Source organism: Podarcis vaucheri, assembly GCF_965113315.1.
Source record: "Podarcis vaucheri genome assembly, chromosome: 2".
NCBI lineage: Eukaryota > Metazoa > Chordata > Lepidosauria > Squamata > Lacertidae > Podarcis > Podarcis vaucheri.
In genome coordinates this window covers 112882725-112934916 of record NC_138760.1, presented here as the reverse complement: position 1 = coordinate 112934916, position 52192 = coordinate 112882725, and the positions used below count along the sequence as shown (strand labels likewise).

The following is a 52192-nucleotide window of genomic DNA, read 5'->3' as shown; positions in this document are numbered from 1 at the left end:
GGGATTGACAGTTAAACCACTCTGGCAATTGTAGCTCTGTGAGGAGAATAGGGGTCTCCTAACAACTCCCAGCACCCTTAATAATAATAATAATAATAATAATTTTTATTTATACCCGGCCAGAGCTGCGCTCAGGGCGGCTAACACCAGTAAAATTACAATAAAAACATAATAAAGTAAAGGGACCCCTGACCGTTAGGTCCAGTCGTGGCCGACTCTGGGGTTGCGGCGCTCATCTCACTTTATTGGCCGAGGGGGCCGGCATACAGCTTCCGGGTCACGTGGCCAGCATGACTAAGCCGCTTCTGGCGAACCAGAGCAGCGCACGGAAACGCCATTTACCTTCCTGCCGGAGCGGTACCTATTTATCTACTTGCACTGGTGTGCTTTCGAACTGCTAGGTGGGTAGGAGCTGGGACCGAGCAACGGGAGCTCACCCCGTTGTGGGGATTAGAACCGCGACCTTCTGATCAGCAAGCCCTAGGGTCAGTGGTTTAGACCACAGCGCCACCCACGTCCCGAAAAAAAAACACATGGGGGGGACAATTTAAAATACAGGTGAAAATGCAATTTAAAATGCAGCCTCATTTTAAAAGTAGCCCATAGATTAAAACCGTAGGAGGAGGGAAACATAAGGATCAGACTGAGTCCAAACCAAAGGCCAGGCGGAACAGCTCTGTCTTGCAGGCCCTGCGGAAAGATGTCAAGTCCCGCAGGGCCCTAGTCTCTTGTGACAGAGCATTCCACCAATTTGGGGTCAGTACTGCAAAGGCCCTGGCCTTAGTTGAGACCAATCTAACCACCTTGCGACTTGGGACCTCCAAAGTGTTGTCATTTGTGGACCTTAAGGTCCTCCGTGGGGCATACCAGGAGAGGTGGTCCCGTAGGTACGTGGGTCCTTAACAAACTACAGTTTCCAAGATTATTTGGGAAGAAGCCCCGACGGCTGAAGCAGTATATTGGCACTTTAAACATGTGGCTCATCATAGCACATGCAACCGAACCCCTGCATTATCACTGATTGATCCTGAAGTACCTTCTGAGACCTACCAGGAATAAAGGTAAAGGTAAAGGAACACCTGGCAATTCACTCCAGTCACGAATGACTCTGGGGTTGTGGCGCTCATCTTGCTTTAAAGGCTGAGGGAGCTGGCATTTGTCCGCTTCCACAGACAGTTTTTCCGGGTCATGAGGCTCTTATGGTACTAGGGGGTTTCCCCGTGTTGTTGTTGTTTAGTGATTTAGTCATGTCCGACTCTTCATGACCCCACTTCTGTCCTCCACTGCCTCCCGCAGTTTGGTCAAACTCATGCTGGTAGCTTCGAGGACGCTGTCCAGCCATCTCGTCCTCTGTCGTCCCCTTCTCCTTGTGCCCTCCATCTTTCCCAACATCAGGGTCTTTTCCAGGGAGTCTTCTCTTCTCATGAGGTGGCCAAAGTATTGGAGCCTCAGCTTCAGGATCTGTCCTTCCAGTGAGCACTCAGGGCTGATTTCCTTCAGAATGGATAGGTTTGTTCTTCTTGCAGTCCATGGGACTCTCAAGATTCTCCTCCAGCACCATAATTCAAAAGCATCAATTATTCGAAGGAGCGTCTCCACCCCCATTGTTCTGCCCGGACACTGAGGTCCAGCACTGAGGGCCTTCTGGCAGTTCCCTCGCTGCGAGAAGCAAAGTTACAGGGAACCAGGCAGAGGGCCTTCTCAGTAGTGGCACCCGCCCTGTGGAACGCCCTCTCACCAGATGTCAAAGAGAAAAATAACTACCAAACTTTTAGAAGACATCTAAAGACAGCCCTGTTTAGGGAAGCTTTTAATGTTTAATAGGTTATTGTATTTTAGGGATGTGGCTGGCGCTGTGGGTAAAAGCCTCAGCGCCTAGGACTTGCCGATCGAAAGGTCAGCGGTTCGAATCCCCGCGGTGGGGTGCGCTCCTGTCGCTCGGTCCCAGCGCCTGCCAACCTAGCAGTTGGAAAGTACCCCCGGGTGCAAGTAGATAAATAGGGACCGCTTACTAGCGGGAAGGTAAACGGCGTTCCGTGTGCTGCGCTGGCTCGCCAGATGCAGCTTGTCACACTGGCCACGTGACCCGGAAGTGTCTGCGGACAGCGCTGGCTCCCGGCCTATAGAGTGAGATGAGTGCACAACCCTAGAGTCTGGCAAGACTGGCCCAAACGGGCAGGGGTACCTTTACCTTTATTTTAGTGTTTTGTTGGAAGCCGCCCAGAGTGGGTGGGGGGACCCAGCCAGAATCATAGAATCATAGAGTTGGAAGAGACCACAAGGGCCATCGAGTCCAACCCCCTGCCAAGCAGGAAACACCATCAGAGCAGTCCTGACATATGGTTGTCAAGCCTCTGCTTAAAGACCTCCAAAGTAGGAGACTCCACCACACTCCTTGGCAGCAAATTCCACTGTCGAACAGCTCTTACTGTCAGGAAGTTCTTCCTAATGTTTAGGTGGAATCTTCTTTCTTGTAGTTTGGATCCATTGCTCCGTGTCCGCTTCTCTGGAGCAGCAGAAAACAACCTTTCTCCCTCCTCTATGTGACATCCTTTTATATATTTGAACATGGCTATCATATCACCCCTTAACCTCCTCTTTTCCAGGCTAAACATGCCCAGCTCCCTTAGCCCTTCCTCATAAGGCATCGTTTCCAGGCCTTTGACCATTTTGGTTGCCCTCCTCTGGACACGTTCCAGTTTGTCAGTGTCCTTCTTGAATTGTGGTGCCCAGAACTGGACACAGTACTCCAGGTGTGGTCTGACCAGAGCAGAATACAGTGGCACTATTACTTCCCTTGATCTAGATGCTATACTCCTATTGATGTGGCCCAGAATTGCCCGATGGGCGGGGCATAAATAATAAATGATGATGATGATGATTAGGCGATCAGCCTTCTTTATGGTCCAGCTCTCACTTCCATACATCACTAGGGTTGCCCCGTACAGGGTCCTGAATCCTGATCCTTTCTGAGGATCCAGCAGAGGGCTCCGGCTGCCGCTTCTCAGCCATGGAGGCTGCTGTCTTCTCCCCTCTTTTCCGCCGGCTGCATCCGGGGTTGAGCTTCCTGGGTCAGCAAGCGGCAGCTGCTGCTGCATCCATAGTGACCTGGGCGTCCGTGAGGCCTCCCCACCCCGCCCCCTGCGCGCTGCAGCGGAAGCTGCCTCCGCGGCCCACTTTGCAACCCGATCCGAGGAGTGGGAGGCTCGATCGGGCCGCAAACGCCGCCACTACTCCGTTCCCGGAGAGGTGGAGGAAGAGCAGGCAGCCCCGGGCTCTTTCCACTATTCGTTTCAGAGCAGCAACTGGAAACACTGCAGGGCATTGCAAAGCAAGGCTGAGCCCGAGAAAGGAACGAGCAAGCAAGCAAGCCACGCTTGCAATCTCTCCGGAGAGAGGCTCCGAAAGGGCGGGAGCAGAATCGGCAAGGATGGAGCCGGGCTGCAGTCTCTCCCCGCACTTCATCTGAGAGTAAGTCCCCTATAATTCAATGGCGCTTGAAGGTTGGAAGAGGGCCAGGCCTCTGTCTGAAGTCAGAGACATAGGAGCCAGTTCCTAGGGGCCATGAGTCTTGCTGGGTGGGTGACTTGGGGACAGTCCCTGTCTCTCTCGGCCTAGCCTGCTCCACAGGGCTGTTGTTGTGAGACCAAACGGGGAAGGAAGAGAACCACATAATAATAATAATATTTTATTTATATCCCGCCCTCCCCAGCCGAAGCCGGGCTCAGAGCGGCTAACAACAATAAAACACATACGCTGCCGGGAGCTCGTTGGAGGAGAGGCGGGATATGAATACCAATAATGATATACAAGAAATAAACAAAATAAAAAAATTCCTTCCAGTAGCACCTTAAAGACCAACTAAGTTAGTTCTAGGTATGAGCTTTCGTGTGCATGCACACTTCTTCAGATACACTGAAGAATTAACTTAATTGGTCTTTAAGGTGCTACTGGAAGGAATTTTTTTATTTTGACTATGGCAGACCAACACGGCTACCTATCTGTAACAAGAAATAAACAAATTGCACCAAATGTTGGGATTTGAGTCTTGGGGTTCTGCCAAGTCGTGCACCGACCAGCCCCTCTGCCCCTTGGTCTCTCATCCTACAAAGACCGCCTCTCCTCCAAGCCCTAGGCCTAGAGGAACCTGATTAACTCCTCTGCATTCCTCAGTCCTACCACCTGTTTAAGTGCGGAGGACGGTTGTCTGTCGTTTCAGGGGTTTCCCACATCTGCTGAAGCGCCTGGTGACCAAAATCATGCAGGAGAACTACGACAACGTCATTTCACTGGGTAAGTAGCCATTTCCATGCTTTTTTTTTTTTGTTAGATATCAAGATGCTGACATACTGTCTACACCATCTTACCCCAACCTAGTGTCTCCCATCTTTCTCCGATGCTGTGGACTATAAATCCTATCAGTCCCAAATACTTGGCTTGCTGACTGGGACTGATGGGAACTATAGTCCAAAATATCTGGAAGGTACCAGATTGTGGAAGGATGGTCATCTATCAGATGCTTTAGCTGAGATTCCTGCATTTCAAGAGCATATGATTCTATGAAATATGCCAAATATAGCCATATTTCATTGAGACTTGCCACCCCTGTGCTTGGCCTATTGTATAAGTAACAAACGGTTGCCAAATTGAGGCAAAATGCATAGGTTTTGCTGCACCTTGATATGTCCTTAATTTATAATACTTTGTAAGTCAGTTTCTTGGAGATGAGAATAAACATTACTTGACCGAACCATCTATTTAAAGGAGCATCCAAAGACTCTATCCTCTGTTTTGGCTAGAAGTTCATTCTACTGCTTCTAACAGAAGCTCTTCCCTACATCGTGCTATGGGACCCACTTAACTAGGCACGCCAGGGCTTGGACCCAGGAACGTCTGCATGCGTAGGGTTGCCATATTGCAGAAAGTAAAAACCAGGACTCCCTGAAAGTTGTTGAGCCTAAGGCATATGGCAGCCCTATGCATGCATAGCTTGTGCTCCACACACTAGGCCATATGGCCACTCTCTCCAAAGGACTTAGCCCTGGACTGAGCCCTTCATGCGCTGCTCTAATCCTGGGAGCATCTCTCCACTTCCTCTGACTTGCCCCTTCTCTTTCTGTCTCCACAGCGGAGGAGATCGCCATCAGTTGGCCCCGGATCACAGCTTTCGCTGAGTCCCACAGGAGGAGAGGACTTGTGCCTGGTAAGTTGGCATGGAGGAAGGCATTTGGCGGTACCCACCCACCCACCCACTAGGGCTGCGCGATACCTGCTTTTCAGCATTGCAAAAAAAAAAATCACCAGCAAAACACCGCAATATAGATCACGAAGTCTGAAATAAGGATGGAGCTATGTGGAGGAATTGGCTGGCTTCACGTGTCTTTTATTTCCTGCATTGTGATTTTTGCATAGCACGCACACATGCAAACAAGTACCATGATGCACAATATATTGCCAGGTCAAAATTATGAAGCCAATCTCACGATACCGGCTTCAAACCTGCCTTTGGCGATATGTCGCCCAGCCGTAACACACATCATGTACTGCAAGAGTGCCCCTCTGGAAGGGAACACAGTCAAACCTCGGTTTTCGAACGTCTCGGCTGCCGAACAATTCGGTTTTCGGACGTCGAAAACCTGGAAGTAAATGCTTTGGTTTTCGAACGCGCTTCGGAAATCGAACGTGCCACGCGGGCTCCGCTGAGTGTCGGCTGTTGCGTCCTGAGCAACCGCGGAAAATGGAGGTGATATTTGGCGCTATGTAGTTGGCTTATTATTATTTGGCTTATGATTTGGCTTATTTTATTTTATGCTTATTTGGTGTGAGAAAACCGAGGTACCACAGTATTTGGCTTATTTTATTTTTATTTTATTTTATGCTTATTTGGTGTGGTGTGAGAAATGGAAAGAAGCTGCGAAGAAGCCAAGAGAACCATTGACAGAACAACAACAGCGGTGGAGAAGGAAAACATTTCCAAACACGCAAGTGGTGTCCCCGTATGTCGTCCGACAACACAGTTTGGTATGGCCGAATCTACAATTGCTGGCATCTTAAAAAATAAAGGAGCCGTTGGAGGAGCCGATGTCGCAAGAGGCGTTGAAACACTCGCAAGACAAAGAACACAGACAATTGAAGAAGTGGAAAAATGGCTTACCATATGGATAAATGAAAAACTGTTGGCCGGTGACCACATTTCTGAGAACATAATTTGTGAAAAAGCTTTACAGTTGCATGCCGACCTCACCCAAAACACCCCTGGGACAAGTGCTGAGAGTTGTATTTTCAAGGCAAGTAGAGGGTGGCTTGATAATTTTAAGAGGAGGAGTGGCATTCACAGCGTGGTGAGACACGGCAAAGCTGCCGACAAAGGAAATGCCGACCGATTTGTTTTGGAATTTAAAGATTACGTTAAGGCCGAGGGTTTCCTTCCGCAGCAAGTTTTCAATTGCGATGAGACAGGCCTCTTTTGGAAAAGATTGCCAAAGAGGACCTACATAAGAAAGGAGGAGGAATTATGGCCAGGGCACAAGCCCATGAAAGACAGACTTTCCCTTTTATTTTGTGCGAACGCAAGTGGAGACTTTAAGTTGAAGCCGTTGCTGGTCTACCATTCTGTGAACCCCAGGGTATTTAAGAAAAACAACGTCATGAGAAGCAAATTGCATGTGATGTGGAGGGCGAACAGCAAAGCTTGGGTAACCAGGCAGTTTTTTATCGAGTGGGTTCATGAAGTGTTTGGGCCAAGTGTGAAAAAATACCTCCGAGACAAACATCTTCCCATGAAGTGCCTGCTTGTTGTGGATAACGCTCCAGCTCACCCTCCAAGCTTGGAAGGCGAGCTGGTAGAAGAGTTCAGCTTCATCAGTGTCAAGTTTTTGCCCCCCAACACGACTTCCCTCATCCAGCCCATGGACCAGCAGGTCATATCTAATTTTAAGAAGCTTTACAACCGAGCCCTGTTCCAAAGGTGCTTTGAGGTGACCTCCGACACAGGCCTGACCCTCAGGGAGTTCTGGAAGAACCATTTCAGTATCTTACATGGCTTACATCTCATAGACAAAGCATGGAGGGACGTGTCTCAAAGAACACTGAAGTCAGCCTGGAAGAAATTGTGGCCAGAAGCTGCCCCGGACCGCGTACCTGAGGACGTTGAAGAGGATGCTCTTATTGTTGAGGATATTGTGTCTCTGGGGAAGTCCATGGGCTTGGAAGTGAGTCGGGATGATGTGGAGGAGTTAGTGGAGGAGCACAAGACGGAGCTCACCGCAGAAGAACTTCGAAACGTACTGATGGAGCAACAACAAGCGGCAGCTGAGGAATTGTTTTTGCAGGAGGAGGAGAGAAGAGAAAGTGTTCCTACTGCACTGATCGAAGACATGTGTGCAAAATGGGCTGATCTGCAAGTTTTTGTTGAAAAATATCACCCCGATAAAGCCGCCGTGAGTCACGCCACGAGCACTTTCAATGATCATGCGATGTCTCACTTCAGACAAATTTTGAAACGTCGGGAAGAAGAGCAAATGTCCATTGTAAAATGGTTAGCGAGGAAAAGATCCAGTGAGTCTGAACCAGGTGTCAGTGGTGTAAAAAAAATCAAGGAAACGCAGGAGAGGAGTAACCCACAGTGATTATCGAAGAAGGACCCCCCCAAAAAAACCCATCATTGCAGGTAAGAAAAATTTACATTTATCATCTGCGTTGTGTTTATTTATTATTGCTTTTGCAATACAGTTTAATGTGTTTATTGCTTTAATTGTGTATCATTAGATAGTAAAATTCAAGTTAAATTGCTGTATTAGGGGTAATAATAATAATTATTATTATTTATTATTTGTACTCTGCCCATCTGGCTGGGTTTCCCCAGCCACTCTGGGCGGCTTCCACAAAGGCCAAAAATAAACTAAGATGTCACACATTAAAAACTTCCCTGAACCCCTTAAGATGTCTTCTGAATGTCAGGTAGTTGTTTATCTCTTTGACATCTGGTGGGAGGGCGTTCCACAGGGAGGGCGCCACTACCGAGAAGGCCCTCTGCCTGGCTCCCTGTAGCTTTTCTTCTCTCAATGAGGGAACCTCCAGAAGGCCCTCAAAGCTGGACCTCAGTGTCCGGGCTGAACAATGGGGGTGGAGATTTTAAAGGTCTGGAGCGGATTGATTCATTTTGCATTGCTTTCTATGGGAAACTGCGCCTCGGTTTCCAAACCCGAATGGTCTTCCGGAATGGATTATGTTCGAAAATCGAGGTTCCACTGTAATGCAGTAATTTTGGGGAAGCGTTGCAGAACAACCAGTTATAAATCTAATACTTAAATCAATAAGTAAGCAGGATGACATTTGCACAGTCCAGCATGAACCCACCACTTATATGCTATTATTGTGTCAGTGTTATATTGCAGAATGCAGAAGAAAATGACCTGTCTTGAAAGCCCTTTTGTTTTGCTAATCCACCCGCACACCAGACTCTTTTTTTTAGCATCTGTGCCCTTGCTTTTGAGCTGCTTTCACCTGCTTTATCTGTCTCTGTTTCTATTGTGTTTACTATTTTATTCTGCTATTTTTATAAAAAAAACCCAACCACTATATATATATATACTATTTTATTCTGCTATTTTTTAAAAATAAAAAAACACTATATATATATATAAATCAGCAGCGCTGATCCTAAAACAGAAGGGTGGATTTTATTCGATTCTTAAATAAAAAAGAAAAGAAAATTCAGGTCTGTTCATTGGCATGGGAGCTGTACCAGTTTAATACAGTGGTACCTCGGGTTACAGACGCTTCAGGTTACAGACGCCGCTAACCCAGAAATAGTACCTCAGGTTAAGAACTTTGCTTCAGGATGAGAACAGAAATCGTGCAGCTGCAGCGGGAGGCCCCGCTAAAGCGGTACCTCAGGTTAAGAACAGTTTCAGGTTAAGAACATATTAAGTTCTTAACCCGAGGTACCACTGGATTATGGCAAGAAGGAGCGAGAACTCCCCATTATTCTGTTGGTCTTGCTCCAGGCTGACACCGGGGACAGTTTTGCCTATTTTTAAGTCAGCGTCTGTAACTGTGCTTTTTAAAAGTGGCTTGGCGCACAGACGTTAACCATTGTTCACCTCCATGCTGTAAAAAGCTTCCCTTGCTCCTTTCCTGTATATCAACCCGCCATTAAGACATGGTCCTGTTGGGTTGGCAGCCCTGACTGGGCACTCCGGTCTGATCAGCGTCCCATTTTGTCCCCCTGTGGTGCAGACGTGGAGCCCGATCAGGGCCAAGCAGAACAGACCCCGATGCACGATTCAACGGCAGCTGGCCCCAGCGAAAGTGGGATGAATGCCGACCTCCGCCGGCAGCTGGGCCTCATTCTGCAGACAGCCGGCAGGAACCAGGTGGAGAAGATGTTGCGGGAGCTGGTGAAGGAGCAGAGCCAGGAAGGGAAGCGGAAAGCCCGGAAGAAGGCGCCAAAAAGCCCCAAGGATGAAGGTGGGCGCGGCTCGTGGCACGAGCTGCAGTGCCGGTAAAACAGGGTGTGTGTGAAACTCCTAAGAAATAAGAACAAAACTCAGCTCAGTGAGGCTGCCAGCCTCTGGCAGGGCCAGCTTGGGCTTCCTGACTTCCCCCTGAACCTGTTTGATAGATTGATTATTCTTTATTGAAGTTACCAGGCACCCAAAGGGTCTCCAAGCGACTTCTGTTTAATCATCTTTTATGTATGGCATTTACATAAATGATTCCACCTCTCAGTTCAAGCTCCACAACAGGTAGGCTAGGCCAAGAGACAATGACTGGCCCAAAGTCACACAGTGAGCTTAATGGCCGAGTGGGGATTTGAACCCTGGTCTCCTAGGTCTTAGTCTCAGACTTTAATCACTACACCACACTGGCTTCCTTACCTTCTCCTCCTGCCCCACTGTCCCCCAGGATCAGATGAGGGGTGAAATGTGAGTAGCAGAAGCAGGCTCCGTGCAGGCGTAGTCTTCGCCTGCTTGTATGCAGCTCGGATAGGGAGTCTGGCTTGTCCAGATTGGATTGTTCCTGGTAAATTTCCCCTTTAGTTCCCTCTTAAAAACAAGAATGACACAACAGTCTTCTTTAAAAAGTAATGGTCAAGTTTACTTACATTCAGTTCACAGTATGGTCCTGAAGGCAGGCTTTAGCTTGTAGTTACAGGTACAGTTGTAGAGAAAAAGAAGTCTGAGCTAGGCCTCAGACTTTCTACCTTGTGGCTTCCATCCTCTGTAAGGATGAGCCATATGCTGCTGGTTAAGAGCCAGTGGAAGAGCAGCAAAAGAGCCAAAGGGCCAAAAGAGAAGGTCAAAAGAGGAAGATGGCTGCATGACTAGTCCGTTTATAGGGTCTGCCAGGGTCATGCCCATCTATCTGGTCACACACGGGGAGGATGCTCCAGACCAGGTGTGACAGGAAGTCCTCCCTGTCTGGAGCAACATTCCCCCTGCGTATCCACTCTAGGAAACAGGAAATGTTGCATTTGACTGCTACAGTGAAGATACATCCCACACTGACAGCTCCTTGACAACTTGTCTCTTTCCCCCCCAACGAAATGACAGCCGCTGAGGAGAACGAAGAGGAGCCACTTCAGGGGGAAATCAACCTGGAGAAGGCAGAGCCGCCGGGTTCCCCGTCAACGGGGAGATCCAACAGCCCAGACGAGGTGGAAGAAGCCAATGGTGGTCGGTGCCAGCCGGACCTGGAGGAGGGGCAGCTGCCGCGAGTTCCAGCAATCTGTCCGCCGGAGGCCAAGGCTCCCAAGAAGCTCCAAGACCGGCAGGAAAGGCCGGGAGTGTGCGTGGAGTGCGGGAAGAGCAACGCAAGCGGCAGTGGGCGAGGCCACAGCACCCCGACCCCGGAGAGGCCGCACCAATGCGCCGAGTGCGGGCGCTGTTTCCGTCAGCGCTCCATCCTGGCCAAGCACCAGAAGATCCACTCGGGCGAGAAGCCCTACCCATGCACGGCTTGCGGCAAGCGCTTCAACCGCAGCTCCAACCTGGCGCAGCACCGCCGGGTGCACACGGGCGAGCGCCCCTTCCCCTGTGCCGCCTGCGGCAAGGCCTTCACCCAGAAGTCCGACCTGGAGCGCCACCAGCGCGTGCACACGGGAGAGCGGCCCTACGCCTGCCGTGACTGCGGCAAGCGCTTCTCCGTCAGCTCCCACCTCGACCGCCACCGCCGCACCCACCGCCACGGCCTCCGGGAGGAGGAGCCAACCGCGGCTGCTGCCCCAGCCGCCCACCGGTGCCCGGATTGCGGGAAATGTTTTGGGCAGCGCTCGGCGCTCTCCAAGCACCGCAAGACTCACTCCGGGGAGCGCCCCTACCAGTGCGGCGCCTGCGGCAAGCGCTTCAGCCGCAGCTCCAACCTGGCACAGCACCAGCGCATCCACACGGGCGAGCGCCCTTTCCCCTGCGGCGACTGCAGCAAGCGCTTCATCCAGCGCTCCGACTTGGAGCGGCACCAGCGGGTGCACACGGGCGAGCGCCCTTACACCTGCGCGCAGTGCGGGCGCGGCTTCTCCGTCAGCTCCCATCTCGACCGGCACCAGAGGGTCCACCAAGCCCAGGCGGCCGCCGCGGCTGCCCACCGCTGCCCCGAACACATCAAGGGGTTCCTTCTTGGGGCGGGCAGCAAAGCGGGTTTGAAACACCCTCTGTGCGGCAGCGCCAAGGGACGCTTCACGCGCAGCAGCCACTGCCTGGACTGCGGGAAGAGCCTGGGCAAAATGCCGCCGCTCTCGCTGCAGCCGCCGGCCGAGAAGCCCTTCAAGTGCGAGGATTGCGGGAAAGCTTTTGCCCAGCGCTCGGCGCTGGTGAAGCACCAGCGCATCCACACTGGGGAGAAGCCGTTCTCCTGCGCCGACTGCGGCAAGGCCTTCATCCAGAGGTCGGACTTGACCATCCACCGGCGGATGCACACGGGCGAGAAGCCGTACCGCTGCGACGCCTGCGGCAAGTGCTTCAGCGTCAGCTCCAACCTGCTGACGCACCAGCGCACCCACCTGGGCGAGAAGCCCTACGCCTGTGGCGAGTGCGGCAAGGCCTTCATCCAGCGCTCTGAGCTCACCATCCACCAGCGCACCCACACCGGGGAGAAGCCCTACAAGTGTGGCGTCTGCGGCAAGTGCTTCAGCCGCAGCTCCCACCTCAACCGGCACCAGCGCACCCACAGCAACGGCAAGGCCTCGGCTGGCAGCGCCGGGACGGCCCACACCACACTGCTGGCTGCCAGCTCTGCCAAACCTGTCGCTCCCCTGCCCGCCTCGGCCTTCTCAGCCTCCTTCGCTTCACCTGGGCCCCTGCCTTCCCTTCCTTCCTTCCCCTCTTCTATCTCGTCCCTCCCGATCCCTTCTTTGGACCTGCCCTGGTCTCTGTCCTTTCCCTCTCGAGGCTTTTCCCACTCGCCCTTCTCTTCCCCTTCCCCCGGCGGGGCCCAGGCTTCATCCCTGATCAACTAAATCCTGCCCGTCCTACAGCTGCACACAAACCATATGTGGAAAGCTTCCCCTCAAAGAATCCTGAGAACTAGTTTGTCAAGAGTGCTGGGAACTGTAGCTCTCTGTGCAAACGACAATTCTAGGATTTTTTGCGGAGGGGTGTGTGCGCGTCAGATGTGTGGTATGTCTCCATTTCCTGCCTGGTGCTCTTTTTTTCCATCCAATGGCCGCCTCTCATTCATCCCAGCTCTGTTCTCATTCTGCTTTCCTGGTTAAACCAGCGCCACCTCATGCCCTGTTACAATTGCTTTGGCTTGAACCTGGATCATCTGCTCACCTGGTGAGCATCCCTCATCACAGGCAAGTTTCTTCCCCTTGGCGGTTACATTGCCTGCGATGAATGATGCCACTGAAGGGAGCCAGTGACGAGTGAGACTGCACTGTGTGAAGGAAGTTTCCCCTATGAACCTGAGTGTCTTAAGTTGCACGGTCTGCAAGCAGCCTTGGGCTTGACGTGAGGGTCTTTTTAATAGGAGGGACCATTCAGAACTTCAGACCCACCACCCTCCTGCACGAACACTGCACTGTGGACTGGAATGACGGAGGACTGCAAAAGTTGAACCACTGTTTATGTAGTTGGAAAGGACCGAGAGGGTTATCTAATCCAGCCCAATTTTTTCCCCAACGTGAGATTCAAACCCATGACCCTGAGATTAAGAGTCTGCTGCTCTGCCAGCTGAGCTATCCGGTTGTGTTTGGGGCTCCGTGATCATGAAAGCAAGTTAGTGAAATGGTGGGCTGTCTCCTGCAGGGGTGGGGGACCTGTGCGAGGTGGACCTAATGGGAGCTGGAATTCAATCACATCCGGAGGGTCAAAAGTTAGCCGCCCTTGCCTGGCTGCCCACACACCCTTTCATCCTGTACTTCTCATTCCTCCTGTTCACGAACGAATCCAGCCTTCTTGGTGATCTTCAGAAGTTTTGGACTACAACTCCCATCAGCGCCAGCCAGCAAAAATATAATGTAGTCCAAAATATCTGGAGGAGACCAGATTGGCAAAGGTTGACATAACCTAATGCAGATGAGCTTGCCCCATATGACTCATTCACACAAGGGGTTTTTTTAAGCATGAAAAAGAGGAGGATTGGATTCTTCTATGATTCTAAACTGCTTTTAAAGAACGGGAGGCGTGATACTCCTGATTAATCGAGACCATAGAGAGGTCCCACAATGTAGAAGCAGCATGGAAGGCAGGAAAAGACTGTGAGTCCAAGGTTTGTTAAAAGGCAGTCAATGTATATTCAGGCTACCTTTTGAAGTCTGGAATAGTGATTCTAAGTAGCTTCAGCTTTCATGAAAAAGGTCCCTGTTTGCACCATCCATTTAAACGACTGTTCTACCCTTTAAACAGCCATCGTTTCCCCAAAAGAACCTGAGAACTGTAATTTGTTGAGAGTCATCAGGAGACCCTTGTTCCTCTCACAGAACTAAGATTTCCAGAGTCCTGGAAAGGACAACTGACTCTTAAGCAACTCTAGGAATCATAGGTCTGAGAGGGGAATAGGGATCTCTTGACAGCTCTCAGAACCCTTAACAAACTACAATTCCCATGATTCTTTTTTGGGGAGGGGCGGAGAGAGCCATGATTGTTTAAAGTGGTGTGATACTGCCTTAAATGTATTGTGTAGATGGGGGTCTTAGAAACTGGGATTAAAAATATATATACCTGATTAATCTGGATTAAAAGATTGTCAAACACCTCCCTGGATTAGGGTGCAGCTGCTGGGGGGGGGGTGGGCTGTATAATCCTGCGTCTACCCTGATGGTTTTATTCTGCAATTTGCAGACTTCTGCCTCTTCCTTTCCCCAGTTCTGCTACCTCCAACTCTTCCTTTCTCTTCTTCATCCTGCCTGATTCCATGCATATTTACTTGGATACAATCCGCAGTGGGTTCAGTGGGTTTACTTCCATGTAAGGCGAGGGGGGGGGGAATTTGTGGCCCTACAGAGTCTGTTGAACTGCAACTCCCATGAGCTCTCCAGCCAACATGGCCAATTTATCGTGGGCAATGGGAGCTGTAGTCCAATAGCCTCTGGAGGGCTGCTGGTTTCCTCAGCCCAGATAAGTTTTCATAGGATTGCACCCGTTAGCACATCCTCTTCAGTTTGGCAATATCTACATCAGTGGTTTGGATCGCTTTAGTAGCCATTTTCTCCTCCCCAAGGAAGGTCTCGTTGACACGAGCAGAAAACATGAAGAGAAAACATACAATATAGTCGAGTTCTGAGATTGTACGCTTCAGTTTATGAGAGGGGAATCACAGTTTTTTTAAAAAATGCACACCTATCTGAAGGATTTCTTGCTGTTAGAATGCAACAGAAGGAAAGGTGAGTTAGAAACTTTCTCCTTATACCCTAGTTGTTTTTTTTTGTGTGTGTGTTTTTAGGAAGTGGTACAGCTCACACTTCAGTCTCATTTCCCCACCACATGAGGAGACCAGGCCAAAGCCTAAATTTTCCTGAAAAAGTACCCTTGCCAAACTACAATTCCTGGGATGGGGCACCCTGACGGTTCAAAACCACTTTAATGTAGATTTGCCTTCCTTGGTGTTCCTAACACCAGACTGGCTTCGCTTTTATCTTTTTATTTTCTTGCTTTTGGGGGGCCCTTCGTGCTGCTGGGAAAGGCAGACCCCTCACACTGTTATCACCAACTTGGTGCTGTTAATGTTATGGTGCATCTGTAGAAAGGAAACACAGAATACGTGCTGCTTGGGGTGGGGGGTGGGACGGGTCTGTAGGGTTTTCATACTGGCGGAGACCGAAAATACAACGGATTGTGTTTCACCGGTTGCTGCTGAAAGGACAGAGGCAGGAAGCAAATTATGTGCCTTGTCTCCAGACATCTCTGCCATCTCCAACCTGGAGAAGATTACTGCCGTTGACTTGAAGCTATCTGCATCTGGGGCAAAGAAAAAAATAATTATGTACATTGCATTAAGAGATCTCCGCTGGGAAAAAGCTTCCCAATTCTACCAAGTTCAAAAGGCTTCACAGCTCATGGTACTCATGAATTGTGCATTTCAGCAAATCAAAATGTTGATGAGCATCTTTTCACACACACAACACATCCTTTTTATTGTTGGTATTATTAATATTATTGTTTGTGGTGTTGGTTTTTTGTTTTTGTATCGAGTGTAAAACTGGCTAATTTTTATTGTTATTGATGCTGATGAGGTTGGGGATTTTTTGCGGGGGGAGGGGTGGAATTTCTAAACTGTGAAGAAAATAAAAAGAGAGGACACGGAATGATGGGAATTATTTTTTTTTAGGAAGCGGAAAATCCATAAAGGCTTGCTTAAATTAGATTAAAAAACACACACCAAAACCTTAAAGAAGTTTGCTCAAGGGTTTCAAAGAAGGATGTCAGAAACACTAGAGTGATTAATTTATGAGAAGGTGCAGACTTAAAGTGCAATGCCAGAGACCTTGCTGCTTTTACAGACTCAGGCTGAACACCGAAACAGCAAGCATTTGCCATGACTGTCCACAAGAGGCTAATATGTTAAGCATTATGCAGAAAATATCTTACGTCCAGTGGCTAATTAAGCCCACCTGTCTATAAAGAGATAGGTAGCCGGCCTCCAAACTGCGCTGACAACTCCCATCCCTAGGCCCCAGCATCTGAAGCCAACAGATAAGCATAGCATCAAAGCAAGAGCGAAAGGGGTGCAGGGAGTGCTGTGGTCTAAACCACTGAGCCTCTTGGGCTTGCTGATTGGAAGGTCTGCAGTTCGAATCTGCACAACAATGGTTAGCTCCTGTTGCTCTGTCCCAGCTTCAGCCAATCTAGCATTTCGAAAGCACACCAGTGCAAGTAGATAAATAGGTACCGCTGCGGCGGGAAGGTAAACAGCGTTTCTATGCGCTCTGGCTTCCGTCACGGTGTCCTGTTGTGCCAGAAGCAGTTTAGTCCTGCTGGCCACATGACCCGGGAAAGCTGTGGGCAAACACCAGCTCCCTCAGCCTGAAAGCAAGAGTGCCGCAACCCCATAGTCACCTATGACTGTCCAGGGATCCTTTACCTTTTTACCAAAGCAAGAGCGTGAACATATGTGGTGAGCTCATTATTGCAGCAAAAAACAATTAGTCTCAGGGTGATCTTGACTACCAAGATGGCGTTCACAGACCCTCTAAAACCTTTTTGCCATTTGGTTCTACACAAGGTGTTTGGCCTCTGTTCCTTGTTCCAGCATTCTCAATCTACTGGAAGTTATTGGTGGCATATCTGCAGAGCCCTCTGGTCTGGTGGTGCTGAATGTCAGATCAGTCTGTAATAATACCATGCTCATTCATGATTTCTTTGTGGATGAGCAGGCTGATCTGGCTAAGACTTAAGTGAGTGAGCTGGGTGGACCTGCTTTTACCCAGCTGTGCCCATTTGCTTTTTCCATACTGCACCATGCTAGACTAGGGGGTTGAGGCAGGGGTGCTGCTATTGTGTATAGAAACATCATCTCCTTGACCAGGAAGCCTCTTAACCATGAGATGGGTTTAGAGCAGGGTTTACCAAAATTGAGTCTTCAGCTATTTTTTGGACTACAACTCCCATCATCCTTAGCTAATAGGACCAGTGGCCAGGGATGGTGGGAATTGTAGTCCAAAATCAGCTGGAGACCCAAGTTTGGGAAACCCTGGTTTAGAGGGTCTGAACCTAGTGCTGGACCAGAGAATAGACCATGGCTTCTGCTGGTCTACCAAACACCCTGTTTCCCAGCAGCATTCCTGATCAGGTAGTCCCTGGGATATTGGGGGGGGGGCACTAAATGGTAATCCTGGGTGACTTCAGTATCCACACAGAGGCCAGCTCAAGACTTCATAGCCTCCATGACAACTATGGGTCTCTCAGGTGGTCATTGCTGCAGCACACCAGGCAGGGCACACTCTCAATGTGATCTTTGCCCCAAGTGATAGCAAGGATGGACTGAAGAAAGAATTCACCAGACCCTTTTTCTATTTCATGATCTTCCTAATGGCAGATGTGGCCACACCAAAGATTTGTGCAAGCTTGTTGTCAGGACAATATTGCTTACCTTCCTGCCATAAAGACAAACAGCTTGACTTTCTGATAACTAGATCAATCTGGTGTCCAAAGCACTAGGCCAGGCTAGTTAAAGACAAAAGAGCAGCCTGCTGGATCAAGTCAAGTTGGTGGCCATCACGATAGTAATTTTTTTCTAGACAGTGGGCAAACCGACAGTAGATGGCAGCCTTCTGTGGACACTTTTAAGACACTTTTTATGGCAACCTTTTATCTGCCCTCTGCTGTTGTCTTGCGTGGACCGAGGAATCTTCCTTCCTTCTCTATCACAAAAGGTAGATGCCATCACTGCCCATGTATTCATGATTCCTGCATGCAGTCCAAGAATGGTGATTAAGAAACAGTGGGAGTTCTCTCTTGCTGGAGTGTACGTGTTTGAGCATGTTTCTCTCTGCTGTGCTTTCCACGCCCAGCCATCCCGAAACCTTAAATGTCAGAGGCAAACTGTGCACAGACTTAGGAGCGTCTGCAGAAGACAACATGGCCCAGTCTCTTGGCCTGGCCAATTTCTTCCTGTTCATCTTTGCAGGGCTGCTCCTCTATCATTACAGCAATACCTTCAGATATTATTTCAGGGTTTGCTTCCTAAATATCTGGATGTTCAATATGACCTCCCTTGCACTTCCTGTTATAGCTCTCCGGGGACGAAGTGTGGCAAATGTGAGGTGAGTGAACTATTACTGCCGTGTGGCTTTGTATCTTGTTTTTCGGGACTCTGTGCTCACATAGGAGTGCGATGTGACTCCTTCATAGCTGCCCAATAACTAATGAGCTTTTAAGCAGTGATGCCCTTCAGGGACTTAGGGGCAGGTGCGCAGAGCCACGCTCAGCAGTATGAGAGGGTGAGGGTGGGAACAAATCCAGCAGGACTGCCTTATCACATTTTGTGAAATTAGGCCCCCACCCCACTCTAGAGACACGATCCACTTCACTTTTAAAGGCAAATCTACGAAACAATATGCGAACTGAAACATTTCCATCCTTCGATATTTACTTTTTATGGATTTTGCAATGCAGTTCTACAGACAAGTAAGGTGTGTGGAAATGCATACATTGCAGCAAAGTGCGCATATAGAAATGTATCTATTAGCAAAAAGCATTATGCCGGCGGAAATTGCATACAAATATGTGTGCAGTGGGGGACGCGGGTGGCGCTGTGGGTTAAACCACAGAACCTAGGACTTGCTGATCAGAAGGTCGGCGGTTCGAATCCCTGCTACTGGGTGAGCTCCCGTTGCTCGGTCCCAGCTCCTGCCAACCTAGCAGTTCAAAAGCACGTCAAAGTGCAAGTAGATAAATAGGTCCACTCCGGCGGGATGGTAAACGACGTTTCCGTGCGCTGCTCTGGTTCGCCAGAAGTGGCTTAGTCATGCTGGCCACATGACCCGGAAGCTGTACACTGGCTCCCTTGACCAATAAAGCGAGATGAGCGCCCAACCCCAGAGTTGGCCACGACTGGACCTAATGGTCAGGGATCCCTTTACTTTATGTGTGCAGTAGGAGGAATTCACTCTAAAACCCTCATGAATTTTCATGAGGACTTTTAAAAAATCTGGAAAGGTGGAGGAACTAGAAAGGTGGAGAACTAAACTTCAGACGGGCAAAATGAGAGAAACCGAAATTGAGAGGCTCGCCCACCCTCAGTATGGAGTAGGGTTGTCCACAGCAAGGAAACCCCTTGCAGAAACATGGTAGAGGCCAAACCACCCTCACGTTCCCTCGCACACAGGGACTAGCTGTGGATCTGCTGAGGGAGGGAGGGTCCATTGGACATGGTGGCTGGGTTTGGTGGGGATTGTAGTCCAAAACCTTTGGAGAGCAGCAGGTTGGGGAAAGCTGGCTTAACAGCAGAAATGAGTTGTGCCTTCTTGCTAAGCAGTCTTTTGTTGACCGGGTTGCCCATGATTGTGAAAGGAAGAGAGCTTCATGGTTGAGAAAGTGTTTGTTGACACTTAAGATATTCATCAAAGGCTGGAGGAGATGGCATTCCTTCAGCTGTGACTTGATTCTATGACTTATTCAGGTCTGATTGGGAGCTTTAACCATTTGACTTTCCTGCAATCCAGATCTAAGGGCCCTGTGCCTGCTATGCACATCTCACTTGGATTCTTTCATTTTTTTCTATTGCCCCCCCTCCCCGGGGTTAGGACAGTCTACAAGATGCTCCTCTTGTTATCTTCATGACATCCCTGTGAAGTAGCCAGAATGAGCATCATGGCCAAGTAGGGATTTGAACCCGGGTCTCCCCAGTTGTGATGCAGCAGTCCAGAGGTCAGCAAAATTTTTCAGCAGGGGGCCAGTCCACTGTCCCTCAGACAGACCTTGTGGGGGGCCAGACTATATTTTGAAGACAAGAAAAGAGAACAAATTCCTATGCCCCACAAATAACCCAGAGATGAGGGTCCCCAATTATAAAATCATAGAAAACAGGAAATACGTAGCCACTCCAGCAACATATCTCTATTTCCTCGCATCCAGAAATGCAAGAAGGGATTTCACTCTTGCTAGAAGCTCGGCCTTGCCCTTACAGGTTCTGGAAGGCTCCTATAGAAGAGTCCCGTACGCACAGAGACTTTGCGCCTGCCCATTGGGGAAATAGGAAGCCCCGAACATATATATATATTTAGATGTACTTTTTATGCTGAGATTCGTAGAGACACCACTGATCATTTGCTGAAGAGGCTTGCTGATCTTTCAGACAAGTCTAACCCAGAGATGCATTTTAAATAAAAGCACACATTCTACTCATGTAAAAACACTCTGATTCCTGGACTGTCCGCGGGTTGGATTTAGAAGGCGATTGAGCCGGATCTGCCCCCCGGGCCTTAGTTTGCCTACCCATGCACTACACCATACAGTCGTACCTTGGAAGTCGAACGGAATCCATTCCGGAAGTCTGTTCAACTTCCAAAACGTTCAGAAACCAAAGCGTGGCTTCTAATTGGCTGCAGGAAGCTCCTGCAGCCAATCGGAAGCCGCGGAAGCCCCGCAGGATGTTCGACTTCCAAAAATAGTTTGCAAACTAGAACAGTCACTTCCGGGTTTGCGGTGTTTGGGAGCCAAAACGTTCGTGTTGCAAGGCGTTCTACTTCCAAGGTAAAACATTTGAGAACCAAGCTGTTTGAAAACCAAGGTATGCCTGTACTAGCTTTCATCCAAACAGCCTGTAGCAGGCAACTGTCTTGCTTGTAAAGTTCTCGCTCCTGTCCTTCAACGCCTTTGACCTTCCTGAAACGCCTCTGGTTTTGCTCCCTTGTTTTAGAGTCCTCCGCTTTGCCTTGCTGCCTGCGAAATACTTCCTCGGCATCAAATTCAAGGTGCAGGGCGCTCAGAACTTGAACCTGAAAGTGCCATATGTTGTGGTTGCCAATCAGCAATGCAATGTGGACATCCTGGGTATGTTGGTTGCCTCAATCTCTTTCTCCCCTCCAGTTGGAAGGCCTGGAGTGACCCACCTACAGCTTTACACATCCAAACTGCAGTGGGCCACAGAGAGTAACTACCTGCCCTGCAGACATTGGCTGATAGAGAAAATATCTTCAGATCACCACTGGTAGGAGGGCATGGACTACTAGCATAATATACCTTTAAAAAAAATAATTCAAAACCAAAAAAGAAAAATTACAAACATCAAATTCAGCATCCATATTTATTTCCTAACATAAACCTGTTACATTATTAACTAAATCAAATATACCTAATTACTCTAAATTTCTCTTTGCTATATACAAATACATCACAGTTAGAAAGTTTATATTAAAACTTTTATATTATAAATATTTCAAATACCCCCCACTCCCCTTCACTCATGTGTGATCTCAATTTTTTGCTTCTTCCCTCTTGTTGTTATAATCATTATTCAGTTAATTTCTTTATTATTTCCTTGCTTACCCCTGCACATTTTACACGTTATCTATTCATATTCCAGTTCCAGAACCATATTTTTTCATATATTCCTTCGCTCCATCCTACTCTTGAATTATTCTCTGATTTGAATGGCCTCTAATAATTGCCGTCAATATACCCTTATTGGGCCCACCGAAATGTCACAAAAATCACCTGCAAGCTCTTTTTTTCGTAGGAGAGTTTATTTTATCCCGGCCATAGGCCATAACGAATAGCATTGTATAAACATAGTGAAGAGGGGCTATGCATTGTGAGGGTTATACTCCTTGCATCCAGGTGTATGTGTGAATAGGCAGATAAAACACAACACACACATCCCTCTCCCTCCAAGGAACCCATGCTACTTTTATCTTCACAACCACCCTGTGAGGTAGGCCAGGCCAAGGGAAGATGTGTGTTTGACCCAAGATAATCCCGGTGGCTTCATAGCTAAGCAAGGATTTGGTACCCAGCCCAAATCTAATTATTACATCACCTTTCTCGCTAGGGGCTGTAGGGAAGGGTGGGAGGAACTGCACAGCCAGACTTCATTTTGACTGTCTTCCAATTGTCCCAGCAATGCTTCAGATCTTGCCGGAGAGAAGCACCTTCATTGTTAAAAAGGAGATCTCACGCTTTCTTACTGTGGGCCTTGCCTGCTGGCTGAGCGGCTTCGTTTTCGTTGACCGCCGGAACAGAGAAACATCCGCCAATTCCATATCGGAGGCAGCAGACGCGATGGTCCGTGACAATGTGAGTGTCAGCGAAATTAACTCTCAAGATGAATGGTTGAGGGAGTTGGGAAGGTTTAGCCTGGAGAAGAGAAGGCCGAGAGGTGATATGTAAGCCATCTTCAAATATCTGAAGGTTGTCAAGGCAGGGCAAGGTTGTTTTCTGCTGCGCCAGACAGCAGGAGCCAAACCACTGGATTCAAATTACAGTGCTTCCTCGGGTTACAGACGCTTCAGGTTACAGACTCTGCTAACCCAGAAATAGTACAGTGGATGCTCGGGTTGCAAACATGATCCATGCAGGATGCACGTTTGCAACCCACGTCTGTGCATGCGCGGGTTGCGATTCAGAGCTTCTGTGCATGCGCGACCGCCGAAACCCGGAAGTAACTCGTTCAGGTACTTCCGGGTTTCGGCGGTCCGTAACCCAAAAAAACACAACCTGAAGCAGCTGTAACCCGAGGTATGACTGTACATCAGGTTAAGAACTTTGCTTCAGGATGAAAACAGAAATCGTGTGGCGGCGGCGCAAGGCCCCGTGCGCTAAAGTGGTACCTCAGGTTAAGAACAGTTTTAGGTTAAGAACGGACCTCCAGAACGAATTAAGTCTTAACCTGAAGTACCACTGTAAAAGAAAGGAGATTCTGACAAAACAAAGGCCTTTCTGACAGGAACAGTGGAATGGACTCTTTGGGGGTGCGGCGACGTTGAGGTGAACTCTCCTTCATTGGAGGTTTTTAAGCAGAATTTGGACGGCCACCTGTTGGAGATTCTTTAGCTGCAATTCCTGCATTGCAGGAAGTTGGACTAGATGAGCCTTGGGGTCATTTCTAACTTTTCAGTTCTGTGATTCCATGAGAGGGGCAAGGAGGCAGTGATGTCTGCTCAGTGAATGCACTAGCAGAGTCAATCCCATGCAGTCACTGGTACTTTTACACCACGCCAACCCCATTGCCCCATCCTGGCAAACCGCAGCAATACCTGTGACAGATTACGTAAGTGTTTATTGTTGCTCTGTCTTTCCAATAGCAACCGGTGGGAGGACAACCCTGTACACCACTTTGCATGTCTTGGAGGAAATGAAATACAGTAGATAGACAGCTAGACAGACAGACACCCTTCCAAGCCATTATTGATATAGGCTGAAATATACTCGGAGCTGCGTAGTGATTTCATGCTCTTTATTGCAGCTCGTAAAACAGTGAATAGAACCCTCCCCCAAACCTCTGGCTTTATATGCATTATTTTCACAATGAGTCCTGTCTGATTGGCTGGTTCTGCTTCCCTCCTGGAGCCTGATTGGGCTGCTACTGCAGGCCAATCACTTGTTGCATTCTAGGATTCTACCAGCCTGATAGGCCGATTAACTTCCTCCTGGGGCCTGATTGGGCTGCTCCTGCAGGCCAATCAGGTTGTTGCATTCTAGGATCCTACCTGCCTATTGTTCTAGGATCCAAGCTTAGTACATAACATGGGCAGTGCTTTTTTTTCTGGGGGGGACGCAGGGGTACGCATACCCCTAAACGTTTTGTGAATCTAAGTTTGGCCTCATTGAGGGGCAGTATTTCAATATGAGTAGGAAAATTAGAGTACCCCCTAAACATTATTTAAGAAAAAAAGTGCTGGATATAGGCCATTATTTCTAGGCTAAAAAAAGTCTCATTTTCTGTACTGAGTCCTCTGCAGTATCAGAGCAGATGAAAACTTAACTGGAAGAAATCACATCAGGGAAAGACTAAATTGTAGCCACTGGATTTTTCTGTATTCTGGTTCCAGGTGAAAGAAAATTCATGTTTGAACATCCTTTCAGTAAAGTGGTACCTCAGGTTAAGAACTTAATGTGTTCCGGAGGTCCGTTCTTAACCTGAAACTGTTCTTAACCTGAAGCACCACTTTAGCTAACGGGGCCTCCTGCTGCCGCCGCGCGATTTCTGTTCTCATCCTGAAGCAAAGTTCTTAACCCGAGATACTATTTCTGGGTTAGCGGAGTCTGTAACCTGAAGCATCTGTAACCTGAGGTACCACTGTACAGTACACTGTAAGCTAGTAACCCGAGGTACCACTGTACAGTACACTGTAAGCGTATATGTTACATACGCTTCAGGTTACATACGCTTCAGGTTACAGACTCCGCTAACCCAGAAATAGTACCTTGGGTTAAGAACTTTGCTTCAGGATGAGAACAGAAATCGCGCTGCGGCGGCACAGAAGCAGCAGGAGGCCCCATTAGCTAAAGTGGTGCTTCAGGTTAAGAACAGTTTCAAGTTAAGAACGGACCCCCGGAACGAATTAAGTTCTTAACCCGAGGTACCACTGTATTATCTTTCCCCTTCAGCTGAGAATCTGCATGTTCCCTGAAGGCACTAGAGACAAGGACAGCGCTGGTCTGCTCTCCTCCAGACATGAGGCCTTCCTTCTGGCCGTGGAAGCCCAGGTGAGATCATTCAGCTTCTAATCCTCTTGTTTATTCCTGCACACTATTTACTAATAGTGGACTCATTCTCTGAGTGGCTATCCTAAGCTTAAAAAGACCAGGCTTGTAGGAGCTGGGAGCATGTCCCACTTTTAAAGTTTATATGCTGCAGTTGGATTGAGGTCAGCCAAACAGGGCTGCCAGCTGTTGCCATTAGGCAAATTCACCTCAGGTTCAGTATAAGGTATTTTGTTGAGTAAGCCAGGTATTTCAAATCACAGGACAGATTACACTCTCCAAATCCTGCCAGGAGCTGCTGTATTGATGCATACCCGAAGCAGGGAACAATCTTAAAGGGGTATTTTGAAAACACATAGCACTACAGCCCCTCCCCTGCCACTTTCCCCTGTGTGCTATTCTTCTGACACTCCACCTAATGCCAATTTGGGATGGGGCACTGGGGAAAGCCCCATTGCACTAGCCAAGGTCTTTGGACTCAGCGACATTAGTAAAGAAACAATGCTTTGAATGCGTTATAAACACGCAACACCAGATGGCACCAGAGGGCACAATATTTTTCTATGTGGTTTTCCATAGGGGTTTTTTCTCCCCTTTTCGTTATAACAATCTAATTTGTAGCATTTTCCTCTCTCCTGTGAGCAGATATGCCCTTTGTGTGGGCTTCTGCCAGCGGGACTCATTCATTGAATCTGGCCCATTAAAAAAATAAATCAAGAGACAAAAAAAAAAAAAGTTCAACAAAACACCAAAGATGAAAAGCAGGGAGCACCAATCCCCAAAACAACAACTTTTGTGATAAGGATAGGGGAAATGACAGCTGACCTCACAGTGAGCAAATCAAAGCGAACGGTCAACAAACAGGTTGTTTGGAAGTGTGCTTAGTCTGTAAGCGTATTAAAAAGCACTACTCCCTTGGAAGCTGAGGCTGCCTATAACGTTCAATTTACAGCAAAGGTAAATTTCCATCTGACTGGCGGCTGATGTGCCTTATGTCCACGCAGGTGCCAGTTATTCCTGTGGTGATTTCCTCCTACCGGACGTTCTTCAACGAGAAAATTAAAAAGTTCACATCAGGTAGCTGTGGGAAAGATATGGGATGGGTTCTGGGACATGGCCTGAGACTATGAAGCAAACTCATTTTTCCAGATTCCATGCTTGCTGCCTCCGTTAGACTGGGGAAGGGGCTCCGGTTGCAGGGGGTACAGCATTTCCTTTGTTTTCTCTTCCAAGGGGAAGTCATAATCCAGATCCTACCGCCCATGAAGACCGAGGGACTGAGCGCAGCCGATGTCCAAGAATTTGCAGACCGTGTGCGAGAGACTATGCTCCCTATTTTCCATGAGATCTCAGCACTGAAGCAGGAAGGTGTCACTGAAGAAGATGCAGACCAAGCTGCCAATCACCAAGTATCTTCGTAAACCACCCCATTTATTCCCACCCTTAGGCTTCACATTTACCCCAGCTCTGCCTCGGCTTAACTGCCCTCCATGGCTTAGCTTGCGTGCGCCTGATGGACCAGGAAATCTATCTGCAAGGGCATAGGCTGCGTACAAACGTACCTTTACATTTGTACGCAGCCTATGCCCTTGCAGATAGATTTCCTGGTCCATCAGGCGCACGTACCTTTACAGACCCTCCAAGTGTCCCTATTTTCCAGTGACGTCCCTAATTTAGAGAGGCCATCCTGGTTTCTGATTTGATTCCAGAATGTCCCACTTTTCCTTAGGATGTTCCTATTTTCACTGGAGAAATGTTGGAGTTATCCGTCCCCTGAGCCATCTGAAGGCAATCCTCTATAGGGAAGTTTGTTTAATGTTTTCTTATATATATTTTTATATGTTGGAAGCTGCCCAGAGTGGCTGCAGCAGCCCAGTAAGATGTGTGAAGTATAAATAGTAAAATTATCATTATGGAATGGGATGTCCCATTCCCTCTTTTCATCAGAGAAATATTGGAGTGTATGCCTTTAAAGCACCTTTCTCCCCTCGAAGAATTCTGGGCACTTCATGTAGCCACTCAGAGAACCGTATGTAATATAGATCAGAAAATTGCCCAGAGTTACAATTGCCCAGAGTTACAATTCCCCGTAACCTTAACAAAAAAGGTGGAGGGAATGTGTTTCAAATGTACTTTTCGAAACAGAAAAAGGGAGTAGCAGTAAATGGAGAGATATAGAAAGTAGAGCCCGTCAAAGATTGGTAATGGGACCTGTGCTTTTTAACTTGTTCATAAGCAGTTTAGAGTTGGAGTGGCCAAGTTTGCTGGTGATACGAAGTTGTTGAGGGTAGATAGAAAAGACAAAGACCAGAGCTGCGGGGTGTGTGTGTGTGTGTGTGTGTGTGTGTGTGTGTGTGTGTGTAAGAGCAAGCTACAATAATAGAATTGTAGAATCTTAGAGTTGGAAGGGACCCCATGGGTCATCTAGTCCAGCCTCCTGTAATGCAGGAATCACAGCTGAAGCATCCATGACAGATGGCCATCCAACCTCTGCTTGAAAACCTCCGAGGAAGGAGAGTCCACCACCTCTTGCGGGAGTCTGTTCCACTGCTGAACAGCGCTTACTTTTAGAAAGTTTTTTCCAAATGTTTAGTCAGAATCTCCTTTCTTGCAACTTGAAGGCATTGTTTCGAGTCCTACCCTCCAGAGCAGAAGAAGACAAGCATGTTCCCTCCTCCATGTGACAGCCTTTGGGATCCTTGAAGGTGGCTATCATATCTCCTCTCAGTCTCCTCTTTTCCAGGCTAAACATACCCAGCTCCTTCAAGCACTCCCCGTAAGGCTTAGTATCCAGAAGCTAAAGGAAGAAGCAAGCGAAATCCTGTGAGGGAGAGACATGCCTGATTTCTGCTCATATCCAAGGCTGTGGCTTTGGGTGAAGCAAGACCATTTTGGGGTGCTGATGCTGTGAACCCTCCATTGTAGGCTCAAGTTGTATATATTTGTAAATAAACCATATATCATAAAGTCACTGCAGTCTCCGCTGTCCCTCATTCCAGAGGAAACACAAACCCTGTGTAAGCCCCTGGAATCTCACCCCGCTCGGATATTGGGGTGGCCTGAAGCAATATTTATCACCAGGTGTACTTACTGCGTTTCATTTTTCTGTTGACTGCACACTTCATAATCTCCCAACTGCCTATCTACCTATTTACCTACAACTCAGGATAATACTTCATGCACGTGATAAAGTAGTCTCTAGTCTGTGAAAGCTTCAACATATGATATACAGTGGTACCTCAGGTTACAGATGCTTCAGGTTACATACGCTTCAGGTTACAGACTCCGCTAACCCAGAAATAGTACCTCGGGTTAAGAACTTTGCTTCAGGGTGAGAACAGAAATTGTGCGGCGGCAGAGGGAGGCTCCATTAGCTAAAGTGGTACCTCAGGTTAAGAACAGTTTCAGGTAAGGAACGGACCTCCAGAATGAATTACGTTCTTAACCCAAGGTACCACTGTACTAGACTTGCTATATTCCCCTGCATGCTACAGGCAAGCTTTTGGGTTTGTTGCTGTTGTGTTTTAAACCATATTTGCCACCTTGAGCTGCTTGGAGGGAAGAAACCAGATGCCAGAAACCAAATAGGGAATGCAGTAAAAGCAGCACCCAGACCTTGAGATTACGAGTCTCTGCTGCTTACATCGCGGTGCAAACCCTCCTGCTCTCGACGGCTCAGATTTCTCTGAATACCTAGGAAGACTAGCTGTTGCTCGTTCTCAAGGGCTTCTGCTGCCTCCGCTTATGTGAGGCATCTCTGGCAAGGCAGCGGCATTGTGAGGCGAGCACCTGCTGCCATGGCAACCAACACCGCTGAAGCGACAGGGACGGCTTGGCCTGTGCCAGAGAAGAGCCTGTTTGGAGGACTTCACCGTCCGCTTGGGTGAGGCAAGAGACACAGGCCTCCCATGCCCTTCCGGAAGGCTGGACCTGAGGCCTGTGCCCTTAACATTGCCCTAGAGATCTCAGCCTTATTGGACCCAGGTAAAGATAGCTCAAGCAGGCCCAGCTAACTTGATTCCCCTCTTCCCACCTCCATCATTCCTCACCGTGGACCCAGGCCAGGCCACGAGGTGCAGCCTCTCCTATTGCTCCGTTTTCTAAGGGTATGTGAGGTATTTGCACTCGCAACACTGGGAACTGTCCTCATTAATACCCCCTTATTCAGTATTTGCAGGCTGCAGGTAAGACTGGGCTTCCCCCAGCAGGAAAAGTGGCAGTTTTGGGACACAAGGGTGAACTGGTTAGATTTTGGGTCTGATCCAGGCATAGGCAAACTCCAGCCCTCCAGACGTTTGGGACTACAATTCCCATCATCCCTGACCACTGGTCCTGTTAGCTAGGGATAATGGGAATTGTAGTCCCAAACATCTGGAAGGCTGGAGTTTGCCTATGCCTGGTCTGATCCATCAAAATCCACAAAACTAGTTTACTGTATATTGTTGTGTGATAAATCTGCAGTGTGTGTTGCAAGCTCTGGAATATTGTGGGATTTTGTAGTGGTAAAAGTGTCGGACTAGGACAGGCATAGGCAAACTCAGCCCTCCAGATGTTTTGGGACTACAATTCCCATCATCCCTGACCACTGGTCCTGTTAGCTAGGGATGATGGGTGTTGTAGTCCCAAAACATCTGGAGGGTCGTGTTTGCCTATGCCTAGACTTGGAGCTTGGAGGCCAGAGGTGCTTGCCCTGCTGGTGGGAGGCCTATTGAAATGAATGGATATTATTAACTCAGGTACGTTAATTTCAATGAATCTGCTCTGAGCAGGTGGCGAGAACCCAAGAGATGGCCAGGTCAGAGGCAGGAATGCTTCTGAATACCAGTTGATGGAAACCACAAGCGGGAAGAGGGCTCTTTTGCTCAAATCCTCCTTAGAAGTTTCCCCACAGGCATTTGGATGGTCACTATGAGAACAAGATGCCGGACTGGCCTGACCCAGCAGACTCTTCTTATGTTCTTATGAAAGATCAAGGCTAATAGCAATGAGGACTCAAACAATACCATTGCTTATCATTTGAATGTGTGGAGCACATGACAGGCAGGGGCAGATGCTTAAAGCACCTTGGACCAGTTTAATGGAACGCGCAAGATTTGACTAATGCAAAATTCGGAGTAGTTGTGAATCTTGAAGGATAGCTATGTTCAGGTTTGCGTACTGTTTCCAAAAGTGCACACTGACAGGTACACCATTAAATGAGAACTGAGTACCGTATTTTTTGCCCTATAGGACGCACCGGCCCATAGGACACACCTAGATTTGGGGGGAAATAAAGGAAAAAAAATTATTCCCCCCCCCCAGGCGCGGGGCTGGGGAAGCTCGGGCGTTGGCAGCTTTGGCATCGCTCTGGGAGCTTGTGGGGCTGGAGGAGGGGAAAGCCCTCCGCCAGCCTTCTCCCGCTGTCCCCCGAGTTTGCGGGGCTGGCGACGGGGAGGAGCAGGCTTCTCCCCCCGCCAGCCTTCTAGCCAAGTCGGGGGACAGTGGGAAAGGCGCGACGCGCCTCCCCCGCTGTCCCCAGAGTTTGCGGGACTGGCGATGGGAAGGAGCAGGCTTCTCCCCCCCGCCAGCCTTCTAGCTAAGTCGGGGGACAGTGGGAAAGGCGCGCCGCGCCTCTCCCGCTGTCCCCCGAGTTTGCGGGGCTGGCGATGGGGCTCTCCTGAAGCACCGACCCCTCTTGCTCTCCAGGCTTCAGCGAAAGCCTGCATTCGCCCCATAGGACGCACACACATTTCCCCTTCATTTTTGGAGGGGAAAAAGTGTGTCCTATATGGCGAAAAATACGGTAAGCTTTCTCTCCCATCCCTAAATGCATTTTAAAAGGTGAATACAGTGGTACCTCGGGTTAAGTACTTAATTCGTTCCGGAGCTCCGTTCTTAACCTGTAACTGTTCTTAACCTGAAGCACCACTTCAGCTAATGGGGCTTCCTGCTGCCGTCACGCCACCGGAGCACAATTTCTGTTCTCATCCTGAAGCAAAGTTCTTAACCCGAAGCACTATTTCTGGGTTAGCGGCGTCTATAACCTGAAGCGTATGTAACCTGAAGCGTATGTAACCCAAGGTACCACTGTAGATCCATTTCCTCTCCCTCTCAATACAGAACACAATGGCATTTTTCACAGTCCCCCTCCAGGTCCCGTCCAGCTTTGGCCCCACCACTTGGTAGTTTATTCTCGAACCGCAGCGGCATCCTGTCCCACGAAGTTGCAGCAGGACTGCAGAGTGATTTTTGCTCCTCTTCCTTGGCAGCAGCAACAGCCCCTCCGCTGCAGCCATGGGCCCCCCTGCCCACTTGGTCACAGGCCTGGTAGGTGCTGAAAAATGGCACAGGGACACCCATGCCACCGTTCACGAAACCTCCAAGCTGACGCAGCGCTGCGCGAAGGATGCCCTCGACCTCTGGTGTCCGCTCCGAGCCCCAGGCCAGCCTGAGGAAACGCCGTATGAGAAAAAGACCAAGATCGACTCTTGGAAATTCAAGGTCGATGTCCATCCGACTGGAGAGGTGACAAGCAAGCCACCGGAGGGGCCGGGGGTGACCCTGTGGAGGAGCAAAATCAAACCCCCTCCTTGGGTGTGCAAGATGGCCTTGCCCTGCTGCCGAGACTACGCCACTCTCAAGAACAACGAGTATGTGGCCCAGTACGTCAGGGAGACGCGGCTGGTGGTGAGCCGCCTGCGGCAGGCTCTCCTGGAGATCAACGACCAGTTCAAGATGTTGCTGCGTTGGAGATTGCAGCTGGACTCCACGCTGGATCAAATCCGCCAGGGCCTCGTTACCAACAAACAGAGCCAGGCCATTCGGGAGCACCGGCCGGAAGTAGAGAAGGTGAGACCTGCATCTCAACCCTGCAGTGGACCCATCCAGTGTGCCAGTGTGGTGTAGTGGTTAAGAGCGGTAGACTCGTAATCTGGGGAACTGGGTTCGCTTCCCTGCTCCTCCACATGCAGCTGCTGGGTGACCTTGGGCCAGTCACACTTCTCTGAAGTCTCTCGGCCCCACTCACCTCACAGAGTGTTTGTTGTGGGGGAGGAAGGGAAAGGAGAATGTTAGCCGCTTGGAGACTCCTTCAGGTAGTGATAAAGCGGGATATCAAATCCAAACTCCTCCTCCTCCTCCTCCTCCTCCTCTTCTTCTTCTTCCACTTACGAAAAACCCAAGGCTATCAGTGGCTACTCGTCCTGATGGCCATGTTCTCCCTCCACTGTCGGAGGCAATATGCTTATGCATGCCAGTTTCTGTTGTGCCCTGGTCCTCCTTGTTCGTTTCCTAGAGGCATCTAGTTGGCCGCTGAGAAAACAGGATGCCTGGCTAAATGGCCCACCAGCCTGATCTAGCAGGTCCTTTTTACGTTCTTAGTCGACTCGCCCTGCATGTTCCCAAGCACTAGATCTCAAACAGCAAGTTTGCACAGTATTTATTGAATACCTGAGCCAAAGTTTTTATTTCTTCTAAACACCTTGCGGGGCTCTCTGATTCACCTTGTGCCCCCACCCAAAGCATATGGTGCTTCTCTGTACAGAACTTGCTGCAAAGCAGGCAACACACACACACACACACACACACACGGGCTGGGCAAGGTATTTATACATTGCCAAAAATCGAGTTGACGTCCAGATCGTGGTAATGGTTTCATAATATTCAATATGGCGTTATACCGCAAATCACGATGTGTCCATGTGCTATGCAATCTGGTTTGCAACCATTCACCCACCCAACCTTTGTTCCTCTCCCTGGTATGTAGGTACCTGACAAGGTAGATGCACTGATGAAATGGGAGAAGGATGAGTTTCTGAAACAGAAAGCCAAGCTGGAAGGGATGATGGCAATGTCAGAAGATCATATGAAGGTAGGAAGCAAGGCAGGGAATGAAGGCAGGGACAAGCCTCCACAACCTGTACAGGCAAGGGAGGCAGACCAGGTGGACACCAGTGTGTTAATATAACAACAACAACAACAACAACAATACAGTAATAATAATAATATATATTGTTATTTTTTGAATTTATATACCGCCCTATACCCGGAGGCCTCAGGGCGCTTCACAGAAAAGATCAACATAAAAAACCAAATATGTATATAATCAAAATAAAAACAGCAACCCAATAACACCCCCTGCATACACAGAAGGGCTTTGCACTTGTAATTATCCCCTATAAAAGGAAGACAAAGGAAATGAAAGACATTTTTTTCTTTTTAAAATAATTCTTACTGTTTTTTAGATAAACAAAAAGTTTAGAACATTTTCAAAACATCCGGAGACACTTTTGTTTATTTGGTCTTAGTTGACACCCTTGACAAATATGTAAGCTTAGGATCGCCTCACTTTTTTGTTATATTGCTATATTTTGTATTCTGCTTTGGGGGACTTCTTGCTTTTCTTATAAAACGATTTTTAAAGCAGTAATACACGTACTGCTTATACAGCGCAGAGGCGGAATCCTATGATCTCAGGAGGTGAGGTAGCTTCATTACGTGTGCTGGGATTGGTAGTGCTGTGAGATTAAACTACAGTTCCCAGCATTCTTTGGGGGGAGCCATGTGCTTTAAATATACGGTGTGGCTGTGACCCCTAACGCAGCAATTCAACATCATAACTGGATGGAATTGTCACCGCAGGAGGCAATTCGGAGAGGGAAGGAGTTGAATTGTAGTCGCTGCTGGCGGTGTGAGCTTTCTCCCTCCGCTGCACCTAAATGGCATGGCTCAGATTTGGGGTTGGAGGGGCATGGAGGGAAGCTAGTTTCTTATCATGGTTTCTTCCACCCAACGACTTGTTGTAGGCACTGGGCACATGTCGGCAAACTCTGAACATGCTGTGCAATGAACGGGGCCGCGTTCTGGACCTGGTGCCACAACCTTTCCGCATGGTTCTCCTAGGGGCTGGGCGCGATTCCTGGCTTGGGCTGAGCCGTCCCTCATCCCCCTGGGTGGAGCGTAACGAGACACCCGTCCCTAACCCCATTGCAGCCTTCACACCAGGTAAGGGGGAAATCCCTCCCCAGCTTCCATAAGGAAAATTATTTACAATTCATATTACTGTACTAGCCATTCATTTGTTGGGCGGGCTATGTAAAAATGAGGGGCAGTGCTTGTCTCTGGCCCCTCAAATATAATGGGTTGGCCTAGATTTCCATGCCAACAAAGGTCCGTATAGTTAAAGCTATGGTTTCCCCAGTAGTGATGTATGGAAGTGAGAGCTGGACCATAAAGAAGGCTGATGGCCAAAGAATCGATGCTTTTGAATTCTGGTGCTGGAGGAGACTCTTGAGAGTCCCATGGATTGCAAGAAGATCAAACCTATCCATTCTGAAGGGAATCAGCCCTGAGTGCTCACTGGAAGGACAGATCCTGAAGCTGAGGCTCCAATACTTTGGCCACCTCATGAGAAGAGAAGACTCCCTGGAAAAGACCCTGATGCTGGGAAAGATTGAGGGCACAAGGAGAAGGGGACGACAGAGGACGAGATGGTTGGACAGTGTTCTTGAAGCTACCAGCATGAGTTTGACCAAATTCTGGGAGGCAGTGGAAGACAGGAGTGCCTGGCGTGCTCTGGTCCATGGGGTCAAGAAGAGTCGGACACAACTAAACGACTAAACAACAACAACAAAGATTTACATAGGCTTAACTTTGGTACTTTATAGCTCCAAGACAAAAACACAGAACTGAACTGGAAACTTTCCTTAAAATAGGAGATTATTTAAGGGGCAGTGTCAGAGAATCACCCACCGGCAAAGGGAGGTGACTAGAGCTGGGGTATCATGCACCATTTTAACGGAACCAACAAGCCAGATTTTAGAAGCATTCCAATTTCCTTTCCAGAGTGTGCGGCAGCTCTTGAGGATGCCCGGCGCCTCACCTCTCTTACCAAGGATGTGCTCCAACAGATGCAAAAGGCCATCAATGAAGCGCAAGACACCCGCAATACAGCCCACACCACCATTGAAAACAGCCTGCAGGGCAAGAGGGATGAGACTCTCTGTCATAAGGTAAAGGGAGACCCAACATGCCGATAAATTGGCTATGTTACACATGAAAGTATTCTTGCATGTGCATACAGAACCACATATTGGCTTGAAACCCTGCTTTTTAACGCTAAGTCTCAGCCTCAGTAGATGCATCTGTGAAACATGTTTATGCAGCGCTGCTCAAAGTCAACAAAGCTGTTCCCGCCTTCTCAATTAAACATGCCTTTGCAACGCAGATATTTGGCCACTGCGTGCACACGCGCGTGCACACACACACAGACACTCTCTCTCTCTCTCTCTCTCTCTCTCTCACACACACACACACACAAACTTCTTGCACAGCAGTTACAAAATGTGGTGGGAGCCAATAGCTCAGTGCCCAAGTAGATGTGATAATGATCCATGTTATTAGACCTTGCATGCTGTATCTTTTGAAAAACATAAATAGCAGGCCTAGGGACCCCCGAGATGTGTCAGGACTGGCATGGGAGAAGCGGGTCGGCTTTCACCTCTACCACAGTCCCAGTCAGAATCTCTCCCTCTCACACACATGGAGTTGACTTAAAAACATTATCGCAGTTTCTCTTTAGAGTCCTGCTGAATTTGCATTGCTCTTGTACACCGCTTTGGTATTCTGTAATGTTTAGCGGCATAATAATATTAATTCACCCCTTTTCCAGTCATTAGATCAACCATTTAATGAATAGGGATGAGTGATAACCCCCACCACCTTCAGCTGACTTGCATATGTCTCTGTGTGTTGTGTGTATGAGCAAGAGTGTGAGGCTGTCACTGTTGGGATACTGCCAGGGAGATAAAGTCCATCATGGCCCCAAGCCGTTTGCCGGATGATCCATCGATCTCCCGTAGGCACGCAGTATCATCGATTAGTGACATGAGTTTCTAGAAAATATCTTGCCACATTCCAGAACTCATGCACACTCTTATCAGCAGATAAAGCACAGCCAAAAGTTGCACTCAGGAGAGCATTATTTACAAGCTGTATTCAGCGTTGATCAGAACAAAGAAAGACATGACTGCCTGCGCCAGTGTCTCAGACAGAGAGAGAAACGAAAGCAAAGACACCACAGAAACATCCTGTGAAAACAGGAAATACGCAGGCTGTGACACAAACATCCTGCTTTTAAGGTGGAACGGAAATATCCTAACAGTCACCCCCACCACTGCCACGCACCCCCTGGTGTGTTGATGAAGAGTGAATACAGCCCTCAGGCCAAAAAGGTTAGCCAGCCCTGGTGTAAGGTGTGAGGAGTTTGTTGTGTTCTCAAGTAGGTGAAACTTAATAGTTGGAAATTTGTCCCCTTTTCTAATTGCTCCTACTCTTTGCATGCCTGCCCATGCTTTCTCACCTTTTCACACCAACAGCACACTCGTGTTTCCAAGTGATCTAGCTCAACATCTCCTTCATTGTTTTCTCTTTGGTAGGAACGGCTTGACATTACTCTGGCAGGAACTCGCAGCACCCTGCATCGCTGCCAGCGTTTCCAGCATGAGATGCGTGTTACCCGGGGCATGGCCTTGGTGAGCAGTAAGAGCTGGGACGCGCCAGTGCTGTGGGTCTTCACATTCCGGTTCCCTCCAGCTCTGCCTGCTTGGAGATTAACTGGGGAAGACTTGTCCTCCCCTTTCCCTCTCCACCCCCTTGAATCCTCCTTTGATTCTGAACCATTTTTGTATCCACAGGGTCCTGAAAGTAGCAAGTACCTGGAGACACGGGAGAAGCTGACACGGCCAGTGGTGCAGGTGTACCAAAGACATGTAGGAACACAGCTGCCTGAAGCTGCAATCCTCAACCAGGTAGGATGCCAGTAGGGACAATGAGCAGGCCTTTGACGGCAATATAACTGGGGTGGAGAACTGGATCTGGCTGGTGGGTCACATCCTTATTCCCTGCCCCCCCCCCCGCCACATCTTCTACAGGCCAACTTTGGCTGATAGACGGGTTTGCCCACCTGTCAGTTATCTGACAATGATGTCGGGTGACCTGTTTTCCTCTGCCTGTGTGGCTTGAACTAAAACCACTGCTGGCAAAGGGAAGTGGAAGCGCTGATGACGAGCTGATTGCTGATGCTTGGAAAAATTAGTTGACTCTCTTCCTAAAGCTGGAACCTTATGCAGGTAAAGTGGTACAGGTTAGAGATGGACAATTGCCTCTTGTTTGCCTGGATGGGCATGTTTGTACAGTGGTACCTCAGTTTAAGAACAGTCCGGTTTAAGAACAATTTGATTTACAAACTCCGCAAAACCGGAAATAGTGTCTTGGTTTGAGAACTTTACCTCGGTCTAAGAATGGAATCAGAACAGTGGAAGGGCATGGCGGCGGGAGGCCTCATTAGGGAAAGTGTGCCTTGGTTTAAGAACAGTTTTGGTTTAAGAACAGACTTCCGGAACCGATTAAGTTCGTAAACCGAGGCACCACTGTATAGGCTCCTGAATTTCTGGAATGTAGTCTACTGTTGAAACCATTGCTCCCACCCATTTTTGCTGCTAGGCCCATCTCCCACTGGCATGCAGTCCTTAGACTAAAAAGGGCTCCCTGCCTGTGCTGCATGTATAGGAATTGGGCTATTTCCACTATAGATGTCTACTCACAAGAAAATCCTACTGAGTTCAATGGAACTTACTGCCCAGGTAAGTGAGTCTAGGACTGGAGGCAACACTGCTAAACTGAACTATCTGTACAATGCAAACCCATCTTTTGGGAAGCTGATGGGTGGGGACATCTTCCCTGACTCTGGACTACCTGCTTACTTGTCTTTTTCTGCCTTTGTCTCTCTTTGTAGTCCACGGCACAGTTAGATCGCTCTATAGTAGAAACAGGGGAGAACATTGATCAGCTCAAAGCCACCCGGCGTTACCTGCGCAACTGCATTCACGACAAGCAGACGGGCTACCATGTGGATGGCAGCATTAAACGGCTGCGGCAGCGCCGCATGCTTCCACGCACTAACATGAATGAGGTTCTTGACTTGGTCTACAGCTAAGGAGCAGAGCAAATGCATGGAGAGATCATACAAATAAAGAGCTGAACATGCTAGAAAGGCCCAGTATAATTTCCTCCCAACTGGGGATGAGGGGAAATATATGCCTGGCTGCAGTCACACAATAGAGAATCTAATAATACAGCATTTTAAAGCTCAATCATTATATATACATATATAGAAAATGCAATCCCAGGTTTTTAGAGGGGAGCATGATTTCATGAATGACAAGAATAAGTACTTTTCTATTTGAGAATCGAATCAGTAAATCCAAATCTGTCACTAATAAACTTTATGTGTTAAATATTAAATATACGGTCAATGCTGGAGCATCTTGTGTAAATGGAGTCTTTGAATTCTCTTCTTCAGGAAAAAAATCTCACCTCCACTCCCACCAAGTACTTTACTTAGGTATTGGTATCAGTTAGGAAGTAGGAAGTAGGAAGAGACAAAGATCTGAGTGTACTAGTGAGAGGGGCCCTGTTTTGCAAGTGAGCACAAATGGACACTTTGCCATGGGCCTCTTCGATAGATCAGGTTGATTTTCTTGTAACACTGGTCTGCAGTAGGATTCCTCCAAGGGAAAGGAGTCCTCTTGTGAGAGGAACAGTTTACAGTAATCTATTCACTATGAATACAGCAAAAGACAGAAACCGAATCTGATAAGTCAGAGATATGTTGGTGGGGACACATGTCAAGTATGCAACTACCTGGAACAGTAGTAGTGGCTGATAGGAAGCAACAGTAGGTTTCACATGCATTTGTGCCAGGCAGAAGGATGGCAGTGTCCGTCAGGGGTGGCTGGGCAAATACAATGAGACAGTCTGGCCATTGTAGGGCATACCAGACTGGGCACAACCCGAATATGGGGAGAAGGACACATTTCCCCAACAGCTCAGAAGTAAGCTTTTATTCAGATGGGTGTACGTATGAAGGGTAGCACCAAGGGGAAGAGAGATATGAATACATTCCAGCGACACATCTGGGCAGCATAATAAATGGAACAGTTTCAGCTGGTCTGAAATTAATACTGGGGGTTTACTGGGTTGTTGTTTTTATTTTGTTTGTATATTTTGTGGTTTCATAGTTTGATTTTGTTCTGTGAACCGCTGGGTATAGGGCGGGGTGTGTGAGTACATAGACACACCCACCCACACACCCTGTCAAAGCATGGTCACTGAGCATGCCATGGCTCTAGTGCAGGGTTTCCCAAACTTGGCTCTCCAGCTGTTTTTGGACTACAATTCCCAGCATCCCTGACCACTGGTCCTGCTAGCTAGGGATGATGGGAGTTGTAGTCCAAAAGCCGCTGGAGGCCCAAGTTTGCCTGAACTCTGAGACACCAAACAGCCGCCCCACTGCAAGTGCCTACTGCTTTCTTATAGGGCTCCCCGCCGCCCGCCATGTGCTTGTCTCGGAGAGACTTCGAAATCCGGCCTTCGCCGACTGCCACAGGGATAAGCTGCGCTTCGGTTAAAATTAACAGTACGCATGCGCCATCTCCCGAAACAACGCGATAAAACGCACCGGAAGCCCCGCCGGAGAGACGAAAAAAAAAGTTTTAACTTGTAGAATCTCTACCTATATTCGGAGGTGCCAAACAACAAACAAACCCCACAACCGAATATTGGAAGCGTGACAAAACGCCGAAAGACGGGGTGGGCTGAGGGCAAAATATAAGAAAAACAAGTTAAATTCCTTCAACAACCGCTTCTTCGGCATCCAGGCTGCCATTTTGAATCGGAAGTAGAGGGTGGTCACAGGCGCGCATGCCTGGAACAAACCACGCGAGAACTTGGTTCGCCGAGAGAGTTTGAGAACGTAGCCGCGCATGCGTATGGTGCGCCGGAAGCCGGTAGCCCGTGCATAAGGCTCTGGGTAACCCCGCGCGCGGCCCTTTTCTGCCTCTGCGAGCGAGCGGGACGCGGGGAGGAGAGCGAAGCGCCTCCATGTGAGTTTCTACGGAGGAGGAAAAAAGGGTGGAAACCGGAGTCTTATTGGGGAGCAGTGAGGGGGGAAGGCAACCAAACGGCGTGAAGGCCAGAAAAAGGCCTCGGGGGGGCCGGGAAAGGGCACGTGGGGCGGGAGGAGGGAGGCGCAGAGAAACCGAGGAAGGGCGGCGGTGAAGCCACTGTGAAGCCACTGAGGCCTCGCTTCAGATCCCGCCTGACGAGCTGGCCACGTGAAGGAGGGAGACGGAGGACCAGTTGCGCTTCCCTCCCTCGGCTCCTGGGGGGGGGGGAGGGAATGTGATGAGTTTTATTTCAGCAATAGTCGTTTTAAGAAGGGAGGGCGAGCGAGCTTGTCTTTCTCCCCACCTGGCCTTCCTGAGCTGATTCCAGTGTTGCTGTGGGTTGGACTAGATGACCCTTGGGGTCCCTTCCAACCATAAAATCGTGCGGTATGCTTCAGCCAGACTAGCAAGTCGTATTTAGTCCCACCAGTTTTATACTTCAAGATCCCTCTCTTCACCACAAAAGGGAAAGTAGGCCCGATTTTGCAGACCTGCTCCCCACCTTTGCTTAAGAAAGAAGGAAGGAAGGGACCAAGCCTGCAGTCATACACTTTTGAAACTTTGAGCAAAGATAGCATTTCATTTCTTTTATTTGTCGCACAAGTCAGCCTGTGTTGTCTCAGTTGCATTATCTCAAGGGTTTGGGGCGCCAGACCTTCACATTCAAAATGAGGGTGTAAAACAGTGTCCTAACTTTCTAGACAAGAATACAGCAACATTACAGGTAGCTAAGATGATGGCCTCTGTAAATTGTTTCACTGCAGCTCCCATCAGCCCCAGCCCCAGAAATGATGGGAGCTGAAATTGATAAACATATGATGGGCACCATGTTGGCCAATTTTGATGTATGTATTTCTTTATTTTGGAAATTGCTTGAGTGGTGGATCTAATAGTGAGCAAGGTAACCCAGATTTGAATGAAAGATCATACAAATGTTGAATGCAGGATATAGCTCACATAATTGATACCTACCCAAACCTGTGCAAAAGTCTTGAAACTTGTTCTGTGTCTTCACATTGATTTCCTGTGTATCAGTAAAGGGTGACAGCTCATAACTTTCATGTGCATAAAGGTACTTGACCCTCCTAGCAAAAAAAATCACTTTTGTATGGCAGCCAGTACAGGTTCAGTTTGCATATTCTACCAAAGCCATTGAAGGGTAAAGGTAAAGGTACCCCTGCCCGTACAGGCCAATCGTGTCCGACTCTAGAGTTGTGCACCCATCTCACTTAAGAGGCCGAGGGCCAGCGCTGTCCGCAGACACTTCCAGGTCACGTGGCCAGTGTGACAAGCTGCATCTGGCGAGCCAGCACAGCACACGGAACGCCGTTTACCTTCCCGCTAGTAAGCGGTCCCTATTTATCTACTTGCACCCGGGGGTGCTTTCAAACTGCTAGGTGGGCAGGAACTGGGACCGAACGATGGGAGCTCACCCCGCCGCGGGGATTCGAACCGCCGACCATTCGATCGGAAAGTCCTAGGCACTGAGGTTTTACCCACAGCGCCACCCGGGTCCCTTCATTGAAGGGTAGATTGGGCCAATTCAGGACCTAATAGCTATTTATTTCACCTGTAGAATGACTGACTGGGAGACAGCCCCTGCTGTGGCAGAGACCCCTGATATCAAGCTGTTTGGGAAATGGAGTACAGATGATGTGCAGATCAGTGACATCTCCTTGCAGGTATGGAATGAGGTTGTAAACAAACTGGGCAGAGCTCTAGGACAGTGTTGTCTTCCGACGGAGTATGAGCTTGCACCCCTGCTTGTTTCCTAATACTTTTTCCTTATGCTTCTTTAGGATTACATTGCAGTGAAGGAGAAATATGCCAAGTATTTGCCACACAGTGCTGGGCGCTATGCTGCCAAGCGCTTCCGGAAAGCCCAGTGTCCGATCGTTGAGCGCCTCACTAACTCGATGATGATGCATGGACGCAACAATGGCAAGAAGCTCATGACTGTGCGCATCATCAAGCATGCCTTCGAAATCATCCATCTGCTCACAGGAGAGGTGAGTTAGACACGGAGCAGAAAAGCTGTCTGTGGAAGCTGACATATTGTGAGATGGGGTTTTGATCCTGGAGGCTAGAGGGAGAGGAGATGGATAAACGCCCACCAGAAAGAAATAGCTGGTGTGACGAGGCCTAGCTATGCACATTGAAGCAAAATTTAGGTATAGTTTTAGAAAACTTTAGTTGACTAAGAAATGTGTTTTAGTCATCTAAAGAGTAAGTGGGTGTTCTTTCTACTCACTAGTAGTGCGTTTTGGGAAGAATAGCCCAGTATGTGCTCATTCAGAAGGCAAGCAATAGAAAAATCTAAGTTTCCTTCCAACCCATCAGACACTAATTGTGTTGACTGATGTGGCCCATTACATGCTTCCCATTATTTTCAGTGCAATGCAAAGTAGTGTGTTTCTCAGAATATGTTCGGCTATTTGTTGAGGTGAAGGTTTTAATTCATTCCCTAAGGTCCAGCGAGGTACACGGATTGCTAAATATGTATGTTGCAATCTTATTTTCCCACTTGACAAATTAAAAACTATCAAATCAAATTTTCCCACATGGTTCTGACTTGCACCCACTTGTACTTATAAGTGAAATTGTGGATTTTCTAATACAAATAAGTGATTTGTTCCTAAAATCAATCTCCATTCTTGCAAGGTTTCCAGAACTGCCGTATACCTACCTGGTTTTTGGTAGGTTTTTAGCAGGTGTTAAGCAGTTAGCATTTTCACAAGTGTTTTAATTGTAGTATTAGACGAAGGTTTCTGGATATGGTAGGGTGAAAATTCAGCTCCCCAGAAGTACAGAATTGCATAGGTTTGTATTTACTGGGCTATCCTGATTTGCTGTGCATCTTGTGTTTCCTGTATTCTTAGTAATACTCTTATATACTAAGAACATTTATGTGAATTAACATTTGGGCAGGTCTCTCGTTCACTTGGGATGAAATTTGCAGGTTTTGTGGATGGGCTTACAGGATTCTTCTCAGTTCCTTGAGCATATATTACCTTTGTTCTCTAGCCTTGTTTTTTTGTTTTGTTTGTTTTTAGTTTGGAGGAGTTGTGTCTCTCATTGGAGGGATTGTACCAGTGGTAACAGTAGAATAGTTCATAGACCGATTTTATTGTCTAGGAAGATGGGAGACCTTGTCATTAACTTCCTGTAAGTCATTTCTGGTATATGAACCTAGAATATTTTTTGCTAATCTTCACTTGTGTGGGCTGTGTCCATTATACAGAAGGGGAAAGTGAGTCTGAAGAGATGTGTCTTGTATAAGTCATGACATTGGCTGTTGTTAGAAGTTGTATGTTACTTCGTGGAGTAGACTAGTTGCAGCCTTAACCTGCTTTTATCTTTTTTACAGAACCCCCTTCAAGTCCTGGTGAATGCCATCATCAACAGTGGCCCTCGTGAAGACTCTACCCGTATTGGCCGAGCTGGCACAGTGAGGAGACAAGCTGTTGATGTGTCACCTTTGCGTCGTGTCAATCAGGTACGGGATTGTCCTGTAAGAGTTGTTTGACCGTGGAATGAACTCCCTTGGCAGGTGGTGGTGGTTTTCAAGCAGAGGTTGGCCAGAGGTTGGTGCTTTAGTCGAGGTCCCTGCATTGCAGGCCGTTGGACTGGGTGATCCTCAGGGTCCCTTCCAACTCTACAATTCTGTGATTAAGGAAGAGCATTTTCTCAGCTGACTCTGCATGCCAATGTAATCTCTGTCTCTCCCCTGCAGGCTATCTGGTTGCTCTGCACTGGGGCTCGTGAAGCTGCCTTCCGCAACATAAAGACCATAGCTGAGTGCCTAGCAGATGAGCTGATCAATGCAGCTAAGGTGAGAATCAACTAATAGCAAGTTCCTTCAGTGGTGTTTAAGTAGCATCCTGACAGTGGCACATTCTAAGCTTTTTTTACAGTTGTTATTCTAGTGTGTAGTTAATTAATTTCCTGTTTTGGAAGCATTTTAACTGCTGCTGCTTCTTAATTTTGAAAACTTATTTTCTAGTAGCGTTGTGTTCTTGTGTTTTATGTTTTTAAGTTTCATGCAAGAACAGCGTTTTCCTGAAAGGCGGTGTAGGAATAAGTAAATTGTTGTCACTTGGAAATCAGCAGCAGGGTTTTCAAAGCCAGATGCAGGGATGGTAAATGGGGCTCTCATTATAACCCTAAGAGTGAATTGGTTTGTGGCGACAGTTGTCCTAAACTGCAAAATATACAAGTGCAGTACTCCTTGAAGATTTTAGTCGTAGGCTGCCTAAGAGACACCTTGTGCATCAGTAGGGACAGTTCCTGAAACTGAGACATTGTCACAACAGCCCACAGTTGCTCTAGGTCTAGCTGTTAGCAGCATTCTCAGGCAACATAATCTCTGTTGTAGAATGATTGCTTGACACGCAGCCTGGTATTTGGCCCAAAAAGCTTACGGTGTTGTGGGATTGAAACCAATAGCTGAAATGGTATCCATTATGGGTATATGCCAGTTGCTACAGCTATTCTGTAGCAGCTCCTTCAGCTGTTCATTGGAGGGGTGACTGTGTGAAGGTGTATGTGACTGGAATTGCTACCTATTGGGAAGACGTTATTTGAGCAGATTGCTTCAGGCTGAGCTTGGGATCATGCTGCTGTGTGTGTATGTCTGTGTCTCACGGTTGCCTCCCATTTCTAGGGTTCCTCCAACTCCTATGCCATCAAGAAGAAGGACGAGTTGGAGCGTGTGGCCAAGTCCAACCGTTAAGAGCTGCTGCTGCTGCTGGATATCCAAAGCAAATAAATTCTCATTTTCACACTGTGTTGCTTCTCTTCCCTGCGATCCACCTTCTTCTGAAGCATGTGGAGCTATGACCAAAAAGAGGATCTGTGTTGTGATGTAGCAGTTTAGAGGTAGCAATGGCCGCCAACTTGGATGGCTTTTTAAAAAAGAGGATTGGAAAAATTCATGGCTAAAACTGTCAGGAACTACTAGCTATGATGGCTGTGTGGTACCTGACACACTGTGTGTGCCTCTGAATGTCAGTTGCTTGAAATCACAAGTGGGGAGAGTTGCTGTCACACTCAAGTCCTGCTTGTGGTCTCTCTACAGCCACCTGATTGACTACTTGGAGAGTATGCTGGACAACATGGAACCATGATCAGATCTAGTTTGGCTGTTGTGTTCTTAAATAGATTACAGCAACAACCAATCCAGAACACAGCTAAAATAACTGAAACACTTAAAGCTAGCATAAACTGCACCCGACGGGAACTTGGTGCAGAAGTAAAGCACCCCTAGATTGTGATTAAAAGCCTGGGAGAGAACAAGATGTTCTCCTTATCATTTGCCCTGAAATAACATAGCGCAGGCCACCAGGTGAGCCTCTGGCTGGGCTACCACTGACAAGGTCTTCTCTCTAGCAACTGCTCAAGTTAGACACCTGCAGAAAGGCCTCTGGTTATCTGCTGCAAACCACCTAGATACCTACTTAGTAGATCCCAATTTGCATTTTGCCCACTTCTGTTCTAAAGGAATGTGGAAGAGTTGCTGTTCCCTGGAGCTTTCTGTCATTTTCATATCAGCAGGAGCAGAAGAGTTAGGTTACCTTGTTTGTTTTACTCTCAGTCAGGGATAAGTTAGTACAGCTCAGACCTTTATGCTCATTTGGAATGCCATCCTTTGCTGCAAGCGATCCAGTCTGTGGACATTTTTCATTTCCAGTTTCTCTAGGAAGGCTGCATTCAGCTTATTTGTGTTCATGATCTGCAGAAGGTTTCACAGGTCAGTCATGCCTGCAAACCACACAAATCTTGGGTTTTGAATTGCATCTAAACAAACTTATCTCCTTTCTGTAAAACTTGGTCTTGCACTAAGCAAAGTACAACAGGGTTATTTGTTTAGAAAGGGAATTCCAAATATGTATGTGTCTATTGATGTTGGGTGTGCATCCTTCGTCCAAGTGTACTAAAAAAATTCCACGCCAAGCAGAGTTTTACTTCCCTAAAGAATTTTTCATTCCACTTCCTGTGTTTACAGAAGTGACTTTGGCATGGTAAAAGTTGGGAAAGGGCTGTAACTCAGCGGTTCCAACACCTTTGTATCCAGAGGCCAGGTTTAATCTTTTCTTAAATTTGCAGTTCCAAGATGAGAGATTGCATTGCAATTTGGTGCACATAAATACAAGTTGTGAAATTTAACAAATGCCAAAAGATTAACAGGTGTCTAAATTGGAGGCCCCCTTTTGAGCTTGAGGCCCTGGGCCGAAGAGCTATCCACATCCCCTCCAATCAGCCTCTACTTCTGTACATGGTGGCCAGTTAGCTAACATGGATCATAGTTACAGGTCTGTGGAGCTATCTAAGCTGTTTGACTACGTCCTTGTCCTTTCACTTCAGACGATGGATGAGGAACACGCTGTCTCCCACTATCTCTGAGTATTGGCCATATAGGCTGGGGTTGATAGAAGTTAAGAGTTGAATAGCATCTGGAGAGCTGCAGGTTCACATGGGGGGAAATTGCCACCAAACAACTTTTTGAAAGGGGTTTGCTGAAATCCAAGGATTCTGGTGAATCCAGCAACTGGCACCACCTGCTCTGCAAAATATGTGTCCTCGTGATGGCAAACAGAGCAGCGTTCCCCAGTTGTCCCTACTAAGATCTTGTGGGGCAGGTCCTCCCTGTCTTTCTGCATGTCAGCTACCCAACACCGCCTGAAGCAAGTCACAAGCACATACCAGGCCACTGGGTTCACCCCTGGGGTATTGGCTTCCTGTTGGTCAAAAATGCCCTTGGAATGACGTGGGAGAGATCTTCCGGTTTGGTCCTGTCTCACCAGCATGTATGTTCCGCGTTCCAGGACGGGTCCTTGAGGTGGTGCCCTTAAGGGCAGGTTGGCAGAAGAGGCTGACTTTCAGGAGGATGCAACTCGTCCGGATGCTCTCCTATGGAAGCCTCGTCACAATAGCGCAAAGGCAACTCAGGTCTTACTTAGAACAATAGAATTGTAGAGTTGGAAATGGACCCTGGGGATCATCTAATCTAACCCCCTGCAATGCAGGAATATCTTTCGTGAATGAAGAGGTGTGGGAGGAATCTTGGTTGACCACAAACTTGACATGAGCCAACAGTGTGACGTGGCAGCTAAAAAAGCCAATGCAATTCTGGGCTGCATCAATAGGAGTATAGCATCTAGATCAAGGGAAGTAATAGTGCCACTGTATTCTGCTCTGGTCAGACCACACCTGGAGTACTGTGTCCAGTTCTGGGCACCACAGTTCAAGAAGGACACTGACAAACTGGAACGTGTCCAGAGAAGGGCAACCAAAATGGTCAAAGGCCTGGAAACTATGCCTTATGAGGAACGGCTAAGGGAGCTGGACATGTTTAGCCTGGAAAAGAGGAGGTTAAGGGGTGATACGATAGCCATGTTCAAATATATAAAAGGATGTCACATAGAGGAGGGAGAAAGGTTGTTTTCTGCTGCTCCAGAGAAGCGGACACTGAGCAATGGATCTAAACTACAAGAAAGAAGATTCCACCTAAACATTAGGAAGACCTTCCTGACAGTAAGAGCTGTTCGGCAGTGGAATTTGCTGCCAAGGAGTGTGGTGGAGTCTCCTACTTTGGAGGTCTTTAAGCAGAGGCTTGACAACCATATGTCAGGAGTGCTCTGATGGTGTTTCCTGCTTGGCAGGGGGTTGGACTCGATGGCCCTTGTGGTCTCTTCCAACTCTATGATTCTATGAATCTTTGGTCCTCTGAGATTGTTCCAAGACAATGCCCATCAGTTCCCAGCAAGCATAGCCAATGGCCAGGGATGATGGGAGGAGTTCAGCAACATCAAAGCCAAATGTTACAGCACACCTGTCTTAACGATTTCAATTCCGTAACAATGAAATTATTATTGTGTAGCGCTGGCTCGCCAGATGCAGCTTTGTCACGCTGGCCACGTGACCTGGAAGTGTCTCCGGACAGCGCTGGCCCCCGGCCAATAGATGTGAGATGGGCGCACAAACCCCAGAGTCTGTCAAGACTGGCCCGTTCGGGCAGGGGTACCTTTACCTTTACCTTTATTGTTATTTATTAAATTTGTATACCGCCCTGTACCCGCAGGTCTCAGGGCAGTTCACAACATAAAATCACAATATAAAAAGCACCAAATACATAATAATTACAAGAACAACCCCCCCCCCAACACATTTTAAAAGGGCATTGGATTTTAAAACCTCTGCAGCAGAGGTTACAGAAACAGCCCAAAGGTCGTGCAACACAAACACACTATGCTTTCTTTTCCCCATTGCTTTAGAGCTCACCAAAAGAATGCCAACAGGTGGCAGCCTTCCTTAGTCAATGAGATAAAGCAGCAGGAGCTGGAGAATTGCCTTACTTGTGATTTACAGAGTAACCACTTTGTGACAGAGGGGCTGGCTTTTTAATTTAATTTTTTATTGTGGGTGTATTCTGCAACATGTTCTAGACCAGGGTTTCCCAAACGTGGGTCTCCAGCTGGTTTTGGACTACAACTCCCACCATCCTGAGCTAGCAGAGATGATGGGAATTGTAGTCCAAAAACAGCTGGGGACCCAAGTTTGGGAAACCCTGGTCTAGAGACAGGAACATGGGAAGCTGCCTTGTATTGAGTCAAACCAGTGGCCCATCTCAGCTCAGTATGGTCTGCACCAGAAGGCGGCAGCCATGCAAGATTGCAGAGAGCGGCATCTCTCTCAGCCCTTCCTAGAGAGGCCTGGGATTGAACCTGCGACCTTCGGCATACAATGCAGATGGTCTGCCACTGAGCTACAGGACCTTCCCCACAATAGTGCATTAATGATGAATTTATTCTGCTTTGCGTTTATTTGCTTCATTTATTTTTACAGTTATACCACAGCTTTTCCTCCAAGGAGCTTGGGGTGGTGTACATAGGTAAAAGGACCCCTGACCATTAGGTCCAGTCGTGGCCGATTCTGGGGTTGTGGTGCTCATCTCGCTTTACTGACCAAGGGAGCCGGCGTACAGCTTCCGGGTCATGTGGCCAGCATGACTAAGCCGCTTCTGGTGAACCAGAGCAGCGCACGGAAACGCCGTTTACCTTCCTGCTGGAGCGGTACCTATCTACTTGCACTGGCATGCTTTCGAACTGCTAGGTTGGCAGGAGCAGGGACCGAGCAACGGGAGCTCACCCCATTGCAGGGATTCAAACCACCGACCTTCTGATTGGCAAGTCCTAGGCCCTGTGGTTGAACCCACAGCGCCACCTGCGTCATACATAGCGTGTACATAGCTCTCCACATTTTATCCTGTGAGGTAGGTCAAGTGGAGAGTGAGTCACGCTGCAAGCATCATGGCTAAGTGGGGATTTGAACCCTGCTCTCCCAGGTCTTCGATCAGCACCTTGACCACCCACACTGCACTGGCCCTTGTTCTGCCATGGTTCCCCAATGCTACCACATTATTGCTGTATGAAAAATTGCAGGATTTCAGCAGGATAAAGGTAAAGGGCCCTAGATGGTTAGCCTAGTCAAAGATGACTACAGTGCTACCTCGGGTTACAGACGCTTCAGGTTACAGTCTCTGGTAACCCAGAAATAGTACCTCAGGTTAAAAATAGTACCTCAGGATGAGAACAGAAATTGTGCGGCGGCAGCAGGAGGCCCCATTAGCTAAAGTGGTACCTCAGGTTAAGAACAATTTCAGGTTAAGAACGGACCTCCAGAACAAATTAAGTTCTTAACCCGAGGTACCACTGTATGGGGTTGCGGCACTCATCTCGCTTTCAGGCTGAGGGAGACAGTGTTTGTCCACAGACAGCTTTCCGGGTCATGTGGCCAGCATGACTAAACCGCTTCTGGCGCAATGGGACGCCATGACGGAAACTAGAGTGCACGGAAATGCCGTCTACCTTCCCGCCACAGCGGTACCTATTTATCTACTCGCACTGGTGTGTTTTTGAACTGCTAGGTTGGCAGGAGCTGGGACAGAGCAACGGGAGTTCACCCCATCGCAGGAATTCGAACTGCCAACCTTCTGATCGGCAAGCCCAAGAGGCTCAGTTGTTTAGACCACAGCGCCATCCGCGTCCTGTTTCAGCAGGTTATGCATTGGCTGGAAATGAAACAGCGTGAGAAAGTGCTCCAGAACATTTGCAAGTGCAAATGGTGTTGAAATGATGATTGTGTATGACCACCCCAGTACTGTCGTGATGGATGCAGAATAAAATGGAGGTCTGGAGGCGCCCGCTGAGAATCAAATCCGTGGATGGAGAACCCAAGGGGTGATCTTTTGAGGCAGTTGAGGGGCGGCTTTCTCACAGTTCTTCAGCTCTTGTTGAACTATGAATCCCTAGCAGTGGTCATGCTGGCCAGGCTTGGTGCCTCAGACACCCCCATAGGATGACAAAGGAGATGAAGGTTCCTGTACCTTTCACAGCTTTGTGAAAACGGGAATTTTGGAAGGTGTAGTTGTTGTGCCGGGGTGGTGGTAGGTGGGGGAGAGAAAAGCACCAATCTGTACACCTACAACTGGGAAAGAAGAACCTGTGTCCCTCCATATTTTGTTGGACTGACTCCAACTCCTATCAGGTATAGCCAAGTTCAGGGATGTAAGTCCATTACTCCATCGCCCCTCCTCCGTTCTACACTATTAAAAGATGCAGGAGTGCAGTACTTCACTTCTCGTCTCATTCTTTCACTAGATAGTGTGGAACAGTATTTGCCAGCCAGTCACCCTCCCAACGTTTTGGGCTACAAAACCCCACATGCGCTGGCTTTTGGGAGTTGTAGTCCAACTTGGAGGCACCCGGTTGGCAAAGATCGGTGTAGAGGATCAATCAGGTTTCTCATGCACAACATGAGGTGGCCAACGTGAAGGGGGAGCTTCTCTTCAATGTTGAGGTTTCCGCCCCCCAGGTTCTCTTCTGAGTTTTTTTCCAGTCCTGGCAAGGGCAAAACAGATCCGGTTCTGTTGGCTGTGGGAGGTGTGGGCTGGTTAGGCAAGTCAGACTTGAACGGGGACCAGGCAAGTCTTCAGGAACCTCAGCCGTTTTGTGTTTTGCTGTTGGGGGAAATGTCGGGTGTCACCCCTCCTTCTGAGAACGGGCAGGAGGCAATGAAGAGGTCTAGCTTCAGGGGACAGTTCAAGTGTTGTTGTTTTGCAGGAGTGGATATTCTAGTAGCAAACCTGGGAGCCTGTCAGCTTCAAAGTGTGTGTAGAAGTACAGTATATAAAATTTTGTAAATCAAACCTCCTTTGATAGGTCCCCTTTGAGCGTCTATCCTTAAATAACGTGGGTGGCAGTTGTGCCCATAAAGAGAAAGAGAGAGAGAGATTATTTGCTTGTTTGTTTCTTTACTATTCAATTTCCACCCCACCCTTCCTCTCAAAAAAGCCCAGGGAAACACATACGGTAACTAAGCAGCAAAACAGTATAATTAGAACTACAGCGCATTCATCCCTCAAAGGATTCTGGGTACTGTCGTCTCACAGAGTTATCATTCCCAACCACCCTGCAGGGCCCAGAATTCTTTGAGGGAAAGAGCAAGATTTGGATGTGCTTTGAAGATACAGCCAAAGTTCTGTATCAGAGTAGACCATTAAAAAGGCTAGACTAAGGTTACCAGATTTCCCCCCAATGAATCCAGGGACACTTTTCAACTTCCTACTAAATAGATTGATTTTGTCAGGGGATTGATTTGTAAATCTGGAAACTGTCCCCAGGAATCAGGGACGTCTGGTACCCTTAGACTAGACCCAAGTTAATTAACTTCAACAGGTCTCCCCTGAGCATGACTAAAGTTAGAGGAAACCTACAATATACAAAAACATGTAAAATACTGAGAAAACGAGAACGTCTAAAAATGTGTGGAAACTGTCATTCACAGTTGGTAATGCCAAGGTTGCCGGGAACAGTATCTCACAGCCATGTGATGCCTGGGTGAATAGGAATGTTTCGAAATCCCCCTGGAGATTAATCCTGAGGGGGAAAGATGGACGTCAGCCCGGAGGGCATTCAAAAAATGAAGTGTCACCACTGAGAAGGCCCCGTCATGGATCAGTGCCAGCTGAGGCCCATGTTTGTACTATACATTTAAGCACTATGACGCCACTGTCATGGTTTCTCCAATGAATCCTGGGAGCTGTGGTTTGTTAAGGGCGCTATTTCCCTCCCAGAGCTACAATTCACAGAATCCCTCATGAATTTTGGGATGAATTTTAACAGGGAGAAATGTAAAGTATTGCACTTGGGCAAAAAAAATGAGAGGCACAAATACAAGATGGGTGACACCTGGCTTGAGAGCAGTACATGTGAAAAGGATCTAGGAGTCTTGGTTGACCACAAACTTGACATGAGCCAACAGTGTGACGCGGCAGCTAAAAAAGCCAATGCAATTCTGGGCTGCATCAATAGGAGTATAGCATCTAGATCAAGGGAAGTAATAGTGCCACTGTATTCTGCTCTGGTCAGACCACACCTGGAGTACTGTGTCCAGTTCTGGGCACCACAATTCAAGAAGGACACTGACAAACTGGAACGTGTCCAGAGGAGGGCAACCAAAATGGTCAAAGGCCTGGAAACGATGCCTTATGAGGAACGGCTAAGGGAGCTGGGCATGTTTAGCCTGGAGAAGAGAAGGTTAAGGGGTGATATGATAGCCATGTTC

At 48.1% G+C, this 52192-nt stretch overlaps 4 protein-coding genes across 7 annotated transcripts; all 4 read left to right on the top strand.

The window, feature by feature from the left end:
• Positions 1-2910: 2910 nt before the first annotated feature.
• Positions 2911-14682, top strand: LOC309524698 (uncharacterized protein). Of its 3 annotated transcripts, XR_014216016.1 has the most exons (6): positions 3054-3471; positions 4220-4293; positions 5129-5203; positions 5899-7669; positions 9241-9515; positions 10557-10695. XR_014216016.1 is itself a non-coding variant. In XM_082209609.1 (5 exons), the coding sequence occupies exons 2-5, from the start codon at positions 4260-4262 to the stop codon at positions 12455-12457; spliced, it is 2241 nt and encodes a 746-aa protein (XP_082065735.1). In that variant the 5' UTR covers positions 2911-3471; positions 4220-4259; the 3' UTR covers positions 12458-14682. The 3 variants fall into 3 exon arrangements, 2 of the variants coding, with proteins under 2 accessions (XP_082065735.1, XP_082065736.1); XM_082209609.1 differs by lacking the exon at positions 5899-7669 and having other exon boundaries at positions 2911-3471; positions 9241-9471; positions 10557-14682; XM_082209610.1 differs by lacking the exons at positions 3054-3471; positions 4220-4293; positions 5129-5203 and having other exon boundaries at positions 7533-7669; positions 9241-9471; positions 10557-14682.
• A 3142-nt stretch (positions 14683-17824) lies between these two features.
• Positions 17825-26012, top strand: LOC309525097 (1-acyl-sn-glycerol-3-phosphate acyltransferase alpha-like). Its single transcript, XM_082210487.1, is given in 7 exon segments — positions 17825-17875; positions 17877-18202; positions 20800-20933; positions 22000-22175; positions 24489-24587; positions 25589-25661; positions 25818-26012. Coding segments are annotated over 7 exon segments (1032 nt in total). The 5' UTR covers positions 17825-17839; the 3' UTR covers positions 26006-26012.
• Positions 26013-28398: 2386 nt separating this feature from the next.
• TEKTL1 (tektin like 1) lies at positions 28399-37614 on the top strand. 2 transcript variants are annotated; one of them, XM_082210224.1, is made up of 8 exons: positions 28399-28568; positions 30833-31412; positions 32329-32433; positions 33368-33566; positions 34407-34573; positions 35999-36094; positions 36257-36370; positions 37357-37614. In XM_082210224.1, exons 2-8 carry the CDS (start codon positions 30858-30860, stop codon positions 37555-37557), a joined length of 1437 nt encoding a protein of 478 aa, XP_082066350.1. In that variant the 5' UTR covers positions 28399-28568; positions 30833-30857; the 3' UTR covers positions 37558-37614. The 2 variants fall into 2 exon arrangements, with proteins under 2 accessions (XP_082066350.1, XP_082066351.1); XM_082210225.1 differs by having other exon boundaries at positions 28400-28568; positions 30836-31412.
• Positions 37615-39349: 1735 nt separating this feature from the next.
• Positions 39350-44354, top strand: RPS5 (ribosomal protein S5). The gene is made up of 6 exons (XM_082210783.1): positions 39350-39505; positions 41145-41250; positions 41368-41577; positions 42936-43064; positions 43302-43400; positions 44232-44354. The coding sequence occupies exons 2-6, from the start codon at positions 41146-41148 to the stop codon at positions 44298-44300; spliced, it is 612 nt and encodes a 203-aa protein (XP_082066909.1). The 5' UTR covers positions 39350-39505; position 41145; the 3' UTR covers positions 44301-44354.
• The last annotated feature ends 7838 nt before the right edge of the window (positions 44355-52192 follow it).

Bases quoted from the DNA above. Each gene is read 5' to 3' on its own strand.
- RPS5 (XM_082210783.1), top strand. From the start codon at position 41,146: ATGACTGACTGGGAGACAGCCCCTGCTGTGGCAGAGACCCCTGATATC. The intron at 41,251-41,367 runs GTATGGAATGAG...ATGCTTCTTTAG, and splicing joins TCAGTGACATCTCCTTGCAG to GATTACATTGCAGTGAAGGA. The intron at 41,578-42,935 runs GTGAGTTAGACA...TCTTTTTTACAG, and splicing joins TCCATCTGCTCACAGGAGAG to AACCCCCTTCAAGTCCTGGT.
- TEKTL1 (XM_082210224.1), top strand. From the start codon at position 30,858: ATGGGCCCCCCTGCCCACTTGGTCACAGGCCTGGTAGGTGCTGAAAAA. The intron at 31,413-32,328 runs GTGAGACCTGCA...CCTGGTATGTAG, and splicing joins ACCGGCCGGAAGTAGAGAAG to GTACCTGACAAGGTAGATGC. The intron at 36,095-36,256 runs GTGAGCAGTAAG...TTGTATCCACAG, and splicing joins TTACCCGGGGCATGGCCTTG to GGTCCTGAAAGTAGCAAGTA.
- LOC309524698 (XM_082209609.1), top strand. From the start codon at position 4,260: ATGCAGGAGAACTACGACAACGTCATTTCACTGG. The intron at 5,204-9,240 runs GTAAGTTGGCAT...CCTGTGGTGCAG, and splicing joins GAGGAGAGGACTTGTGCCTG to ACGTGGAGCCCGATCAGGGC. The intron at 9,472-10,556 runs GTGGGCGCGGCT...ACGAAATGACAG, and splicing joins AAAAAGCCCCAAGGATGAAG to CCGCTGAGGAGAACGAAGAG.